This window comes from Xenopus laevis, chromosome 5L (genome assembly GCF_017654675.1).
Source record: "Xenopus laevis strain J_2021 chromosome 5L, Xenopus_laevis_v10.1, whole genome shotgun sequence".
Classification (NCBI taxonomy): Eukaryota; Metazoa; Chordata; class Amphibia; order Anura; family Pipidae; genus Xenopus; species Xenopus laevis.
The window spans coordinates 134,389,099-134,451,301 of NC_054379.1; the positions used below are offsets into that span (position 1 = coordinate 134,389,099).

The window sequence follows — 62,203 nt, forward strand, 5'->3', positions numbered from 1 at the left end:
TCAAATCCTTCAAGAGTGTTAAAAGATGTGAGGTATCCCTGATGTGGGACTTCATTGCCTGGACAGAAGGCTGTAAAAATTGATCTAGATACTTAGCCACTGGTTGAAAAAGGGAGTCTATAGCAGAAATAATAGGCCGCCCCGGGGGTTCAGTCATAGATTTGTGAATCTTTGGTAAAGTATATATAAAAGGGATCTTGGTCTGTCACCAGAAATCTGTGCATACTGTCATTTATCCATCCTTGTGTATAATAAATAATATTATTTTATAAACCTAACCAATATGGGATCACACACGTTGTATTCACAATCACCAATGATAACACAGAGGTGTGATGACGTCATCACTTGAATGTTGGCGCCATTTTTAGCTTTTAAATATGTGTGTAAAGTGTGCAGTTTTCACCTCCTGAAGACGGCTTAAGTTTGGAGCCGAAACGTCGATAAATAAAATAAGTTTTTGATTTTTACACTTTATGCAAGACCTGGTTGTGCGGTTTGTTTGCTACTTTTATATATAAGTGATGAAGGATCCGCACTCTCAAAGTATAACAACTTTTATTTTATCGCATTACAATCCGACGTTTCGGTCCCTCCTGGGGACCTTTCTCAAGGATATTGTGCACAAACAGTGTAATCAATTAAATACCCTCCCCCTCCAGTGAATTTGGCGCCCTCATGACGTCATTAGTCCATATATAGTCTTGTGAATAAACATTTTCTTCTCTTTGTTGAAAAACCTGTGTGTCCTCCTTTTCTTTCACCACTAGGTGTCAGCGTTGTGCTTACAAGTGTCCATATAACCATACCTCCTACTACTTCTTAGGAAGGAAACATTGTTGCAAGGTGTGAGGTGTAACAAAAGAAGCAAAAAAATATATATATATATACAAAAAAGAACATATTACTCACAGGGCTGAGACATTTTCACACCTTATTTTGGCACATTCCTGTATGGTTTAAGAGACACAATTAGTATCAACATCATAATCAGTTTAGTTTCAAGTCAAAAAACAATTCAGTTGTAACTGCCCATTTAGGCCCTTAGGGACAACACAATCAAGTTCATAGATCCAAAATGCCTCTCGTTTTAACAGCATTTTATCTATATCTCCACCTCTTGGGGGTTTCTTTATGTGATCTATTGGCATGCATTTGAACGCAGATGGATCGTGTCGTGCTTCACGCCAGTGTTTCGCTACTGGTTGTTGTGCGATGTCTTGTTTTTTTGGATCAATTTTCCTATCAGGATCTAGTGCTGCCCTAATGCTGGCTCTGTGCATATTTATTCTTTCTTTTAATTGTCTAACAGTTTTGCCGCAATATATAAGGCCTCAAGGGCATTTGATAATATACACCACTGCTGTCGATGTGCATGTCAATCTGTGTTTTATCTCATATTTTTTACCCGTTCTTGGGTGTCGAAACTTCTTCCCCAAAATTAGTGTATTGCATATGATGCAACCTGTACATTTATGTACTCCTGGTTATGCTGTTAGGAAATGTGGCACTTGTGGCTTAGTGTACTTGTCTACTGGGTCCGATGGACTTAGGTGTTCTTTGAGGTTTGTACTTCTTGAGTAACTGAATCTCGGTTTTCTGGGGACTTTATTGCTTAATGCTTCATCAGTGGCCACTATTTCCCAATGATTTGAAACAATATCCTTGATGGCTCTACTGTGTGGGTTGTACTTGCTCACATAGTAAACATCTTTTTGACTAACGTGTTGGGATTGGTGTTCTTTGCCTTGTAGTAACTGCTCACGTCTCATGGCCATCACCACATCCCTAGTATCCTTAATCAATGGTTTAGGATAGCCCCTTTCCAAAAATTTGGCACACATTCTGTCTAAGTCTTTTTCTTTCTGTTCCGGATCGCTATCTATCCGGACCACTCTTATCATTTGTGACCTGGGGAGAGAGTTTAGGAGATGTTTGGGGTGGTGACTTTTGTAATGTAGTAGGGTGTTCCTGTCTGTAGCTTTAGTAAAGATCCGCGTCTGTAGGCTACCATTCTGTTTGTACAGTTCAACATCCAAAAAGCTTAATTGTTGGGAGTTGTAGTTCAACGTTAGTCTAATGGGTGTATTCAAATCGTTGAGGCTATCTACATACATTTTTAGCTCAACTGTTGTTCCTGTCCAAATAAAGAACAGGTCATCTATGAAACGCCTGTAAAAGCTACCATATTGCTTGAAGGACTTGTGCCCATAAATATGTTCATTTTCAAAATCACACATAAAAGCATTAGCATATACAGGCGCTTCTTTCGAACCCATAGCTGTCCCAGTCCTTTGGATGTAGTATTTGGTCTCAAACTTAAAGTAATTCTTCTGTAACACAAAATCCAATAACTGTAAAACATATTCCACTGGTGGCCCATTGTATGCAGGGTTATGTAAAATTAGTTAACGTACTGCTTCTATACCCATAGTGTGTGGAATACATGTATATAAGCTTTGTACATCCATTGTAACCAATATTGCCTCATCAATACACATATCAATGCTCCTTATGACACTTAAAAAGTCAGTCGTATCTTTTAAATAGCTGCTGGTTGAGGTGATGCATGGTTGGAGCAATATATCCAAATATTGTGCAATTTTTTCATTGAGAGACCCGGTGGAGGAGATAATCGGTCTCCCTGGTGGACTTTCGCAATTTTTATGTATTTTTGGTAGAGTGTATATAACTGGAACAGTGGGGTTTTCCGGTATCAAATAATTCCCCATTTCTTTTGTGATCCAACCCTGTGTTATTCCTATTTGTATTAGGGCCTTAAGTTCCCCTTTAAACTTTTCAGTAGGGTCAAATGTAAGCATGCCATAATTTTTAACCTCAGACAATTGGGAAATTATTTCCTCCCTTTAGTAGCTATAAGCTAGGATGACCAGTGCTCCACCCTTATCTGCATTCTTAATGATGATATAATACACAAAAGCCATGAATATCCTGTAAATTATATCCTTATAAACGGTGAGTAGTGATGTCATCAGTTATAAATGGTGAGTTCTGATGTAATTTCTGTCACATGACTCACTAAAATTTGTGTATTATAATAAATAAAGTACCCCCAGTTGTAAAATATGAGGATATTAGAAGTTACCTCGGAGTTCCATGACCTTCGGCCTCGTGTTTTTATATGGTCATGAAACTCCTCGGTAACTAATAATATCCTTATATTTTACAAGAGGGGGTACTTTATTCACTATATCATTATTACTTTTAAGGGACTTAATGGCTTCCTTTGCCGCCGGGGATAAATTACCCCTCCATTTACGCGTATTGTGGACTTCTGGCAACATGTTATTATTCAACAGTCTGTGGAAAATCTTTATCGCAGAATTATTGCTGGGGGGATCATAAGTACTTTTGGGCTTAAATGTCCGCTCATGGGGGTCAGAGTGTATGCCAATTGTTTCCAATCCCTGTTCCACCTGTGTATTGTCCAATGCACCCTCACCATTACTGAATCTTTCTAATAGTCTTAGTTGGCGAGTAAATTTGTAATTATCTATAACACGTTCAAAAGGGTGACTACTCACCGATGGTAAAAAGCTCAGGTCCTTCCGCAGCACGGCCATTTCAGAGGCAGTGGGTTGATATGAGGAGAGGTTGAAAATCAGGTCCTCTTGCTGGCTTGCCTCCCCTGTCTTTGCGGTCGAGTGCGTGCCTGCGTGTCTCCTACCACCCCTGCGGGTGGCTTTCCACGGTCTTTGGTGGCGCCTGCCTGTCCTAAAAAAGGAGCTGCAGCTGATGAAGCTGTGTCACAATCCTCCGGATTCATGCGTGCGCTGGTGTTCTCGGCGTTCCCTGCAGTGTAGCTCTCACGGTCGCTGTCGGATCCGCCGCTGCTGGTGTAGTATTCCACAGTTCTCTGCGGCCGCCGAACTCCTCCCCTTTTCTTAAAGGGACCGGCTCCCGATATCCAGCGATATACCCGTGCTTCCTTGTAATCTTGGTTGACACGTAAGCGCTTGGAGTTCTTGAAGGCTAATATCTCTGATCTGTGCCTGGTTATCTGCTCCTGCAGCCGATTCAGCCAATCTGCCTCCTTATCTGCAATGATTGTCGGATTATGCACAGATTCGAATGCTTCAAGCTCACTCTTCACAAGCTTCAATTCTTTGCCAACTTCTTCTATTACAAGTAGGATGAGGTCCAGTGAGCACCGATCTAGGATTTGGCACCAGCGCTTGCAGAATGCCGGGTTTGTCCTGCCAATGGTTGGTACGTTATTGATTCTGAATCCCTTTGGTATTTTCTGCTCTCGGTAGTAATCTGACAGTGATACACCATGCAGGTGAAGTTCTGTTTCTTTCTTTTTCAACCGCAGCAGTTCATGATATGCCTCCCTGGCCTTTAATTCACCAAAGGTATCAGATAGTGTCTCTTTGAAGAGTATTTCTTCTACCTCATTCGGTGTGAAGTTCTCTCTTCTGTTAGCATATGCGGAGACTTGATCGTCATTTTCCATATCCACATAAAGCAGGTTAGAGTAAATCTTGTCGAGGTTTTCTTGATGCTGGAGTGCGTGGCACTAATACATAAATATGTAATAATTTCCTGGAGTGCCTGCACCTCTGACAGTAGTTGATTGGAGGTGCTTGATCAATATTTGTGATATAAGTGATGAAGGATCCACACTCTCATTTTCAAAGTATAACAACTTTTATTTTATCGCATTACAATCCGACGTTTCGGTCCCTCCTGGGGACCTTTCTCAAGGATATTGTGCACAAACAGTGTAATCAATTAAATACCCTCCCCCTCCAGTGAATTTGGCGCCCTCATGACGTCATTAGTCCATATATAGTCTTGTGAATAAACATTTTCTTCTCTTTGTTGAAAAACCTGTGTGTCCTCCTTTTCTTTCACCACTAGGTGTCAGCGTTGTGCTTACAAGTGTCCATATAACCATACCTCCTACTACTTCTTAGGAAGGAAACATTGTTGCAAGGTGTGAGGTGTAACAAAAGAAGCAAAAAAATATATATATATACAAAAAAGAACGGGCCAATCCTTGACTCGCCTACACCAACCCCCATTCTCGCTGAGACATCGCCACAGCACTGAACACGAAATCTCCAACAACGCTGCAGAACTGGATGTGATGGCACAGACTACAAAACTACTAAACAGAGCTGGAACATGTTCTGGGAGCTTGTATTCTTTTTGGCGTGCTTTGTGACGGGTGCCCCTGGTGGTGTGGTAGAATAAGAACGGAACAGACATTCTTAGCATTATTTGACAGGATTGCAGTCAGGTCACAGGTCGTTACTGACAGATCTCGGTCTACCAGGAACATGGTGGGGGAAGGCCAGGCCCAGACAGACAATCTGTAGATTCAGGGAAATGCAAGAGGGCTGCTGTAAGATGCCACAAATGTACTACAGTATTTCTTGTCCTTGTCTTGTCTTTTAATTTCTGTCCTAACTTCTTATCTCCTATTCATTACCTATTTTTTGCCTGCTCAAACCATTTACCTGCCATTGTGCTTTACGTACTCTCATTTGTTATTTGCTGTGCTCTCCTACACTCACCTTTATGCTTCCCCCATCTATGATCTCCACCATGCAGCCTGCTCCTTCATTTAGTTCAGCTCTGTGAAATGTAGATTTCCCCATGCCAGCACATCTAACCAGTGATTACATCTACCTCAACCACTATGCCAAATTAAACGTATTTTTGATGGCATGAATGAGCAACAGGTTGATTGGATACAGCAGACAATCAACTTTGAACATCCAGTAGAATGACAAATAATCTTAAAACTCACTCACGGTGGCAAACGTGCATTTAGTTAAGCACATATCACAAGGCACTTACTATCACCAGTTAGGAGTGCAGACTAAGGTAGATTCCTCTCACAGTCAATTCATTTCCTTTCAGTGCTGAACCTCCACCCAAGCTCTTCCCCAAAATTTTGCAGTAACCAATCGAATACATGCCAATGGCAGCTTATTGTAAGTGGGTGTTCCTTTTGGTCCTTTGGCCCAGCCGAATCGAATCCAATCCTAATTTGCATATGCAAATTAGGGGTGGGAAGGGGAAACCATTTTTTACTTCCTTGTTTTCTGACAAAAAGTCATGCGCTTCCCCCCACCCCCAATTTGCATATGCAAATTAGGATTGGATTCGATTCGGCTGGGCAGAAGGATTCGGCCAAATCCGAATCCTGCTGAAATAGACCGAATCCTGGATTTAGTGCATCCCTAGTTGAAATTGGCCAAACTGCCTGACCAAATCTGGGCTGTTATGTTCAGCTTTAGAGACACTTTGGCTTACCACTAATAAATATGCAGACCAAGTTGGTCATGTACCATGTGTCATGGACCATGTAGACAGCAGGCCTAAATACAAGAATATGCATTGCTTGAATGTTCCACCTGCCTAGTTACATTGCAGGACATTCTTTCATGCAGTGCATCATATTTTGTATCAGCCAAATTAATTTAGGGATGTTCAGAAGAAGGCAAAAATGAACTGTAGTTTTTACCCAGAGCTATGCAAAATGTGCAAAGAAACAACACACAGTGGACCTGCACTTCACAGACCTCTTGGATTTGTTAAAAAATTGACAAAGCTTTATTTCACATTAAGACACCTAATACATTTTGTGTGTAACCACACATAATCATAGGCCTCTGATTACGTGTCATGCCTATGATTATGTGTGGTAAAACACAAAATGCATAAGGCATCTAAGGGGGTTATTTATCAAAGGTCTAGTTTGTGAGGTTTGTATGTTTTTTTCTACCTCAAATAAACTCACAGCTTGAATGTTTGCATATTTATGATAAAACCCAAATGTAAAAAAACTCAATTGAATGCAATCTAATTATTGAGTTATAGGCTAAAAAACCTTGAATATCTCGAATTTATTGAGTTTTCAAGTGCAAACCGACATGAAAATCAAATGGTTAAGGGAACATCTGATATTGACTTCTATATGACCTCGACAGGTTTTAGCTGTATTAGAGTGTTTTCGGATTCAGGCTTTAGCAACTTTGGGGCATAATAAATCTCGAAAAATTCCAAAAAAATAATTTTAGCCGAAAAAATTCAAGTTTTTAGAGAACTATGCTTGAAAAACCTTATTTTTTTTGGGAAAACACAACTCAGCCTTTAATAAATAACCCCCCTAAATGTGAAATAAAGCTTTGCTGAGTTTTTACTGCTTTCAAGAGGTCTGTGAAGTGTGCGTCCAAAATGTCTTGTTTTAGTGGACTCTCTCCCCCTGCTATGGATTTGGGGTGCAGCATCTGGACCACTATTGGAGCAGTGAGTGACCTGAATTTAAAGCTACAATGTCTATTAGCCTCATGCATTCAACTTAGTTGGATTTTGATTTCACAACCACAGGAAGTACAGTATGTGTGCTCATACCAACACAGAGAAAATATGCTCATTCGTAGGATGATAGTGTTACAGCCCACGGAGTGGCCGTGGCAACAGTGATTCTGTATTATTGGAGACACAGAGCCAATATTACTGGTGTGCTGTTTATTCTCAACTGACAAAACAGCAGCTCTCTGTGTCTAAACTCCCTCACAGTGTGGGCTTATGGGTAATTCCTATTGGTGGGAGTGTGAATATATAAATCAGCTATAAAACTAGGCTAGGCTCATGCACACAGATATATTCATATAAATGTGACCTCATATTTACTGGGGTTACACATACCAACGCAGAGAAAATATGCTCATTTGTAGGATGATAGCAGATGTGGCTATAACAGCTATTTAAAAGCACTAATTGAATCTATGTATCAGAATATTGAAGCTGCTCTGAGTAGAGCCAAATGAAATTACCCTCCCCCTACTCTGTTGCTAAGAAGGGTTCCAGAAACAATATGCTGGACTTGGTAGCTTACTCATTATGTTTATCTTGAAGGCTCCACCATTAGAGATTGATAGGTGGCGTCTTCACAATCCTGGTCCCCATGGTTACAGCTGCTCTCCTAAGGATCTGGACTCCGTTGCTAGGCCTGAGAGCATGTTCACTTTCGTGCTGAGAGAATATTGTGAGAGGTATTTCAGTCATGATGAGCTTTTGAGAATGCAGGAATAGAGAAAACTTGGACAGTGCCATGTTAACCATTTAAAGAACAAAATAAAGTGAAAATAATACTAAAAATGAGACCCTCATGAGGGTGGCAGGAGGGAGGGGAGAGCGACGGAGGGGTGGGTGACAGAGAGAAGGAAGAGGAGTAAGACTGAGGAGTGCGAACACAGACTAGGGGTAGGTAAAAGACAATTTTAGAGGTAGCTGCCCGGTGCCCCCCTATCATCGCCCTAGGCAGCTGTCTCTTATGCCTACCCCTAGTTCCAGCCCTGACGGTATATTATATTTAAGTACCTAGAAAACTCTTTAATTTTTGTGGCATTACTGGACCTTTAACAACAAAGCAAAACACTTGAATCCTACACTTTATCCTACATTCTAGACTAATCCATGCCCACCCAAACCAGATAATGCCCCCTAAAAGGTCCCTGGGCCCTTATACCAGTGCTGAGTTGCACAGCTGGGTTGGTGTCAATGTAGCGTAATTGTGGGTATATTTATTATATTTTTTTATCTTTTATATATCTTCAACATTACACCTGCATTCTAAACAAAAGTCATGAACTAGTAGAGCATACAATCTGATTTTTCCTGTTCAAATTCTTTTTATTGGGTTTAAACTAAATAAGCTGATTGGCAGAATATTTATTACAATTTCCATAGAATTAAACATGGAACAAACAAGCAACCTATTTCTTTAAATCAATTTCTCTATCTCTCTACTCGACATTCTAATAAAGAGAATAAATAACACAGGCAAATGACCACAATCTGATTTTTCTATCACAGTGTTAGAACCTTACCTTGGGTCAAATTCATCAGGGAAAACTTGTACTAATATGAATACTGTCATCATTATTATGATTTCAAGACTCTAATTTTATTTATTTGGCTGACAAAATATTTTGTCCATTTTAAGCAATTTAGCAGGCAGCTGCATGGAGATGGGCTTGGCTCTTACGTAGCATTTCCTGCAGACTCTCCAGCGACACTGAGAATTCTTTCACCTCTCATAACTGATTAAAAACAACAGGCATCTGAATAATGGCTAATGCTTTTTGCAGGATCGTTATTGAGTGATTTTTTTTCTTTGTTTAGTGCATTTAACTCTTTTATAGCCAAGGATTTTTTTTCAGAATCCTATAAAAAAATGTATAATTTTTTAGAAATTGCCAGGGATCAAAGTGGAGTTTATGTAGAGGCTTGATAGATAGATAGCAAGCTAAATAGATGATAGATCGAACTATCGTGAAAATGAAACTTTAAAATAAGCTTCCTCATACTGAAATATGAAACTTTCTTAATACAATAAATTAAAAATTCAGTACCATTTCTGAACTAATCAAGTTTATATTCAGTATCCCTTCCTCAGCATCTTTTTAGAGCCAATATATCTTATAGGGGGGCTTCCTTTCCTATCAGATGAATTAAAGCTCACTCAAATAACTGATTCCAGTACAAACTAAATCTAACAAAATAACTGTCTTTTGCACAAATCCTGTATGTAGAGAGACATGATTTCTGGTGATTTTAATACATCTTCTAGCAGTAGGAGACCCCTTAGATATATTGGATCTAACTGTCATTGAATATATGACACACAAATCCTGATTATTTTAGAAATGGTTCAGAATTTTTAATTGATTATATTTAGAAAACTTCTTATTTCAGTATGCTGAAGCTTATATAGAATTTTTATTTTCGCGACAGTTCCCCTTTAACATTGCATTGCTTTCTTGCAATGTGCAATTGGTAAAGTAATTTCTTTAATTACGCTACTGATCATATTACCTAAAAATATTGGGATTACTTTGTTGTTATCAAACATTTATTTTCAAGTGTAATTATATATAAATTTAGGTTTTTACCACAAGCATTTTTCTGAAGACGTGGCCTCCTAGGTGCCCCCTTCCAATTAACCTTAAACCAACCTTGGGACACTGTAATGCAAACTTAAATCATGAATGGCTAAAGTAATGAATCCCGCAGATATAGAGAACACTGATAACCATACAAATACTGCTCCGAGCTTTAGAGGTTTAACAGGACAGCTTTCATTAAAAGGCTTGTCTATTATCACATGTATGGGACCAGTTATCCAGAATGCTCAGGGCCTGGGTTTTTTGTAATTTGGATCTTCATACTTGGTCTACCAAAAAAATAATTTAAACATTAATTATCAAGGGTCGAATTTTGAAGTTAAAAATACTTCGAAATTCAACCATAAAATTAAAATACTTCGAATTAAAACTTTTTTTCATCGAATTTGGCTATTTTGCGGTCGAAGTAAAAAGAGACAGTACTTCGATTATCGAATGGTCGAATATTTGAACGATTTTTACTTCGAATCGAAGTAAATTCGAACTCATAGTATCCTATTCAATGATCGAAGTATCCAAAAAATTACTTCAAATTTGAATTTTTATACTTCGAAAATTCCCTCGAATTCACTTCAACCCTTGATAAATCTGCCCCCTAAATAAACTCAATAAGATTGTTTTGCCTCCAATAAGGATTTATGATATCTTAGTTGGGATCAAGTACAAGGTACTGTTTTATTACTACTACAGAGAAAACTATTTTAATTATTTGACTTGAAATGTAGTTTATGGGAGGTGGCTTTCTCGTAGGTCTGCATTTTATGGATAACAGGTTTCCATATAACAGATCCTATACTGTATATTATAATAAATTATATAACATTATTAATAATAACCAGTCAATAAAATATAACACTCTTCAGCAATTACTTTCACAGTGTCTGGCAGCTTATGATATCTCACTAGATCCCAACATTTTCCTGTATGTGATATTTGGGAAATGGCAGTATGTAAATGTTACTAGAAATACCATGAGATATGTAATGGCCTGACTTCTACACTCCACTGTATGTATGCCTGATGAATAAGGCAGGATAATGGATTGGGTTGCAGGTAATTCTTTGGTTGACAGGTGCTTTTCAAAATGGATTGCCATTAGATGCATGATGTGAAAGCATAGTTTGCTCTAACTGGCTTCCGATGCAGAAACAATTTGGAATCTAGAGATTTTTTTTACACATCCTTGTCAATGTAAATTAAAAAGACCACACATACAGTAACATATCAAAATCTTAAAAAAAAGAAAGAAAGCATTCAGACTGGTATCGTAATGCAATGACATATAGGACTAGGAAAATCGGTGGCCTGGAGCTGATGTGCTTACAGTATTTTTGTAACGGTTGGCACCCTAAACCCAGAACTGATGCCAAGCACCCTGGTCTCGGCTCTTGCTTCTGCCTGTAGCAGCCGCCTTTGGCTTCGGGAGGAGCCTTCAGCTACTCAGATGTCGCCAGGTCTTAAAACAAGAGGTGCAAGATGAAGGGTTCTGGACAGACAAAGGGGCACAACTGTAAGCAAGAGTCTTTGGGCTGAAGGTCACAGTACAAAACGTTAGGCAGAATCATAGTCAGATCAGGCCAGGTCGAGGCAGGCAGAGAATAAATGCAAACCAGGAAGTAATTTAGAGGGTTAAGCAGAATCGGAGTTGGTAATCAGGCAGGGGTCAGGATACAGAGAGTAGTCGTCAAAAGCCAGGTAGGGGTCACAACAGGAATCAAACAGAATCAGGAACAGGATCAAACAGATAGCACAAGGCTCAAAAGCACCACAGAATAAACCTATCACGGGCAATGAGTGAAGGAATGGGAACCCTTTAAATATCCCTTTGAATTTCGTGCCATTCAGCACGCCCGCGTCAATATTAGCAACGAGACGCAGGCACACACGTCCTAAGTAGCCGCGATGGCGGCCGAAGTGGACCACCAGGGTGAGTAGTTTTTATCACATTTATAACTGATATCTCAGTTTGTAACTTTTCAGACTTTAAGGGGTGGTTCATGTTTAAGTTAACTTTTAGTGGGTAATAGAATGGGTAATTTTCAGATAACCTTTATTTTTTTATTTTTTAGAGTTTTTTTTAATTATTTGTTATTATCTTCTACTCTTTCCACCTTCCAAATGGGGGGTCGCTGATCCCATATAAAAACAAAGGCTACAAATGTATTATTATTGCTACTTTTTATTACCCATCATTTAATTCAGGCCCTCTCCTATTCATATTTCAGTCTCTTATTCAAATGAATGCATATTTTGCTAGGGTAATTTAGGCCCTAGCAACTAGACTTCTGAAATTGCAAACTGGAGAATTGCTGAATAAAAAGCTAAATAACTTAAAAACCACAAATACAGGTATGGGACCTGTTTGTCATTGCCTGAAGGCTCGGGTGAGATATACGGACCAAGGAAGAAGCAACAGACACCAAACACAGTTTGAGGTATCCGAGGGGTTAAGAAGAGGATTTGCATGGCAAAATAGGCGCACTGACATCACATATTGGCGCTGTGTGTTGACGCTGCATGTTTTGTCATGCGTCCCTCATGACGCTGTGCACGTTTTTACACCCATATGTCAAAACGTCACAATGTGATGCGCCCGATCTGGGTGCCGCCATCTTGCCTCTGGCACTGAAGAGGAAGGGATCGCCATCAGGCATTCCTTACAGTACCGCCTTCCCCATGGGGGGCCTCAGGACCACCAACATTAGGTTTGTAAGGAAATTGTTTGTGAAACTTCTGTAGGAGCAGTGGAGCATGGATATCAGAATGTTTAATCCATGAGCATTCCTCAATTACAGGAGCAGGAGAGAAAGTGGAATGTCCAGGCACTGCAGGTTTGATAAGGAACACATGAAATTGTCAGTGAAACCGGCAGAGGTCAGGATCAGTAATGAAAAGTAATTAGTAAATAGCGCACCCAGGGATACACAAGGTATAATCAGCAAGGGTCAGGAGTCTTTGGTGTCTATTTAAAGGGGTACTGGCGATGCTCATTTTGCCTTGAGCCCACCATGACGCCGCATATGTTCCCACATCAGTCTGCTGTTAGCAAGTTTAGCCACTCACAAGCATAATATAGCCACTCACAAGCATAATATACTTATACAAATGATGTGTTGATTTCACCATTCCTAATTCTACCCACCAGTGCTCTGATCTCTGGAGGCTGGTATATGAACAGTACCAAAATCTACCCCATATGATACCCTGTAATATCAATCAACAGAAAGTGACAGTTCAGAGATAGTAGAGCAAGCAGACAACAGATGGTTTAATAATTACATATAAAATGCAAAGAACGGATAACATGGCTGTCTAGACTAGCATAGATGCCTACTGCAGACAGCACTAGTCTAGTGTAATAGGGAAATCATACAGTGTATAATTTACATGGCATGGGCACCAAACTCATATTGAAGCTGCTAATAAATATATAAACTACTTTTCTCTTACTTTATTCTCTTTCTTACCCTTTCTTTGCCCCTTTCTACTCTTCCTTTCCCTTTTTTATTTTTTTCTTGCTTCTTATAGGCTATTCCTTATGTTTAAACAAATGGTTAGGGTTTTATATGCTTCAATATACTGTATGTAACTTGGAAGAAATGTGTACCGTTTCTACTTTTTTCTCCGTGTTTATCACTAATGGAATTAACATTATAAACCCTCAATAAAATTTTATTGAAGCAGAACAAAATGGAAAAGTTTATTACGATTATTATCACTTCATTCAGTTATTGATTTGCAAGCCCTGTCAAACAGTCAACCACCATTGGTCTTAAAGGGATTCTGTCATGATTTTTATGGTTTACTTTTTATTAGGGATGCACTAAATCCATTATTTTAATATTCGCCTGAATCCTGAATCCTCTGTGAAAGATTTGGCTGAATACTGAACCAAATCCAAACCTTAATTTGCATATTTAAATTAGGAAATTAGGGGGAAAGAGAGTAAAAAAAATGTTGCTTGCTTGTGTGATGAAAAGTCACAAATTTGTGGATTCAGTGCATTCCTAATTTTCATTTCTAAATTACTCTGTTTACATTGCAAATAATTCACTCTACCATTTAAAATGTTATTCTTGAACTTGGCTGTAATACTGGTATGGAGGCAGTCATCTTTTTTTCTTTTTTTTTTTATATTTGAAATTTTTATTGATTTTCATTGTAACAGAAAAAATGCAATAAAGTACAACATGTATTCAGCTGCAAGTTTGTCCGTGTCTAAATATGTTATATCATTCTTTACGGAGCATTCCCAGTATCCATTTCCATGACCTCTCGGGCTGTTCCATTTTAGTACTATTCATGCAGCTGGCTTGTAGATGGAGAAGAAGGGACAGTTATTAGTTAAAATTAAGGGGGGAGAAAAGAAAAGGGGGAGAAAAAGTTAGGAAAAGAGGCAGTTATTATAACTACAGTATATCTTTACCGGTTGACATCTTATCCATTGCTCAGATAGTTCCAGATTCAGGGGAGTTAGACTCAGATTGGATTTCCTCAAGGTATCGGGCCCACGTATGCCATTCCAGCTCCCCCTCATAGGTCTTGTCTAGAAGTATATTTCTGATAGATTCCATCGCTCGGATCCAGTTTACTTTGGTTATCAGTGATTGTTAACCAGGCAATTGTGGTCACTTCCAATTCGCTGCTAGAAGAGCTCTTGCTGCTGTCAGGATGTGTGTGGCTAATTTATGGGATAGTTTAGAATTAATGGTCTAAATTTTCATGCCCAAAACATATTGTGTGGGGAGTTGCCGGAATAGTGTTGTTTAGAATCTCGGAGAGCAGAGAGGCTACCTATCATCTTCCAGAATTCCTGGACCACTATGCATGTCCACCATGTGTGTAAAAAGGATCCCTGTTTATCACATCCTCTAAAATCGGTGGCGTGTTCTGGGTTGCCACTAAATTTACTTATGCTTGTTGGAGTGTAGTACCAGCGAAAGATGATTTTATATGCCCTTTCACTGGAGGTTGCACATATGGATGTTTTTTTGGCATTTTCCCATTTATATGACCATGTCTTATCTGAGATTGGGGGAGCTAAGTCTGTTTCCCATTTTGTCATGTAAGGTTGGTGTGTATCAGTGGTATCTGATGATATCTGGCAGTATTGATATCAGATGTGTCGGGTATGAGCGTTTAAAGCAGATTGTTTCAAAGTATGTCATAGATTGGGCATTCTGAGTTTTGATTTCGGTCTCTACATAGTGTCTAATTTGTAGATAACAGAAAAATTGCAAGTGGGCAATATTATGCTGCTCTTTAAGTTGTTGGAATGACAGAGTAATTTGATCTGGGCAGAAAGCTGCTATTGTAACCATGTTTGCGTCTATCCATGATTTAGAGTCTAAAGGGTGGCATCCTGGCAAGAAGGTCTTGTTGCAAAAGATAGTTCTATATCTAGTGTTACATGTGCTCAGTTTCATCTTAATGGCTATGGAGTCCCATAAATCCAGCGCTTGTTGCGATGAGGGTAAGAGGTCTTTGGAGGTGTCTCTGTGTGTTTTAGGAATCCAAAATAAATGCTAACTGCATGGGTGTTGAGAAGTGATTTTTCAATTATAAGTGACAAAGCTATTTTTCCAGGGAAGTTAATTGGTAGAGTTCTGAAGAGATATAGGGGTTGGGCAGTAGAGTCATCTTTACAGATGCTATTCTGCTGAACCAAGACAGGGAATAGGTATACCAGATAGATAGACCTTTTTTAAGTTTGTCTATTAGTGTAGGGTAGTTAGCTTTATATAAGGAATCGTAAGAAGGAGTGAGGTTAATTCCCAGGTATTCTAAATGATCACTTTCCCATTTATAGTTGAAATTGAGCTGAAGTAGTTTCATTTCTAACTTGGGAATTTTTAGAGGGAGAGCGTGTGTCTTCGTAGAATTGATTTTATACCCTGAAATCTGCTGGAAGTGCTCTAGAGTATGTAGTAAGTTAGGTAATGTAGTTTGGTAATGTAGATGTGAGTGTAAGGAGGATGTCATCAGGGAATACATTTGTTTTATGTTCCTCATTTCTTACTTGAAAGCCTCTGATGTCTGATGTTTTGGCTAATGGCATTGGCCAGGGGTTCTAGGGATAATGCAAAGATTAATGGTGACAGGGGGCATCCTTGTCATGTCCCTCCCTTTATTTCAATTGATTTAGATAATAGGCCCGTGCTAAGTACCCTTGCCGAGGGGTTGTCATAGAATTGCCTGAGTCCTGTGAGGTAAATTTGGGGTATATTCAGTTTTTCTATGACAGCGAACATATATCTCCAATCTACCCTGTTGAATGCTTTATGTGCATCTAGAGACAGAAGGAGAGAGGAGGTAGGAAGTTTATGTGCTATGCTTATCAGATCAATCATCGTGCGAATGCCATCTGCTGCCTGTCCTGTCCTGGTACAAATCCCACCTGGTCTCTGTAAACTATCTTGGGGGGTAGCGTAGCAAGTCTATTGGCCTGTATTTTTGCAAACAACTTGATATCAGTATTTATGAATGAAATCGTTCTGTTACTGTTGCAATTATGGGGGCCTTTTCCCGGTTTTAATATCATTATTATGGTTGCCGATTGCATATGATTTGTTAAGGGTGATCCATTTAGGAGCGATTGAAAAAGGTCTTTCAAGTGTGGGCCTAAGGTTTTAACAAATTGTTTGTAATATCTTGCTGTATAGCCGTCAGGGCCAGGGGCCTTATTTGGTTTGGAGAGTTTAATCACATTTTCTATTTCCTCCGATTCTATGTGCAGCTAACATGTCTTGGTCTTCTTTGGTAAGTTGAGGTGGGGTCCATGTTGACAATAAACTGGATTTTCTGGCTAAGTTAGCCTCTGGGGTTTTATCTGCTGAGTACAATTCTGTGTAAAAATTGCTAAACATGTTGAGAATTTGTTCTGTGTCTCTCGTCACATTCCCTGTATGAGTCCTAATAGCATGGATTGTTTGCGACGTGTACCAAGATCTCATTTTGCATGCTCACATTGTATGGGGCTTGTTTGCATACTCGTATTATTGGTATTTCTCTGAAAGCGATTGTATTAGTTGAGTTCCAAGATTTTGTATTTCTCTGCATTTTTTTCGGGGTTGGGAGTTTTTATGTGCTGTGGCCACGTCATGAAGTTTTTGTGATAACTGTTTAATCTTCTCCTCTTTTATTCTTTTAATTCGGGAAGCGTGTTTAATTAAGATCCCTCTAATTACGGCTTTATGAGCGTCCCATCTGATAGCCAGGGAGGTATCTGCCGGAATGTTGTTTTGGAAGTATTCGTTGATTGTATTTTTTATCTCCATACAGATATCCCTGTCTAGCAGTAGGGAATCATTCAGTCTCCAGTTACCTCCCCCTCTGACCTTGTCCTTGTCCCATCTGTTAAAGAGCGTTTCCACTATGCCATGATCTGACCAGGTGATGTTATGGATTTTAGCAGAGTGGATATATTGTAATAATGTAGTGAGTATGTGGCATGAACGGAGGAGTAATATGTATAATCTCTGTCTATTGGGTGTTTCTCTCTCCATACATCTACCAATGCCTTCTCCTTCAGGTGATTGACTAGGTGCTTTGTGTCTCTGTCGTCCGTGCTAGTTGTCCGTATGTCTAAAATGTCCCGTGATCTATCCAAATTGTTATTTATGGTCGTGTTAAAATCTCCCCCCACAATGACTCTGCCCTCTGATTTCTGAGAGTTTGTTAAAAAAGTTTCTAAAATATGTTTTGTTTTGAGGTATTGGGGGCTTATGCTGAAGCAAGCGTAGTCAGCTGGTTCTGAAGGTGTCCCGTTAAGGCCACCCCTTTTGTTTTTGTGGGTTAGTTTGACAGATAAACCTGGGGGTAGTATTTTGACAAGTATTTGGGTGATGAAGTTTTCCTGAAATGTGTCTCCTGCAGCAGCAAGACGTCCAGCTTTAATTTGAAATAGTCAGAGAAGGCCATAGTGTGTTTTTGGGGCACATTAAGGTCGTTAACATTGTGCGAGCCTACCTTTAGATCAAATGAGCGGGGGTCTGGGGGCACCCGCGGGTCCATACTGGAAGGTCTTTGAGGGAATCAGATGTCACCGTGATGATAGGCTAATGATAAAGAGAAATAAAAATGTAAGAGTAGAATGATCTGTAAAAAGTGTAAGAGCGGGAGAAAAGGGGAAAGTAAAAGAAGGGAACACAAAATAATAACTAATATTACTGAAAATAAAACAATTGTAAATAAAAATGTTATTCTCACCGAGTGAGAGACTATATTCTTAGTCAATAAGGTTGCCAGAGGGGGGGAGCAGCAATGTTGCTTCCCGCTAGGATAACCTCTAAGTGGGGGGGTCACGGAATGGAGGTCAGAAAGATAGCATGTCTGTATTGCCCGCCCTGAGTTTTCTATGTAAATACCCATATGTGGGGAGTGGAGTATTGAGTATCCTGAGAGTCTAATTGGGTGAGTTGACCCTTGCTAACTGAGAAACTAAGTAACAAGAATTTTAACTTTGACACATATTATCACATAAGTGGATTGATATGATCTATTAACTATAAGCTACTACAGTATTAATATATTAGCAACTTGTTCAGAAAATATGTCTTGAGAGAGGTTCCTCAAGGATTAGTATTGCTCAGCCGTAAACTGAAGCTGATTAAATTCCGTCGTCAACAGTTGCTAAGTTTTGGATCGTGAGGGATCTTTCTGATATAATTTCTAGTTTGAGTTGGCTCTTTAGTCCTGCTCAATCTGTTCTTGAGGCTCCGGATCAGGTGAGGCAGGTGGAGGATCCCTCAGATAAGAAAGTGCGTCTTCTACGTCGTTAGGGTGTCTGATTGTGTATGTCAGACTGTTGTACTGGTATGTACATTTTTAAGGGGGGAGGCAGTCATCTTAGTACATTGTTGTACATTGATTCTGAGATTTGCAAAGGAGCCAGCACTTTAGGATGGAACTGCTTTGAGACAGCTATGGTTTCTCCCCTTCCCATTGTATATTACCATGACCCACCTATCCCCACCTAGTGTTAGACATAAGAAAAGCACATAAGCAGGAAAAAGCAGGGTAACAGGTAACAAAAAGCAAGATAACAGATAAAACACCATTGTATTGGTCAGGGCTCATCTGTTATGTGCTCTGTGACCTGTGCCTTTTCTCCTTTTCTTCCAGTTCGAATGGCTGCCCCCATGGCTACACAGTAGCTTGTTTATATAAACTATAGAAGTCTTTCTGATGCAAGCACACAGTTTTTACCAGTGCATGCTAACAGTATATTATATGTTATTTGGTTGTAACTGCTCCTTTAAGAGATTCCTAAGAAAATTAGTTATTTGTTTTGTTTTCAGCCAACTGCGTGTAGAACAAAAGAATGTGAACAGAAGAAATGTGATTGTTTGCCATGGGTTATTGTCAGTGCCAGCTTGCCCAGTTAATAAAGCTCATCCATTGGTACATCTTCCAAGGCTTTAAGGTCTCTTAAGCTGGCCATAGATGTAAAGATCCGATCGTTCAAAACCGACCTGCCACTAACAATTTAGATCAAATAAAGTAGTAAAAGAACAGATCAGCCGATGTTCTGCCCCTACAGCAATCGTACGAAAGTTATGTCCGACAAAGCTGGTGACAGTCTCCCACTGAAAATCGTACGATCGGCAATACATGCAGAGATATCGGCAGCCGACAGAAATCTTTTAACCGGTCTGATTGACCAAACGACCAATCTCCGTGGTACGAAAAATGTCGGGACTCTCCACACACGGCCTGAAAATCGGATCTTTGCGTATATGGCCAGCTCAACTCTAGACTGTCTTCATTATTCATTCTTCCACCAGAGTGTTTATATAATACTCTGGAGGGACTCAATTTGTCCTGCCTGACAGATGGGGCTGACCTGACATATAACATACTGGATAAACATCACTAGCCTGTTATCTTTCTCTTGAGGGAATCACACATATCTTCTAAGAATATGCTATCAGTCATGATGTCTTCTTTTACTATATATAAGAATTCACCCTGGTAGTCGTCAATGCACGTTCTGAAGGGATAGCCTGCTTGTGGCATGGATGACGTCATCGTATTTTGGGATGAAATTTAAATATTTATAGGCGCAGGCACCAATTGTATTTTGCCCAATGTAAAGGTCTATTCTTAGTTCCTGGGTGCCTGCCCAGAACTCTGTCCCTGGTCCTCCCAGAGGAAGTTGTATAGAGCGAGAACAGAGGGCCTAGAACAGAGCCTTGAGGACAGAGAGAGGGAACGTAGTAGAAGTAGAGTTAGAGAAGGCAACTTTAAAGGAACGGTCAGACAAATAAGATGTAAACCATGAAAGAGCAGTGTCACGAATGCCAGCTGAGTATAGAATGTCTAGGAGAAGAGTATGGTCAACAGTGTCAAAGGCTGCAGAGAGATCTAGAAGGATTAGTATGGAATAGTGACCTTTAGACTTTGCCAGTAGAAGATCATTGGTTACTTTGGTGAGTGCAGTTTCAGTTGAGTGTGTTGGGCAGAAGTCAGATTCACAAAATAAAGTTTTCCAAGGAACGATCCAGACTGCAGGATTAACTGCTCAATTAGGTGTTTATTGTTCAACACAACATGTTTCGAGTCTCCAAGGACTCTTTGTCAAGTGTATACAATGGATGTGAAACAACGTATAATATAGTGTTTAACAGGAAATGACATCAAAGCATTTAGCCCAACCTCCAAGTGGCAATCAAGTGAAGAGAAACAATGTCTCAAGGTAAAGATAAACTTCAGTTTGTAACATCGTGTTCAAATAACATTAAATAAAATAAAGTAAAGTTCTTTTTCCAAAGGCTGAGGGCTTTTTTTGTTTCTCATTCAATTTTTATTCGTAGAAAACCTTCAACTGTCACCAAATGTGCTGTAAAGAGAGTTAAATATTAATACAAAAAAAGGGAGGATTAAAAAGCTTAGACCAATGGGCAAAAACTTGTTAGCACTGCCAACTACGGCCTACTAGCCCAATCTGTCTCGAATATAGCAGCAATTGACTCAGAGTCCTCTCGGACTTAAACAAATTCTACATGATAAGTAACTTAATTACTGTACGTTACCATAACTGGATTCTGAAACATTCTGAATGTGTGGCTAAGGGGTCAATATCTGGAAGAGAGGAGGCATAAAAATAGTGTTAGCATCGTTTCACAAGAAGCTTTTTACACTCCAAGATTCATTTAACCCTTTAGGGTTCACAGTGTTAAGCTTTCTAATCCAGTACATCTCTCTTTGAGATAATCGCAATTTTAGATCCCCACCTCTTGGGGGGTTATGTACGACCTCCAAAATTAGCCATTTTAGTTGGTTTACGTTATGACTCATAGCCGAGAAATGTCTAGCAACAGCTGTATCGGAATAAGTATCCTTTTTAAAATTCCTAATATAGCCTCGATGCTCTTTGATGCGTGATTTGACTTGTCTCACTGTCTGGCCCACGTATGCCATCCCACATGGGCATTTGAGCATGTAGACCACGTTACAGGTGTCGCAGGTAGCATAATGTTTTAGGCGTATGGGGGTCCCATCACATGGATGATTGATCGTGTCCCCTTTAATAATGGATGTACAACATATGCAATTTAAGCATGCAAACGTACCCTTCTTTGGTTTTCCAATAAACCTTTGCGTACGTGGACCCGAGGGGTTAACCTCTGATGGACATAAAATGTCCCTTAGGTTACATCCTCTTTTATAACTGAAAATATTTATAGGCGCAGGCACCAATTGTATTTTGCCCAATGTAAAGGTCTATTCTTAGTTCCTGGGTGCCTGCCCAGAACTCTGTCCCTGGTCCTCCCAGAGGAAGTTGTATAGAGCGAGAACAGAGGGCCTAGAACAGAGCCTTGAGGACAGAGAGAGGGAACGTAGTAGAAGTAGAGTTAGAGAAGGCAACTTTAAAGGAACGGTCAGACAAATAAGATGTAAACCATGAAAGAGCAGTGTCACGAATGCCAGCTGAGTATAGAATGTCTAGGAGAAGAGTATGGTCAACAGTGTCAAAGGCTGCAGAGAGATCTAGAAGGATTAGTATGGAATAGTGACCTTTAGACTTTGCCAGTAGAAGATCATTGGTTACTTTGGTGAGTGCAGTTTCAGTTGAGTGTGTTGGGCGGAAGTCAGATTGCAGGGGGTCGAGAAGGGAGTTGTGAGTGAGATGCTGGTTGAGGCTGGGATCAAGGAAAGTTTTTTTATTTTTTTTCATTTAAAATAATAGTTTTCCTTATATATTTAGCTTTTTTCATTTCAGATCAATTGTGTCAATACAGGTTATTGGCTGGGGTTGGGTCTTAATGGCCGAGAGTATAGAGGAAATGTTTTGTCTCTCAGTACAGGGGTTAAGTTACATGCAGCACTCGATGACCTGTATAGGGGAAAAGCTGTCTCTGTCGGTACAGGGGTTAAGTGACTCTCCTCCCTCTCCATCACTTATCTTCCCTTGTGCTGCAGTGCATGAGTCAGACATTAGTCATAGTGTTGTTGTAGCTCTTCTTGTGTAGGACTGGACTTTAATGTGAGACAGCTGACGCAGGCTGCTTGCAGTTCATATATATTAATAAGAGAGATATAAATGCATAATACTTTAGAGTCTCAAGAAGTTCTTCACATGACCAGTTAACTCCTTTAACTGGGGATGCTTAGAAAAAAAACCCAGTACAGCAATGCTGATTAGAAAGGATCCTCTCACCTTCTGTTTTTTAAAGAGCTTCCCTGGTTATGTAGTCAGCTTAACCTTATCTGCAGTGGCGTAACTAGATGTTACTGGGCCCCACAGCAAATTAATTTTAGGGCCCCTAACATATCCAGAAGTTGTCCTGTTTTACCAATATATGTTGAAGTTTCTCATTAATTAGGCATCATGCAGTCCCTATACCTCATGCCCCCCTGCAGCCACAAGGTCTGCTTCCCCCTGCTTAGCTGTAGTATAAAATTATATAACCTGCCTAAGATAGAACTAGGGTTACCAGTTTATGTTAAAAGTTAATGGCCTGTAAATGTTTGCATTGAATCCAGGATTTGGTTCGGAATTCGACCAGAATTCTACCTTTTTCAGAACAATTTAGATTCCAAATACCTGGCCTGAATCCAAGTGCTCAGGAGTGTAACTACAGAGGAAGCAGACCCTGCTCCTAGGTGGGCCTAGGAGGTATAGGGGGCCCCATGAGGCCATAATTAATTAGTAATTTTAATATATATTGGAAAAACAAAACAACTTGTGGATATTTTGGGGGCCCTAAAACAATTTTTGCTGTTGGGCCCAGTAACATCTAGTTAGCCAATGCAAGTGCCTAGCCAAACTGAATCCGAATTCTAAAAATCATGTGTTAATTATATATTTATACATAGTTATCATATCCTCTCTTAAGCACCTCTTATCCAGCGTGAACAACCCAAATTTGGCCAGTCTTTCCTCATAGCTAAGATATTCCATATCATTTACCAGCTTAGTTGCCCTTCTCTGGACCCTCTCTAAAACAATAATGTCCTGTTTGAGTGATGGAGACCAAAAGTGTACGGCATATTCTAGATGGGCCTTACCAGTGCTCTATACAGTGGAAGAATGACCCCCTCCTCCCGTGACTCTATACCCCTTTTAATACATGACATTGCTTGCTACAGCCAAGGTCTAAGGTCCTTTTCCATTATGGATTTGTCTAGTACAGTCCCATTAAGGGTATAAGTGGCTTGGATATTCCAAGATGATGGCTGTGAAAAGGTCCGCACAGTTAAAAATGTCACTCCAGGTTGCAGTAGGAGTAGTTCATATGGGTAAAGAAAATCTTCATACATCCTTCTTTGCTTTTTTGTCCTATGCCAGTGACAAAAAATTGTCATCCTATAACAGTGGTTCCCAAAATGTGTGGTGGTGGTGGGGGGGTTAGGAGCTCAGCCTGTGGGTAAGTTAGTGTAAGAATTTGGGATAATTCCTATTTGTTTTTCTAGATACACCTGAAAGCCCTGCTTGATGTGCCACAGAATGTCAAATGTCTTTTAAGCTTTATTAAAATGGAATTCATTTACAACATATGAATATGAAAGCTATTCTCCTGAAATATAATCCTTAACATTATATATTTCCACGGTTAAAATATAATTTTTCCTACTCTATTACAAGTATAAGATGTACCTTTCCTTTCTGAGCAGAATGAGACCAACTTTGCCCCTGGAGGGAGGGAAGTAATGGTAGGCTATATGTGTGTAAAATGATTTCATCTTGTTATTTTTTATGTTCGGTAAGCATTTCTGTGCGGTGCTCTGATCTTAACCTCTATTTAAATTAGCGTGAATGAATTAACCCTCTCAGCATAATGTGATGTGCTGCCATTCTGCTGTTTGTGATCTTGCCCAGACAAAACCATTACTAACACGCTTGGCCTCAAACAATGTTTACTAGTCCTTACCAGAGGCTGTGACCAGAGACTCGGCTTTCAAAGGGGGTCCTGGCCAAAGGTTGGAAAGTCAAGTGGGACTTGAACTGAAAAGGTTTGACAACCACTGCTCTAGGGAAATTTTTACATATGTATGTAAAGTACCTCTCCCACACAGTCAGAACATAAACAAAAGTGTAACAGCAGGGGCTTTGGACTACTATTCTTATGAAGTCATGAATATGACATAATCTGGCTGCTTATAATAAACTATTTTAGTGTCTTAGGTAATGACCCCACCAAAGCAGATTCTCCTATACCGTGAGGCAAGACTACCGAAGGGGTTAATAGAAGTAGAGTGGAACCCCAACCTATGGAAGAAATATGTGTTCACGTGGGACTGGCCATACATGTGTATGTGTATGACCAGATTGCAGCAGACTGATAGAGGATTGAGACCCCCTTTTTCTATCTTGGTTGGGTAATGCAAACCTAACATAATGAGGATCATTAGACTTTTTGTATAAGAGGATCAGCAATTCATAATTTATGCTTTTGAGGAATAAAACTTCTGGAAGTGCCTGTTGTCTTGCAAAGGTTTTTATTCCAGCCAATTAGATGGTTCAGGCAATTTAATACTTGTGCAGAATAACCTGTGACAAAATGTTTATTAACCAAACAATTATAGAATTCAGCTCTAGGTGCCTTTCCAAAGGTTTAAAAATTAGCTTATTAGCTTATTAGCTTATTTTTACTCCTGAAGAATAGCCACCAGTTCAAATTTGATCAGATTTATTCACCCTATCCTTACTGTCAGGAGAATCACAAGATTGACGGCTAAGAATCTTTACACCTACAGGGGTCAACATTTTACCCATGATAATGACCCAAAATGATCATCTATCAGAATGTTGGTGTTAGTGCTACAGCACTGTGACCAATGCTTACTCAAATGACCACACTCCTCAAATATACAGAATGCTTTATTTTTCTTTTTGTTTTGTTTTTTTGTACAGTACCACACAATACATAACAAACAGTAACAAAATAGCTTCTATGAGTAAAAAAAATGCCAGTGAGTGGAATCCGTGAAACCTGTCAGGCAGTGGCAGTAGGAAATGTGTAGTCTATAGAATACAGAGTTTCGTCATATCCCAAACACTTTATTAAGCACGTTAATTAGAATGTGACATCAGGCAAGGCCAGCAGTATGGTAATTACATAACAACCCCAGACAGAAAATATGCATTTGTTAAAGAAAGGACAGCATAGAGGGGCAAGAGGAAATCATCTACAGAAAACCTGGTACTGGTTACAACTCAAGATTTACTTTCTAGTATATTGCAACTGATAATTACTGTTTAACTATGTAATATTAAATATTACATCATATGAGTACATATACCTACTGCAATCTGCAAGGGTTTTAACTTAACTGCAGGCCAATAGGACCAATGCAGGCTGATTGCAAGAACAGACAGGTACAATAACGTAAGGCTTGTCATATGGACCCCACCAAGGTACCTACCCCTCCTTACTTAAATAAGAATTAACAAATTAGCTGTTTTCTCACTTTATGTCACAGGTCCCTATCAACAAGGCATTCTCTGATAAAACTTTAAATGAGTCCTATGATGGTTCTGTAGTATTTTAATCAATGCACTAACAATTGCTAACTTTATCAAGAAATTTCATAAGACATTTTCGTATTGTGTAAGTGATTTTTATATTTAATTACATTAAATGTGCTATTATGGCAATGAAATATTTGCTTCTCTTTAAAGAGCAATCCCTTTGTGAGATATCGTACTAATGAGATATACCATGTGAGAAGATCTGCTCATAGAAATTAATCTGGTTCTAAGGGTCAGAGTCAATTTGAGAAGAAAAAATGTTCTCCTAATTCATTCCTGATTTCCCATATACTTTCATGGAGTTTAGATGTAATAAAGCATGATATAAGTTTTACTCTTTTGAAAATTGAATCTAAAGAGGGCCCAGTGATTTTATTGTTTTGATATGCACAGAACATAAAATTCTTCTATAGCAGCTGTTTTCCTTACATGTATGGCAGCTAGCTACAAAGCAGGTGTTGTACTCACATTTTGCCAAGCATTGCTTTTCAGGTTCAGTTAACGTAAATGATTTAGAAGAGAAAACGTAACACTAGAAACGCTGAATATGAGCACAGTCAATGCTTAGCAAAAATAAATATAAAACAAAAGTAAGGCTACTCCAGATATCCCTTTTATATAAAGAAGAAGCATAGATATCAACATGCCCGTACCAATGCAATGAGCAGGACACACAGCAAGGCCTAGAATAAGCACACTGTCATGCCTGCATTGTCTAGCAAAGTCTAATGTAGAGCCCAGCAATATAATATTTTTTCATAAGAACAATACAGATATATTCCCTATTGACCAATCATTGCATTCCAATATAAATTATACAGTTGTCGTCCAGTAAGTGGCAGCTTCTCAGATCATGACCTCATGCTAAACAAACTACAAGAGACTGGAAAACAAAAGCATGTTCTGTAAATTTTAGTCTCAGACACTCAAGCAAATTTCTTCCCATTCTGAAACAGACCTTCCCTCCCAACCTCAGGGAATTTCTACAAATGATACAGGCAGCGTTTAATGGATAAATCAATATTACTATGGAAACGGACACAAACCAATAAAATAAAATCATTTCTTTAAACATTGAGAGACCATCCTCAGCAGTGGAAAAGGGACCTCTCCTCTACCCACCTGAGGAAAAGAAATCAAAAGGGAAATAAATAGAACTAAAGAAGGTTGGATGTCACAAACACATTACATATTTTCCAATGATCTCTTAACGCTTTGATCTCTAACTTTGTCTGTTTTCTCTTGGTTTAAGTACTCTAACACCTTCATGAGCATGTCCTCGTCTGCATACAGTTTGGCCTGGGTGTCATCACCTTCCCTGGGCATACTAAATCTTCTGTTACCTTTGGTCAGAGTCTCATAATCCTGAAATCCTCTTGTGTTCAAATAACCCCTCAAAGCCTTTTCATACTGCTTTTCAAGTTCCTGGATGTCACCTGGTTGATATACGACTCCTACTTTTCTATTCTGATTGTTATTTAACAGCTCTGGGTATTTGGCTAACATCTTAACAACATACTCTGCCAAATCATCTTCTTTCTCTGATCTTGGATCATATTCCATTTGCCTCTTTTCAAAATCATTTAACCAAGCAGGTCTGTGCCCCTTAGATTTACTGTGGATGGAATATGGTCTTTGTAAGCCATTGTTTTGGTTAAACTGGTTCAGAAAGGCAGGTTTCTGATTCAACAGCTTATCTGCCCCCATGAGGTTCATCATATCCTCCACAGTAAAGTCTTCAGGGGCATTAGATAACAGAGCACCAGGTTTCTTCATGAATCCTTGTCTGTTTTTATAGACATCAACATTTTCTGTTGTTTCAGAAACCTCATTGAGATCTGCAGGTACTTCAACATCTTTATCAGGCTCCAGTCTTCCTGCATTTTTCTTTCCATCTTCATCTTGCAGCATGTCAATAAGATCTTCAGGAGGTATTTGCAAGTTTCTGGATATATCTATCAACTGATATATTGATTCAGGGTCCAGGTCTTTGCCTCTATATTTGGGTGAACGTTTTTCTGTATTCACTTTCCCCTTTTCCATTCTGTTAATCCACAGTTTAAGGTAATAACCCATCAGGTTTGATATGTTCCCGGAATCTTGTTCTTTGTCATTTTTGTCAGTGTCTTCATCTTGTATTCCAAGTAGCCCTGACCTCTTAATTTCATCTTCCATATCATCTGTCTTCTCTACCTCTTCTTTACTCTCTTTTATTTCCTCTTGAGTTTGACTTTCAACCTTCTCTTCTATAGGGCTCCAGTCTTCTCCTCCAGCAACATCTTCATATGCAATATTGTTGGCTTTATACATGTCATCCTCATCATCTTTGTACAGCTTCTGATCATCTTCTAATCTTTCTCTTTTATGATTTCCCTGGCCTTTTAATTTCCCTAGTTCCTGGAAGACCGATTGTAGTGTAGCTAGGTTTTGAGGGGTGTATTGACCTTCCACAATTTCGCTGGTGCGTTTGAAAGGGCTGTCCCTAGTGTAATCATCATAGTACCTAGGTGGAATGTTGCTAATTTTTGGTCTTTTCTCAGGCCACTTATTTGACTCATAATCTTCAATCAGATCAGCGGGGATGTTCTTTTCCACATTTCCACTAAGTAGTTTATTTTTTTCTTTGGCTGAAAATGTTGCCTCTTTTTCTGCCTGCATCAACGCTTCCAACATGACCCTCATCCATTCTGATTCATCATCTGTAGCTGGACTTTTTGCATTCTCTGGTGAGATGCCTGGTGTACTGATATCTTTTTGCTCTGAAAGAAATGGTGCCCCTTGATAGGATGCATAGTCGGATAGACTCTCTGGTCTGTTTGCTTGCTTCCTAAGGTTTTCAATATACTCCAAGGCCTTCAGCATATCTGAGCTGGGAAGGCGCTGGATACTTTTCATTCTGTATTGTTGGTCTTGTGGCACTTGGTAATATTGAAAGGGTGCAGCATCAGCAAAGGATGTGAAAAGCAGTAAAAATGATAAGGACAGGCATTTCTCAATGTAGCAACAACTTGAAGACGCCATTTTTAATTTTCCTACAAAGAAAACATATTTATGTAAATTGAGAGCAATGGGTTCAAAGATTTGACAGTTTCCTGTTCTGTCTGTATAATCTTATTCCTTTAAAATAATTCCAAGACTAAAGTCAGAAGACATAAACATGCAATAAAATATACAATGGCTCGTTAACACATATATTTTCAATACAGTATTTATTCCTTTCTCAAACTACCTTACATGCTGTAACAACTCTTTTCTCACAGGCAGACATAACTACTTATTGTAACACTGTTAACATATTTATAGAATTCAGGATGCTCTAAATAACTTTTTTAGATTGTGCTTTTAAGATTAAGTGGAAAGGGCTCTGTCAAAGGAGACTAGAATAACAAATGCATTACCTATAAATACAGAACTGGCTCTTTCCCAGCACAGCTCTTAAATCTTCCTTAATCCCTTTGCTCTTGCCAGAGCCACCTACTGGGTTAAAGATCATTTATTCATGAAAAGACAATGATATAGTAAAAGCTTTAGAAATATTCTATATAAGGGCCTGTAGATTTATTTTTATTATTATGCTATGGCATCTTGTTATCCCATAACTGAAACCTGGGTTATATAACCAGGAAAATACATATATGTCCTAAAGAATTGACCTTACTATCATTTGATTTTCTCAAAAATTAGGACCACTCCATAATATTTCCCTAAGGGGTGACAGAAGATCTGTATTTAGTTAAACTGGTTCCTTTCATTTTAATGTTTGAGCCTCAAGCAACACATAGCCAATGTTAACAACTTACAGATTTGATAATAAAATTTTAAGTGACTTTTCTTGGCGATTAAAAGTCATTTATGCCAGTGGGGGGCACAATTTCAATGGGTAAATATCTCAATTTACCATGTTAGAGCACAAAATATGGCTGACCCCTTGCATATAGATAAATATGAATGCACAAATAAATCAGAATTGCTTTGAATATACACAGGCCCATAGGATACACAGGACACCAATAGAAATACAAATACACTGCCAACTCAGGATTGCCAGAATCGGCAGACAATATCAACCTGTCTATGGCCAGCTTTATTTAATAAAAAATAAGGAGCTTATTCTTGGTGCTTCAGTCCAAACTACTCTAGCTACATATTACTGTCAAATTACTGTGAATATGCCTTGCATGGCAAGCAGACAGCAAGCAAATGTTTTCATAGATGTAACAAATTCTGGTACTTGAAATAATGATGGAAGATGAACACTGTTATGTTCATTAGTATATTGAATGCTATTTTTCTTCAAACAAAGGAAAAAAATAAATCAGGGATAATGAAACTGGAAGGTGGATGGTCCATTGTATCCTCAACTAATTGTATTAAATCATCAATCAAGGATGGTGGCACTATGGTAATATGTCATTTAGATATTGATCCTCAAAGTTGTATTCTTTTAACAAGCCCATGCACAGGCACATCCTAGTGTTGTATGCATTTATAATCTACAGTCTGGTCATTTCCCTATGGGACCAGACTGTAAATTATATCCTTATAAACGGCGCGTTCTGACGCCAGAACGCGCCGTTTATAACTTAACGTGTCACCAGTAGTCAATGACGCATTCGCCCTACAGTATTTCCTCCTGCCTGTGTGCCTCACTTCCCCACTTCCGCCTTCACCCTGCGAGTCTGTGAGATATCTTGCGCCTCCTATTAAGGTCTTGCTGCCTTTCCTTACCTCTAGCTTCTCCTTTTGTCTCCCACCCTCTGCTGCTTGCTCCCTCAGTGTTCCCCCTCCATGTCTACTCTCGCTGCGTCTGTTTCTCTGTTCCGCTCCCCCTTCTCTTTCCGTCAGCCACTCTGCCCCTCCCACACCCTGTCACTCTTGCTCCTGATCCTTCTGCGCTCCGTCTGCCTGTCACTCGCTGTTCCACTCACCGCTCCTTCTGCAACCACGCTATCATGCCGTAGAAGCACACAAATTATGAGCTAATCTGCATTTGTGTCAGATCCCTGTGTCGTTAGATGAAGGATTCTGTTCCAATTACACCTTGGTTTGGTATTATCACCAAAAAACAGATGCGTGTTGGCCGTTTGTATTAGTTTGTTGTAGAGGAAATAATGGATTTAAAACAAAATGCAGATGTTGGCAAAGGTGTAAAACGAAACCAGGTTAGAAATGTTTTCTTTTCCATCAGAAGTAAACCAAGAAGAGTCATGGAAACTGCAGTATTTAACTGTTAACTAGTCATCATAATAGACGTAGTTAATTTACTGTCAAAATAAACATGCCATTGGTGAGCACATCTCATGTTTTTCCCTATGCCCCTCCCCCCACACCCTGTCACTCTTACTTCTTGTTCTGCTGCTGCTCCGAACCTTCCAGGTATCAAACTTCAGTTTTCCCTCCCCCAGGTTCCTCTCCAGTCTTGTGTGTCATCAATCTCCTCTCTCTCCCTCTCCCACTCTCTGTTCATCTCTGCTGTTGGCCTCCCCCCTGCATCTTTGACCATTCATGCATTTACCCTTCTGTCACTTACTAAAGGGGTGGTTCACCTTAAAATTAACTTTTAGTATTTTATAGAATTACTAATTCTAAGCACGTTTTCAATTGATCTTCATTATTTATTCTTTAAAGTTTTTATATTATTTTCCTTTTTCCTCTGACTCCTTCCAGCTTTTAAATGGGGGGGTCACTGACCCCATCTAAAAAACAAATTCTCTATTAAGCTATAGATTTATTGTTATTGTTACTTAAGTTACTACTCATCTTTGTATTCAGGCCTCTCCTATTCATATTTCTGTCTCTCATTCAAATCAGTGCCTGGTTGCTAGGGGAATTTGGACCCTAGCAACCAGATTGCTAAAACTGCGCACTAACGAGTTGCTGAATAAAAAGCTAAATAACAAAAACCACAAATAATGAAAAATTAAAACCAATTGCAAATTGTCTCAAAATATCACTCTCTACATCATACTAATTTAAAGGTGAACAACCCCTTTAACCTACAGCAATAAGAGTGCGACATGGCATGGTCAGAAACTTAGATCACAGGAGAAGAATCACGCAAAAATACCTCAGCGGTTACAAATGGGCTACAGGGAGACACAATATTAAAATGAAAAACCACAAGGGAAACAAAGTGTGGCATTGGGTAGACCAATATAGAGCAGAGGCAGAGAACTCCTTGAAACGCTGCACATAGAAACACTGTAGATTATAATGAATAATGCACCCCCTACCGAAAGTTATAAAGATATTGGAAGTCACCTCGGAGTTACGTGACCTGAATAAAAGCACTCGGCCTGCGGCCTCGTGCTTTTATATGGTCACGTAACTCCTCGGTGACTTCTAATATCTTTATAAATTACAGTAGGGGGTGCATTATCCACTATATATATGTGCATTTAGCATATGAGATTGTTTAAGACCTAGCCTGGCAAAGTTAAAAAAAAAAGAAAATACAATGTATAATTTACATACATACTGTACCACTGAAACTGACACTAAGAAATCTATGTACTTCAGATTTATTCTGTTCCTTCAGAATAAGAGGCTATAAGACTCCAAGCAAAGCTGTAGATATTGGTCTTAGGTATCAGAACGCCTGTTGCTTTGACAGACATCTAAATATAAACAGATCTGTACTCATTTATAAGATGGCTGCGGAGACAAACAGACAAACAGACAGATAAGATAGATAGATAGATAGATAGATAGATAGATAAAATATAGATATTGTGCAACCTTCAGCCTCCAGCTCTTCCTGAACAGCAACTGCCAGAAGAACAGCTGAAGGCAGGACATTCAAGCACTAACAACATGTTGACAATTTTAAGGCATGACTGAGCAATCTGGTCATGCGGAAATCTGTACCTTCCCATGTTAACAGCAATTTATCAGAGCCTAATCCAGTATCCCGACTGCTTTTAGGGCATAGCAACAGGCAAGTAATGGAAACCATGCACATCTTACTAGTAGAGGAAGGACTACAAAGCAACGCCATGCTATTTATCAGCTATCATGACTGATTTAGGCAGAATTTGATATATGTTTTGGCATTCTTGTAACAATTCTGAGTGTCCCAATGCCAGGAGAGCACACATTGCTTTTGGGGGGTTATAGGGCATCACAGTACCCCCTGGCAATTCTACTGATAGATTCGCTTTATCTATTGCCTAGACTGGGATGTAAGTATATCACAGACATGTCATTGTATGTAGCACAGTAACATCACACAGTATCAGCCGAAGTTATGGGAATCCCATGCATGCTGGGGTCTTTACATGGTATTGTGTGAGATCATATGACATTTTAAACTAAACAGAGGGTGTGTTTGTTAAAGTATAATCTCCCCCTGCCTTATGCCCCCATCCCCCATGTTCCTACCAACAACCCAAGCGACCCACCATACCTGTGTTCTTCACGCTCAGCATTGCTCCCACTCACAATGGAGTGATCGTTTCAGCACCAGAACAGCTCCCAAGGCTTAATAGGGCTCATCACATGACATGCGTGACGTCACCCACCACTGAGCTAAGAAAGGGAGAAAAGGAGAGAGAAAAACACAGGGGTGTGAGCTTGAGCTGTCAGCATGCTTAACCGGCTGTGTCCTGGCTGCCTGTGTCATGAAAAGGCACAGATCTCAGCAGGACTCATGCGAGAGGCAGGAGTATTGCAGGAGGGTTAATGTTACTGATCTCAGCAGGACTGGTGTGAGGGGCAGGGGTATTGCAGGAGGGTTAATGGTACTGATCTCAGTGGGGCTGATGCGAGGGGCAGGGGTATTGCAGAAGGGTTAATGCTACTGATTTCAGTGGGAGACTGGTGCAAGGGGGCAGGGGTTTTACAGAAGGGTTAACACTACTGATCTCAGCAGGGCTGGGGCAAGGGGCAGGGGTATTGCAGAAGGGTTAATGGTACTGATCTCAGTGGGGCTGGTGTGAGGGGCAGGGGTATTGCAGGAGGGTTAATGCTACTGATCTCAGAGGGGCTGGTGCGAGGGGCAGGGGTATTGCAGGAGGGTTAATGCTACGGATCTCAGCGAAGCTGGTGCAAGGGGCAGGGGTATTGCAGGAGGGTTAATGCTACTGATCTCAGAGGGGTTGGTGCGAGGGGCAGGTGTTTTACAGGAGGGTTAATGCTACAGACCTCAGTGGGGCTGGTGCGAGGGGCAGGGGTATTGCAGGAGGGTTAATGCTACTGCTTCAGGAATGTTCAGCCTGCAGCCAGTGGTGGAGTAATGGGATGTGGGACTCCTAGGCTGCATCCACAGGCCCCCTTGTAAGCAACTGCTGGGTCTGGAGGTGTGCAGATCTAGAAACAGGTGCACCTGAGCTCTCTTAGCTGGTTTGGGTTCGGCCAAACACCAGTGGCATCACTGGATCTGCACGCATCCAGGCACGCACATGCCTTGTCTGCCTTTTTCTCCCAGCAGGTGTGCCCAAATATTAAAAGAAAGGTAAATAGAAATAATTATTGAAAAAAAACTAAATGGGCCCCTATGCTGTAGCCAGGGGTGATCTTAAAGCAGCACCCCTATGCCGCATTCCCTCTCTGTGCTTAAAAGGGGTTGCACAACTTAATTTCCATTTTTTTAAAAAATGTCTCTTAAAGTTACCAGAGTAAGCTTTTTGCCTACCCTGGTAACTGGCCGCTCACTATCACCTTGCTTCATGGCAGGAGCAGCACTGACTATACCCTAGGGGAGCCTGTGCATTGATCCACCCCTGCCTGCTTCTTTCCAGCAGACAGATGGTCAATGTTTTAGATGTATGTGCCCCAAGAACAAATATCATATTTGTGGCCCAGACCCCAAAAACGCCTTGGCTATGCGTATGATAAAGGACCTAAGTGCTAGCTGTTTACTGGTAAATAAACAGAGAAGCACTTACAGGGAGCATACTGTAGTTTCTTCTTTCATGTCCATGTTGAGGTTCAGAAATGTCATATATGCATTCTTGCTTCGGCCAATGATATTACCCAGTGGTAAGAAAATATACTGGTAGGTTGAGGGCTCTAGTTGAAGAATTGATGGTTGAACATCATTCCTTTTATTAGCATTGTCTGGAATTTTAAGTATAATACAGAGCACGTTAAAAGCAGGTTATAGGTAATGGTCCTATAGTTGACGACATAGCTCAAGGGTTTACAATTAAGTCTATGACTGACCTAAAGGAGCATAACGTAAAGTGGACTTTTGGCGTCTTTGTTTAATAATGCAATCAGTAACATCTTGCTACTTTGATTATATTCCCATTACTTTATCCACAACTACTTTGACATCCATTTGATTCTAATGGAAACTTTTTAAGCTTTAAAAAAGAGACATTTCCATTATCATAGGGTTGGCATATTGAGATGAAGTAGTGTGCATTACTACTTTACCATTTTATGTATAGGTCCTTGTCACGGCCGGCACCCAATACCAGAACAGGTGCCAAGTACCCTGGTCTCGGCTCGGCTTCACCAGTAGTGTGACCACCGTTGGGCTTCGGGAGGAGCCCTCAGCTTACTTGGGTGCCACCTGGACTTAACGAGGGGTACAAGGCAAGATGTTCTGGCTAGCAGAGGGGCACGGCAGGTAGCAGAGTCTTTTGGTCCGAAGATCACGGTACAAATGGAACAGGCAACAGAATCGTCAGACAGGCTGGGTCGAGGCAGGCAGATAACAAGAATCGGCAAACAGGCAAAAGGGTCAAAACTGGGTGATCAATCGAAGGGTTAAACATTAGAGTAGTCGAAAGCAGGCAAGGTCAGGATCCAGAATTCAGAATAGTCAAAATAGCCAGGCAGGGGTCAAAACAGGAATCAAACAGATTCAGAATACAGCAAAAGCTCAGAAAGCACCAGGAACGAAATCCTATCACGGGCAAAGTCCCACAGCCTAAATGGGCTTTAAATAGTGTTTGAATTGCGCGCCCTCGAACGCCGGCGCCTGTGGCCTACAGAGCCGCTCGTCAAGGCGGGCGTCCCCGCCGAGGGGGCGACAGGCGTCCCTGTCGTCCCCCCCCCTAGACCACCAGGTATGTTCGTTACATTACCCCCCCCCTCTAGGGGGGGCCACTGGACCCCCAGGCTTACCGGGAAACCTAGCATGGTATTGTCTCCTGAGGCGATCAGCCTTGATGTTATCAACTGAGACCCAAGAGTTCTCCTCAGGACCGAAGCCCTTCCACCTGGTAAGATATTGTAACTTACCCCTCACGAGGCGGGAGTCTAGGAACTCCTGGATCTCATACTCAGGCTGACCTTCAACCAGCACTGGGGGAGGAACAGACAGATGACGAGAATTATTAGCAGGCTTCAAAAGAGAGACATGGAAGGAATTAGAAATTCTGAAATTAGGAGGTAACTGAAGACGGACAGAGGATGGATTAATTACTGCAATGATGGGGTATGGACCAATGAATCTAGGACCCAGTTTAGGAGAGGGAACCTTCAACTTGATATTCTTTGTCGACAACCATACTAAATCTCCCACCTTGTACTGGGGTGCTTCCCTACGGGATTTGTCAGCAGCCCTTTTCTGAGTTAGGGAAGCTGCGGATAAAGAATTATGAACTTGAGACCAAATTTCGGAAAATTTCAGGACAGAAGAATTGGCAGAGGGTACAGGGGAATTAGAGTCAGAAAAAGAAAACGCTTTGGGGTGCAAACCATAGACAACAAAGAAAGGGGACTCTCCAGAGGAAGAATGGGTAGCATTATTGTATGCAAATTCCTCCCAGGGTAGCAGTTCGGACCATGTGGACTGGTTATCGGACACATAGCATCTGAGATACTGCTCAAGGGACTGGTTCACCCTTTCGGTTTGACCGTTAGTTTGAGGGTGATAGGCAGAGGAAAAAGACAATTCAGTACCCACCAAGGAACAGAAAGCACACCAAAATCTGGAAACAAACTGAACCCCCCTGTCAGAAACAATAAATATGAGTAATGAATAAGTCAGCCAGGGTTTTAGCAGAAGGGAGATGTGGAAGAGAAATAAAATGAGCCATTTTACTGAACCTATCGACCACCACCCAAATCACTGTCTTACCCTGAGAAGGAGGCAACTCCACAATAAAATCCATGGAAATGTGAGACCATGGTTTCTCTGGAACGGGTAAGGGGTTTAATAGACCCTGGGACAGATGATGAGATGACTTAGACCTCTGGCAGACTGGACAGGAAATGACAAATGTTTTAGTATCCTGTTTGAAGGAAGACCACCAGACATGACAGGATAAAAGAGAAATGGTTTTAGTAATACCTGGATGACCTGCCACTTTAGAATCATGAACCTCTCTTTAAAACTTGTTCCCTAAGCTCCTCAGGAACGAACCATCTACCAGATGGGGTTTCAGCAGGAGCAGATGACTGTAAAGGGGACAACAAGGAAGAGAGGTCAGACTCCAAGGTTGCAACAAGTATTTCCCTGGGAATGATGGGAGTACACTCACTAGAGTCAGGAGAAATTGCTTCAAAACTCCTAGAGAGTGCATCCGCCTTAGTATTTTTAGTCCCAGGTCTGAAAGTCAAAGAAAAATTAAACCTTGTGAAAAATAGAGCCCACCTAGCCTGCCTTGGATTAAGGCGTTTAGCAGACTCTATATACAACAGATTTTTGTGGTCAGTATAGACCGTCACCAGATGTTTTGCACCCTCCAGGAAATGCCGCCATTCCTCAAAGGCCCATTTGACTGCCAGCAACTCCCTGTTACCTATATCATAATTCACCTCTGCAGGTGAAAACTTCCTGGAGAAGAAAGCACAGGGATGTAACTTGTTGGTAGTCGGGTGCCTTTGAGAAAGGACTGCCCCAGCACCCACCTCAGAGGCGTCAACCTCCACAATAAAAGGAAGCGCAGTGTCGAGTTGACGAAGGATTGGGGCAGAGCTGAACTCCTTTTTGAGGAATTCAAAAGCTTGAACGGCCTCAGGAGGCCACATACTGGGGTCAGCGCCCTTTTTAGTTAGATTAGTGATGGGGGCCACAATGAGGGAAAAATTTTGATAAATTGACGGTAATAATTAGCAAAACCAAGAAATCTTTGGGTTGCACGTAACGAAAGGGGTTGGGTCCAATCCAGGACTGCTCTCACCTTGCCTGGATCCATTTCTAGACCCTTGCTGGAAATGTTAAACCCCAAAAACTGAACAGAAGAAACCCCAAAAGTACATTTCTCTAGTTTCGCATAAAGATTATTTCCCCTTAGCCTCCGTAAGACTTCACGAACATGATTTTGATGTTCTTTCAGGTTAGAGGAAAAAATCAGAATATCGTCTAGGTAGACCACTACGAAGATCCCCAGCAGGTCCCGGAAGATGTCATTAACAAACTCCTGAAACACTGCGGGGGCGTTACAGAGGCCGAAAGGCATAACGAGATACTCGTAGTGGCCATCCCTGGTGTTAAATGCAGTCTTCCACTCATCACCCTCCCTAATACGGATCAGATTATAAGCCCCCCTAAGATCAAGCTTGGAAAAGATTTTAGCATCTTTGACCTGATCAAAGAGTTCAGAAATTAAAGGGAGAGGGTAGCGGTTTTTTATGGTGATCCTATTGAGCCCCCTATAATCAATACAGAGGCGAAGACCACCATCTTTTTTCCCAACAAAAAAGAAGCCCGCCCCCGCAGGGGAACTAGAAGGTCTGAAGAAACCCCTTTCTAGATTTTCCTTTATATACTCTTTCATTGCCTGGGCTTCGGGCAATGAAAGAGGGTAGGTTCTACCACGAGGAGGAGTAGATCCAGGAACCAGATCAATTGGGCAGTCATACTGCCGGTGTGGGGGTAAGGTTTCTGCTGCCTTTTTAGAGAAGACATCAGCGAATTCTGCATATGCAGCAGGTAACCCTTCAAGCGAGGTTGCTACTACAGAGGGAACACATACTCCATTACACATAGTACCCCACTGAACCACCTCCCTGGAGACCCAGTCAATCAGAGGGTTATGCCTCTGGAGCCACGGTAACCCCAAAATAAGAGGAGAGGAAGCACCCTCTATGAGGTAAAAAGCTATCTCCTCACAATGCAAATTATTAACACACAAGGAAAGAGTTACCGTCTCTTTAGAGATTACACCTGACCCTAAGGGTCTTCTGTCCACAGCCATTATTCTCATGGGGGCACTTAGAGGAACTACAGGGATACAGAATTTAGCTGCAAAAGCAGTATCCAGAAAATTACCCTCCGCCCCTGAGTCCACAAATGCGGACAGTTTAACAGAGCCCGTAGGCCAACTTAGTTTAACTGGTAACAAAACCTTAGAGGCAGATTGGGGAGAGGAAACTCCTGCACCCAAATGGAGCTCCCCTTCTCCATTTAGGTTTCGGAGTTTCCCGGCCTGTTAGAACATTGGTTCAGAAAATGTCCCTTCTCTCCACAGTACATACAGAGACCCATGGAACGCCTGCGTGCCTTTTCCTCAGGAGTTAGGTGGGCTATGCCTAATTGCATAGGCTCCTCCTGAGGCAGAGGCACAAAGAGGTTAGGAGATTTTACATTGGTCACCACATTGGATCTTAAATTAGTAACCCCAGAGAAGTTTGTACTCCTTTCACCCCTTCTTTCCCTTTGTCTTCTATCTACCTGGATGGCGAAGGACATGAGGTCATCCAGATTAGAAGGTAGGGGAAAATTAACCAGACTATCCTTTACAGAATCGGATAACCCCAAACGGAATTGACTCCTAAGAGCCAAATCATTCCACCCAGTTTCCACTGCCCACCGGCGGAATTCGGTGCAATACACCTCCGCATCCCTTTTCCCTTGGCGCAACTTACGAATCGCGGTATCGGCAGACGATGCACGATCCGGGTCATCATAGAGAATGGCCATGCTGTTAAAGAAAGTGTCTAGGGAATAACGAGCAGGGTTTGAGGAAGGCAGCCTGAGAGCCCAAATTTGGGGGTCACCCAAAAGCAGGGTCATTATGAACCTTACTTTCTCCTCGTCAGATGGGAAAGAATGAGGAAAGAAACTAAGGTACAGCTTACATGCCTCTTTGAAAACAAAAAATTTAGTGCGATCCCCACTGAACCTTTCGGGGAACACAATTTTTGGTTCATGGGGTTTTGATGAGTTACCCCAATTGGCAGAGGAACTCACAGAAGGTGTTGGAACCGGAACAGACTGCTGCTGCGAAGCTTGCGTACCCTCCAGCTGTCGGGTTAGATTGTGAAAACCCTGTAGGAGGTAATTTTGCTTCTGTTCATGATCCTCCAAGCGCTGTAACAGTGTAGTAAGAAGCACTTCGGTGGTAGTTGGAGGAGCAGCAGCGGCAGCAGCTTCGTCGTGACTTTCGTCCTCCATGGCCCGTGATAATGTCACGGCCGGCACCCAATACCAGAACAGGTGCCAAGTACCCTGGTCTCGGCTCGGCTTCACCAGTAGTGTGACCACCGTTGGGCTTCGGGAGGAGCCCTCAGCTTACTTGGGTGCCACCTGGACTTAACGAGGGGTACAAGGCAAGATGTTCTGGCTAGCAGAGGGGCACGGCAGGTAGCAGAGTCTTTTGGGCCGAAGGTCACGGTACAAATGGAACAGGCAACAGAATCGTCAGACAGGCTGGGTCAAGGCAGGCAGATAACAAGAATCGTCAGGCAAAAGGGTCAAAACCGGGTGATCAATCGAAGGGTTAAACAGTAGAGTAGTCGAAAGCAGGCAAGGTCAGGATCCAGAATTCAGAATAGTCAAAATAGCCAGGCAGGGGTCAAAACAGGAATCAAACAGATTCAGAATACAGCAAAAGCTCAGAAAGCACCAGGAACGAAATCCTATCACGGGCAAAGTCCCACAGCCCAAATGGGCTTTAAATAGTGTTTGAATTGCGCGCTGACGTCACTATGTCAGCGTGCCTGCGCCTTTAAGAAAATCCAGAGCGCGCCGCGCGCGCCCTAGAACGCCGGCGCCTGCGGCCTACAGAACCGCTCGTCGAGGCGGGCGTCCCCGCCGAGGGGGCGACAGGCGTCCCTGTCGCCCCCCCCCTAGACCACCAGGTATGTTCGTTACAGTCCTTTGTGTCTCTGAAACAGATACACCTTTTTTATTTCAGTAAAAGCTGCCACATTGCTTTCCTTTACTGATGAATAATAATTTCCTTTTACAGCTTCAACAGATTAATATTATTATCATTAATACGTGATGTAAAAGATATACAAATTAAGTCAGGGCAAGCATTATGCAGATACATATAAACAATGTAGACAGAGGACTCACAGGAATTAATGTTTATTGGATCAAAAAGCTAATGTTTTTGGCCAGCACTCTTAGCCTTTATCATTGTACCGTACCGTAAGTGGTGATGGGTCGAATTTATTTGCCAGGCGCGAATTCACGGTGAGTTTCCGCATTTCCCCACCGCTGAATAAATTTGAGAAACTGCAGTGAAAATTTAATGATGCCCATTGACTTTAATGCAATTGCACAAAATAGGCGTGTCAAAATATCGCCAGGCGTGGGAATGGTCGCGTTTCGCGGACAAATGCTCAGACCAATTAACTATATATAAGCAATGCAGAAGAAAAGCACTCACAGATAGAATCAGTCATACACATGAACACACATCTAGGGGCAAATTTACCTAGGGTCGAATATCGAGGGTTAATTAACCCTCGATATTCGACTGCCGAATGTAAATCCTTCGAATATCGAAGTTGAAGGATTTAGCGCAATTCATTAGATCGAACGATCGGAGGAATAATCGTTCGACCGAACGATGACATCCTTCCAATTGAATGATTCGAAGGATTTTAATCCATTGATCGAAGGATCATCCTTCGATCAGAAAAACCTTGGAAAGCCTATGCGGACCTTCCCCATAGGCTAACATTGGCCTCAGTAGGTTTTAGGTGGCGAACTAGGGGGTCAATGTTTTTTTTAAAGAGACAGTACTTCGACTATCAAATGGTCGAATAGTCAAACGATTTTTAGGTTGAATCGTTCGATTCGAAGTCGAAGGTCGTAGTCGAAGGTCGAAGTAGCCCATACGATGGTTGAAGTAGACAAAATAAACAGAAATTCAAAGTTTTTTTCCTCTATTTTCCTCTATTCCTTCACTCGAGCTAAGTGAATGGGCCGCCTAAAGATCAGTTAGTCACGAGCCAGATAACTTGCCATCATTGGGATGTGCAGGACAAAAGTGGAGCACCTACAGAAGAACCCTTAAAAGAACAAGGATATCTGCTCCTTAAAATTGCATTTTATACTCTAATTTGGATATAATAAATACACAATAGACACCTGTTCTAAGTACAAAATTATTCCCTTTAAAACTTTAAGGTGCAATTATTTCAACAATTGTTTCCCTGTTACACAAGAAACAATAAAATGTTTACAAGACGAGTAACAGAGTTTTTTATATGCTTCAGTGGGGTAAACAATAGGGTACAGAATAATGATTATACAATGTATATTTATTGGGATATGAGGAATTGAAAGAAGTTTAGACTATATTTTTGCATGGGGGTATTTTGTGTGACTGTTGCTAGAAAGAGGAAGAAATGGCTGTGATTTGTAATCAGAATGAGTTGAAAGGTCTCAGAAGAGCCATATGAAGATAAATGATCCTGCATGTGAATAGTTAGGATAACCTATTGGTCATACTGGGAGCAATAAAGAGTGTGAGAGATAAGATGGCCTTGTTGTGGCTGAGGGCTAGCAAGCAGAACTCTGTACAGTTAAATTATATGATTGAAAAGCAAATAAGCATTTTACTCATGTGTAAAAAATTGATATGGGATTATAACAAGGATAATTATATGCTGACAGTATCTCTTGAACTCAGTCCTCATCAAAAGCATTCATATCTGGGCTTCCTTAATAAAATGCCCTTAAGGGTCTGGCCACACAAGCAGATTTGTGGAGACAAATCTCCTCTTCTTTGGGGCGACAATCTCCCCGAAGTTTCTTTGTGAGGCAACTTCGGGCGACTTCGGAAAACAAAGTGCCGTGTGTGCCTTCCCCCAGGCGATTTTAATTTTAGCCGGCAGAGGGCAAGGGGAAGGCAGTTCGCAGTTCGGGGAGATTGTCACCCCGAAGAAGAGGAGATTTGTCGCTGGGGCAACTAATCTCCCCGAATCTGCTCGTGTGGCCAGACCCTAAAAGTCCTAGGGAATTGTTGAATAAACCAGAATGAAGAGAACAGGGCTGATACAAACAGTTAAAACCCAGAGGAGAGAAATGATAATACAAACTAGCATGTGTTCAGTTATGCTTTCTACACAGTCACCTTTCTTACACAAAGTCACTTTGCCCAAGGACATGGCCAGAAAAGGGGCCCTGTGCAAGTACTGCAACTAGTCCAACAGATCATACATTATCTTCTCTTTTAATGCATACTCATAGGCTGATATTAAATAATATACAGTCTATTCTAAGTAGTGCGTATAATGTAGAACATAATGATTGGAAACCTTTTCATTTGCCATCCTAGCACCAAGGTAAGGTTATCAACCCACATTGCACTAAGCCTGCTGCCTTCATCTGCATCTTGAAAAGCAGAGAGTATGTTAACTTCTGGTATGGGATCCGTTATCCGGAAACCCACTATGCAGAAAGCTCCGATTTATGTAAAAGCTCTCTCCCATAGACATTTTATCCAAAAAATCCAAATTTTTAAAAATGATTCCCTTTTTATTTGTAATAATAAAACAGTACCTTGTACTTGATCCAAACTACAATATAATGAATCCTTATTGGAAGCAAAACCAGCCTTTTGGGTTTATTTAATGTTTACACAGTTTTCTAGTAGACTTAAGGTATGAAGATCCAGATTACGGAAAGATCCATTATCCGTAAAACCCAGGTCCCCAGTATTCTGGATAACAGGTCCCATACTTGTATATAGTTCAGCAGAATCACAGGTATTCAATTTGGGGCCCGTGGATTGGAGATCCATAAACAGTTTACATTACCCCATCTGCAATGTTTTGGAGTTTATCCACTCCCTTATCAAGCATGGGATAAAATGATCTTACAAGCATTAATGAATTCACTTAAACATGTGTCAAACAGGAAATATATCCACACACAGGAACTGACATCACTGTCACTATGGCCCGGTTCCTTAGCAACCATCATTCTTTATAACGAATCCACTCCGATTCAGGGATTTTCTAAGAGACCAGTTCCTGTGTGTGTTTTTTTTAATTTTCTATTTATTATACCACTAGCAGCAGTGGTTGTATTTGACACTTGCACCGAAAAAAGGAAAAGGAGTGCTACTTCTCATCAGCCATTTTAGGAGGAAGAACTAAAGATACCCAGACTATAGACGAGGTTACCTCTTAACCTTGTGACCATTAAAACCGAAAAGCTTGTATTTTATTAATTATTTATTTTTAGTTTGTGATGTTGGCCATGAATTAAGCATGTAACCCCAAAACTGCATGTACTGTATTTACCCTTGTTACTGAGATAAGAAAATAAATTAACCAGTAACAAAGAACTTCGGTGCAGGACTTTCCTCACAATGACGTCTCCAAAAAGACAAGATATATGAGGAAAGCACTCATGCACAGCCCACTATGCTAGTCATACACACATTGGCCCCACTTAGCTGTATAGCAGGCACGGACTGGCAATCTGTGGGGTTGCTATAAGATCTCATAGAAAGTCAGTATTTAGTGGGCTGATTGGACCTCTGTGTACCTGAAATGCCACGGCCTATTTTAATTCTCAGTCCAGACCTGCTGTATAGGGCCCAAAGATTTTGGATAGCAGCCCTTCATATACAATTTATATATTATTCATATACTGTAGGCCAGGTACTGAAATGACCAAACGCAATCAGGCCTTGTATATGTCACGTTACTTATATTTAATTAAGGTGCCGATTCTATATCCAGTTGCTCCACAGTAAAGAGAGAAATGTCACATTTACATAGTGTTTATTATGCCTAATGGGGATCATATGGAAAGTATCAGGTCAATAAACCAATATTATAAATACATTAAAGTCTGTTGAAATGAGAACTGAAAACACTAAAAGCTATTTTTTAAAAAGTGCCGTTTTGAATTAAGAATTATTTTTTGAATTAGAATTATGAACATCCCCCTGTAACTAATACTGTGATCTAAACACCTGTAATTAGTTCAATCTACCACTGGTACAGAGTAATAGAGTAATTAATTACTGTAACCTGCTAAATATACCACCTTTACATAATAAAAGTGGATGGACTACTGTAAAGGTGTAAGTGACAATAACTTAGATTGGGATGGGGGTTTTCCAGCTCTTGCTGCATTGCATATCCTAGAAACTGGGTTATAACTTTAGCTGAACTACAACAATGGCCGGGCTCTGGGCTGGCTTATACTATTACTTAATTATATAACTGCACTTGTCTTTCATCCTGTGCTAAGGGAACAATATTGCATTCCAACAAGAGGTACTGACCTTAGATCTGTCCTGAGATATTCAGTCTGAAGTGGGGAGGGGAGGCAATGTCAGTCACTAATCCACCATGTGCTCATTAAGATACTAGTTAATTCAATACACCCATTCAATAGACAGATTTAAATCATGGAGGACACATACCAGACACAACAGAAGTACAGAGTACCCTAGGGTCTGTGCAATATTAATATGGTGATTAAAAGTCCACAAAAATGTGCAGTTTAGTGTCAGTGCACTTATATACCAAACAATAAATCTTTGTCTGTAAATGTGCCTGTATGGTCTCAATGCAGTTTTCCTGAAAAGATAAAAGGAGCCCAATTATGGTGCAGTACCCACAAGAGATCTATAAACTTCTGGCAAACTTCTGGCACACACAATTGCAATCCAGGCTGTTTTGCCTCCTCTGTCTCTTCCTGTTATTTCCTTCTGTACAGGTGTCTGGGTTTCAGGATAAACCCAGTTGCATCTAGTTCTATCACCAAACAGTCACGGTTGGGTTCCATTTTATTCCCCCCGTAGCACTTTTTGATGCTCCTTCTTTCCAGTGCAAGTGCAATGGGCCATGGTTCCAAACCCTGTTGGCTTATATAGAACAAACTGAAATAATGAACCAACCATCTCAGCACACTTTTCAGCCTCTAGTTATAACAATATAACCAATCATATCTGTATTCATTCTTTTAACAGTTGGGTGAGTCTGCCATTCTTTTTAAGGTCTGCCCTACTTGGATCCAGGCTAATGTGGCCCTTTCCTTAAATCTGGTATGGTTAAGACACTGACTGTCATAGACTCTTCCATATAAATGCAAATTTGTATAGGTGTGCCGGTTCCCCTTTAAGCCTGCTATAACCCATATATCTCTAAAGCTCCTCTGCAAGGGATGAGACAAGCACTTAATCACTAGCTGAATGCCAGCGACAGCCACACCATATTTACTGAGTTGCAAAGATCAGCGCCTCTCCAGAGACAGCCATTGCCTCAGACCTCTCATTTGTGCAGCTACCTGTTTTACGTCATCTGAATGAAGAAGAAGGTCTAAAGATATGCAGAGATTTGGAGAGAGAGCAAGAGCAAGGGCGTCTGACTCATCTCTCCTGAGAGTACAGACTCATTCGCAATGAATGAGAGAGGGGAGGGCAGCTCTGTAGTCACACTTCTTCCTGACTCAAAATAGTTTGACGGAGAGGATATTTCTGGATCTTGCCAATTATTATCCATTTCTGATAGGGTGATAAATGGGATCCAGTACATGAGAATAAAAACCATAAAGTTGGAACAACATTATACATTTAAGTCAACTTTCCCAACTATTATGCCTCCCCCTCCCGACGTCAAAGAGGGAACAAAAACATGGTGACATTGAGAGACAGATAGCAACAAGATCCATCAAAAACCTACGCTAGACACCATGTGTCCTTCTGGATTCTGAGTGCCAGTGACACAACTATAAAAATCTGTTGTGCTTGCTCATTAATATGAGAATAAACTCGTAATTGCCACTCTTCTGTAAATTTGGGGTGTTATAAATAAATAAAAGGGAGGTTGTTGTCAGATGAAAAGCATAACATTAGACTGGAAATAATGAGCAGTATATGATGTGACTAAATACAGAGTTGGATGGAAAAACTATTGATTTTACTTCTGAAAAAATATGCAAAGGCGTATTAATAAAAGAGGTAAGAGATAAAAGTCTTTGTGCCCAACACTAACTAACCCACTAATTCCAGATGTGCGAAGATTTGCACCCGACAGAATATTGTGCTCATGCAGTGTTTGGGAAACCCTTAGTTCTGTAACCTTTAGGGTATGGTGCTACAGTTCAGTATAGCGTTGTGTTTGTTCAGGGGGCATTAGTACAGTATATATAACCTGCACAACAAGCCATTTACCACTGAGGGGAACAGCCCTTGTTTTTATTTCATCAAACACTTTGTTTTGGGGGTGTGCACATGGCAAAGGGGACTCTGAAATGTTGTGTTTGATATAAAAAATGTAGGGAAAGCTCCCCGAACTGCAATGCCTCCATTATATGTCCAAATACATGCCACATAGAAGCAACTCTTTCTTGCTTTATGGCAGGAGTTCTGTAGATAGAACCAATGCTCCTAACAGAATGCAAATCTTCAACAGGTGGGCTGGGGTTATTTATACCACAGTTATTGGAGGGTAAATAAAAATGCAGTTCCACAATCATTAAACCCACAAGCCATATTCAATCCTCAGCTTAAAGGTGGCCATAGACCCAAAGATCCGCTCGTTTGGCGACATCGCCAAATGAGCGTATCTTTCCCCGATATGCCACTAAACTGCATGGCTATATCGGGGGTAATTCGAGCGTTCGGCCGTATGGCCGAACGATCGAATTACGATACGCCAAGCGGCTCCGACGGGTCGGTCGGGTAAAAATCCAACCTTCCCGATCGATATCGTGGCCAGATATCGATCGGGAAGACCCGTCGGAAGCCCCCATACACGGGCAGATAAGCTGTCAAATCAGTCCAAACGACCGATATCGGCAGCTTTATCTGCCCGTGTATGGCCACCTTTAGTGCTATGTATGTATATCGCCAGAATTTATGAATTTCCTTCAGTGTCGGACTGGGATTCCAGAGGCCCACCAGAGACCTTAGGCTGAGAACCCACTGTCCAAACTATTATACCTTCTCTCCTCACTCAATCTGTTTATTCTCATACTCTCTACATAATATACTCTATTCTTCCATTATTAAGCTTTTTTTTCTCATAAATAAATAGGGAATGACCATGAAATAGGCTTAATGGTCAGAAGCAAGAGGCCCACATACACCTGGGCCCCCGGGAGTTTTCCTGGTATCCCGGTGGACCAGTCCGACACTGATTTCCTCTGTAAGTACATTGGTATTTAAGTCACAACAAAGCTCCTTAATGCAATAGATTCAACATACATTTTACTGCCTTTGGTGTATCATCATCATCATCATTTATTTATATAGCGCTGTCAAGATACGCAGTGCTTAATATAGTTGCATAGTGTTCAGTTATGTGCCAGCAATTAGCTTTACAGTATATTTCAAATTAGAATTTATCAGGTATTGATTGACTAATGTTAATTGTAGTTTTACTCATTTAAGGAATCCACAAACAAACATATATGGTACTGGGTGAACATATATTCAATAATGCTTTCTATTAGAGCTTCTAGTCCCCAGTTCTCAGTGGTTCTTAGGACTTCATGTCGATCCTGATTTTTGGAGACATGGCATGGAGTTGCACACCCTGTAAGCAGTACCTTGAAAACGTAGCTGAAACACATTTACTGCTGCAATGTGCAGCCTCCATATCTCTAAAAATCAAAAGAGGGAATCGAGCACCATCTCCAGCATGGAACATTTGCTAATTGGCGCAGAGACATTAGAACTGTGAAACAAGATCAGATGCAAGTAACTGCCTGGCTACATTTGGTTTATATTTTCAGGAAGATTTTCTGATGTGGGAGATTTTATACATGGCACTTTATTATAGTACACAAGGCAAGTTATGTATACGGGTCATCTTCATAGGTGCTAAAGATGGAATGTATGGCCATTGGTGAGCAGAGATGTTGTTAAATTACAATCTTGAATTCGAATTCTGGGACTGTGAAATATTAAAATTGTAAATGTTATATAAGCTTCAGCATACTGAAATAAGGAACTTTCTAAATTTAGTTAATTAAATATTCTGCATTGTTTCTGAAATAATCAAGTTTATCTTCACTATTCCTCTCTCAGCATCTGTTTCTCTTCATTCTGTCTTCATGCAGCAGTTGGGTGTCAGATATTAATTGACAATTAGATCCGATATATATTATAGGGGGCTTCCTTTCTTAGCAGATGTATTAGAGCTCATTCAAATAACTGATTCCAGTACAAACAAAATCTAACAAAATAACAGTCTTTTGCACAAATCCTGCATGTAGAGAGACATGATGTCTGGTAATTTTAATAGAGTGAGCTCTAATACATCTTCTAGGCAAAAGGAGCCCCATATAAGATATATTGGATCTAACTGTCAATCAATATCTGACACCCAACTGCTGCATGAAGAGAGAGAATGCAGAGATGAGAGAGGAATAGTGAACATAAAAGTGATTATTTAAAAAACTGTACCTTATTTTTAATTGATTATATTTAGAAAACTTCATATTTCAGTATGCCGAAGATTATATTAAATTTTCATTTTCACAATAGTTCCCCTTTAAGAGATACCTTTATAAATATATCTCTGCAGGGTTTCCCTAGCTGTTATAAGGACCTGAGCAGTTTTTTGCCTCCCATGTGACTAGCATGTAACTAGGATCTGGTGTTTCTGACAGTGCTATTATTCAATCGTATGCATATTTCAACTCCATCTAAAATTGGATTCAGTCTGTCATGTTTAAGATATTTGAATGCCAGCACTGTTTAGGGTTGTAAAATAGAGGGCAACTTCCATGGATTTATGTGAGCATTATTTGTAGATAGGAAGAATGTGTGGAGTTACAGGTAGATCTTGAGCTTCTTATAAGTTGATCACAGTAGCAGACCATTGCTCTCAGAGAACCCCATGAAATCATCCACTTATTTGCTGTCCATTGTGCAGAATTTTTATAAATTGACAGAGGGGTGTATATTCATCCTTACTTCATTTTTCATGGTGTGATGAGATACCTCTACCTGAGTCAGTTATAGTCATATCTTAAAATCTTTATATTGAACATAACAAGTTGTGAAGACAGTGGTCTTGGTTTCATAAACCTCCTACTTGATTAGGATACTGTCCCTGTTTTGTCAACCCAGTTAACTTTGCAGTCTGAGCTATGGCGTCGGCCAGACTGCCCTGCATTTAGCTGTCTATACACAAGCCCAGACATGAATCTCTAAAACAGTGATAATACTGAGCATTGTTATTGGGATCTGCTGCTCTTGTGGGCACATTGTGTACTTGGAATATATAAAGCTAATTGACAAAGTAAGGTATAGTACCTCTTTATAATACAATTACGTTAATTAAAAAATGTATTGTGTATTTTACAGCCAAGAGGTTTTTATTTGCATCTTCAAGATGTTATTAATAAAGCTCATAAAAGGGATGTAGGGCACTGAGAACATGTTCTTGGCTTGTCTTCATAAATGACAGATGGTTTAGGTGGCAATTTATTTTTCTCTTTCTTTTCTTGAGACGAAACTGGTTTTGAATAGAAACAGATCATTGCAACAGGACCCTATAACTTGAAACATTGAGTCATTTATTTTCTATTAATAGGCTGGCACCTTAGTCAGAAGGACTGTTGGCTAAACACTGTCTCCCTTGTCATGTGTTCTCACTTTTAATACAAACTAAATGAATGAGACTGTAGAAAGCCTGGAGCTACATACAAGTGACAATGCTTTATCAAAGGAAAAATCATGCTGTTTATTAATTGTCCCCAATCTCCTTGCTTTGCGATTCAGGGACCCCAATAACTGATGGGTTTTACAGAAACTTAACCGATTATTTGGATGAGGATGCCCCCCCCCATGCCAGATCCACATTAAGACACATTAGTACAAATACTGTTTCTATGCACCACAAATTTGTATGCCCATGACATTCCTGCTGCCAGACTTTACTGTATGATGTTGCCAAGCACCTCAGCTACTGGTACAAGTATTTAATAAGAACATTAAGGGAGTGTGGATCTAACTCTTATACTCACCAGGCTGTTGATCTGAGCAGGAACACAAGCTGAAAAGCATGTTCTTGTGCTCAGTTTCCTATTAAGTATTGAAAAAATGTGACAGCTTCTAATAATCACAAACCATAGGCAACAGGTTCTGAGGAAATGGGTCTTTGCACACAGCAGTTGGACAATTTAACAGACACATATCAAATCTATTCATTGCACGGCTATCTATTATTTACTGCAAGTTTGCATGGAAATATGTGTAGTCTGAAACATGGCTCTAAATGAATTATGAATTGATAATGAGCCATTCAACATGTTTACTTCATATGGGTCATATGAGGATAGAGGTGGCATGTCTAATCAGACACATGGTCATTCCATGTGAGTTGGTTGTAGTTCAACAATATTTATATAAGTACTCATCCCAAACTGCCATACCATAGGTCAGACCAGGCAGGAAAGGTTCTCGATTGAGGTTAAGGCTGAGTAGCAAAATCCAAGCACAGGTAAAAGTCAAACAAAACCAAAGAAACACTCAAGAGCCGTGCTTGTGGCAGGAATTGTCAGGAAGTCTGGGTACGGCATGAAGAGATTGGCACAGCTAGCGTGGCATTAAAAATCTGCAACAATATTATGACAAAACTTTACCTTACATATGAGGACCATCAAAATCCCTTGATATGCTGCCTACAGCCATGGGCCACCTGCTAGACAGCCTTAACTTAATCACGATATTCAAATGACAATTCCTGGAGAAATATGTCATGGCTTTCTCCCTTTACTTAAGATGAAGTCAACTCCTTATTAATGTTACTTGTGCTCCCTTGTCAGGCCATAGGTACTCATCCTTATAAGAATCCTGCTCACGAATGGGCCCTTTTGAGTCACCAGACCATGGTGGTGGCTGATCTAACATATGGAACATTAATTATACAGTGGGCTCATGTATTTGCTGCAACATATGACATTCAACTTTAAATTTCCCGCCGTATGCAAATTAACCTGAGCATTAGACCTTTATTGAATTTGCGCTAGGCAGAAATGAACGCTACTGCATCTTTGCATTGACTTGCTAGCATTGCCGAAGTAACGACAGAGAAAAGTCACCAGCGCCAATGACGAAACTCAGCATTATATTGAATTAGCATTGCCTGAACTAATTTTCACCTGGAACTAATTTTCACCTGGCGAAGTGTGGCGATGGGTGTGAAGCGGTCACTGGCGACCTTTAGCCGGTTAATGAATCTGCCCCCTAGCGTTTTAAAGCAAATGCAGTTGCCGTTGAAAGCAGTATTTTCTCTGCAAAAATTAGCTCACGGGTCGTCTTTTACATTGTTATTGTACTAAAAAAAATAGGTGTATAATAGGGGTCATTAATGATTACCCGGCTTTATGTGCAGGGACACTAATGGGTGTCAGGGGCCTGAAAAAAATCCAGGGGGGGTACAGAGCACAGAATCAGCTACTGCAGGGCAGCCCTGTCCTTGCCATTTAGTAGGTCAGGTTGTAAGTACAGGGCCTTTTTATGGCCTGCGTCCATTGATGCTCCTTTACTTTATTGTCTTGCAAGTAGAAGTAGGTGTTCCTATGTGCCTTACCCATGCTGTATTAATCAGAGAAATACAAGTATCTGTGCTCCATTTTGTAACACAGAAATCTGTAGTAATTTAATAGTGCAAAGTGCAAAACATGTTAGAGTGCATCCAATTGTAAAATGATCTTTATAATCAATTAAAAAATCAATGCATATTACAGTTATTATTGAAATCCAGACCAAGCTTCACATTATAGCTTCGGGGGCTTTAATCTACCCATTGACTGTCATGCACCAATAAATCTGCAGATAAGCAGAATGCACCAAAATGTATTTACCCTCACACATAAGCAAACTTATTCACATATTAATAGAACATCCCAGTCCAGCGCATTCTGCGCCTTAGACATAAATGCTCATTTTAGCATACGGACCCAAATAACAGGGCCTGCTCTTGCAAACGTGCCTGTGTTGCGGTTGGTTCATCCTATGACATATCAAACATGCAGTTGGTTTGGAATGATATAAATCATTTTATTAAGCTAGTGAGAAAGACAGTAGAAAGATGAACTGACATGCTTGAATTCAATAGATGATTTAAATGGCTGACCAAAATCATCTTGTGTTTTTGCATCACAATGAGCTGGCTGTGTGTATGTGTGCCCATCTTGTTTGCCTCAGCGTCAGGCATCTGTAGACCAATGCTGTGTCCACACCAGGCTGTTTGCATATGTATCAGCAGCCACTAGAAGTCTGTCTTATCTGGTTGCCATGCCTACCAAATCCAAGGGACACGTAGGGTCTTGGTGTAGCCAGCTCTCAATTTAAAAAAAAGTCTGAAAAAAAGGCAAAGCGTAAATGGCTACTATGAACGGCGTTTTGGCGCATGTGCAGTAGGATAATTTCGCCGGTACGGATCTACCACGCATGCGCCAAAAGTCACGCGCATGCGCAGTAGATCGTACCGGCGAAATGATCCTACTGCACATGCGCCGTTCAAAGCAGGAAGAAGATCGCGTGGAAGAAGATGTCGTCTGTGAACTCCCTGGACTGGACCTGCGCAGAAGGGTAAGTAACAAGTTAGGGGCATTTGCCCAGCGGGACGGGTAGGCCAGGGGGGAGGAGGGAGGGTGGGCAACAAACGGGAGGGGGGGTGGGGTTTGCGCCGACTAGGTTTCCTTCCCCTTTAAGAGCTGAATTGTCAGATATGCAGGTAGAAACAAAAGAATTTTTATTTAGCATTCATGTTTTTATGTTCAGATGCCTTCAAAGGTGCCTGATAAAAATTACACATTCTACACGATCGACAAGACAACCGTTATCCATGGATTTTGCTGATATCAGTCACCCTGTCTCCCACTATAAATGCACCAAATATTAGTATACAGGCCTGGATTTGTGGGAAGGCCACCTAAGCCCGGGCCTAGGGCGGCAGGATTTTAGGGGGCGGCATGCTGTCCAACCACATCCACATTGGTTCAAAAACACTGGGAAGGCACAGGAGATACAATAGTTTTTTAAATTTCCTGTACACCAATCCCCATTGCTCTGGTCCCGATGATGAAAATTTGATTGAATTAAAGGTTGGGGATGGGGCGACGAATGACAGCGGGCCTAGGGGCGCCTGCTATGTAAATCCGGCCCTGTTAGTATATTCATGGCCACATTTCAAATCACCATATCTTGTAACATGTTTGCAGTAAGCTACAATAGTGCATATCAGTGGCAAAACCTCAATGACAGCTTCATGTTTGTGTTGTTTACATTGCCCTCCAGTGTTTGGGAACCCTGACACTTTTGATCTGTTTGCCTTTGAATGATGGAGATAATGAATGTTTCTCTCCAAGGGAGCTGCCACTGACAAGAAATAATCTACTCATAGAGGAGGAGAGAATGTGTCACCATCACCCAGTGCAGTGCTGTCCAAGTTATGTGGTATCGAGGGCCAGAATTTTACTGGCCTATGTGGAGGAGGGCCGATAATGGAAGTCAGTGTTGGCCACTCCCCCTTTTAAACCACACCCACTGTAAACCACACCCACATTACCACAAGAACTTTTAAGATCATATCCACATTAACTGTGGTAGCACACCAAAAAAACCAAATGGTTGGTGCTCACTGCAGGGAAATTCCTCATCACTCATATGTGAAAAATTTAAATCATGTTAAAAACATACCCTTAAAACAATATATCTCCCTCTATGAAAATCCTGTGCTTTTTTGTTCTTACACCCACTTGCCACATGCCACCCTGGCTTTCACAAGCTGTATCCATTTGAATTCGAACTTTGCTACATTTATATTTGAACATCTGTGAAATATCCAGTATAACACTGGCCATATTTAAAATACTGTTTTAAAGCCTTTTCATGAAAAATATATACATATCTAATAGTATGTGTCATTGGATAATCCCATATTGAAACACTGCCATTTTAATAACTAAAGTCTGTTGTTCTTCCTTATGAGGTTATGTGCTTTCAGATAAACGAAGAGCATTAATACTAGTGATGTGCAGGCCGGCCCATTACCCGAGGGACTCGTAGGTTTACCCCATGAGGTTTGCCCTGAGAGCTGAAATATACAGGTCTAAGGTGATGCTGATTAAAGAGGCAATATACACTTATACACACTTTTGCTCAAAAAAATGAAAAGAATATACCAAAAACTGTATATTCTTCTAATTAGGTCCGGATTTGTTGCAAAGACACAAAGGCCCGGGCGGCAAAATATGAGGGTGGCATGCTGCAGAGCTGCTTTCTGAGGAGCACTGGGGATGCACAGCTCCAATGCTATAGCTTCAGTAAGAAGCTATAGAAGAAGTTGACCCCATGGTCCAGGCCCCCTTTTTCCCTGGGCATAGGGTCTGCTTCTTCTATAGTTACACCACTGCAACCAAGACTTACAATGTCTCCATTCCTTTCCCCCTGCCCCTCCCTCCACTCCACCTTTTTCACTCTTTTCCCCAATAACAAGATATGGACCACAACAATAATTGGTATTCATTTTTAGTTTATGGATACCACTTTGTACAACAGTTTGTGAAATAATACCTTTGCTTTGTAAATATATATGTTTCCAATAAAAGTTATTTTAAAAATCAGTGTTTCCGACTTTCCTAATCTCCCCCAGTAACATGATAAGAAAATGAGCTCTGTATAAACAAACTCCTCCTTTCCCCAAATTGAAGCCTTTGTTATAAAGATAGATAATGCGGAGCAGCTCATTATACAGAGGGTTAATCTGAGGGCTGGTTATTTGTTTGTTTAGCTTCTTTTTTCTGCTCAGAAGAAGAGAGTTAGAAAGTGAAACTGGTTTTCATTTTCCTGTTTAGTGAAATAAATAAAACTCATATTTATCAATTTAAAAAAATAGATAAACGGCATTTTTAGTAGGTTTTGTACATTTATCTCCTGCCCTTTACGCCTTCTGCTGAAGGAGAGACAGGAGTTATTTTTCTGTTATTGTCATGCTGCCACAAGATGCTTAAGTAATACAGGAATTTATGTTCTCTGTACTGTCAAAGAAACATTTGGTACAGAATTTAGTTTGCTGTCATAAGAGTTCTTCATATTGTCTGTGTTTTGTTTTGTTTTTCAGTCAGGGCTGGAGGTTTTGTGTGTGGCAGCCATTTTGTGTGGATGTGCTTACCATATTGTTTGCTAATATACATTCAGTACGTTACTATAGCAACATGAGGTCATGTTATTCTCAAACCAAAGTGAAAAAGCTATACCATGGCAACACAAGCCTGCATTAAATGCCTCTTGTCTGGATTCCAAGGCCATGTTTTGTGCAAAATCTTTGTTAGCGCTAAAAAGAATAACACATATGAACATAGTAAACTTAACTTGGGCCCAGTGGACTCATTGACATTCCGCTAATTACATTTATTATTATCAAGGGATTGTAAACCCAAAAATTTAATTTTGCCTAATTATAATTTTTATGGTTTGCCCAGCTCAGCCCTGTCCTGATATTGGTGGGGTGGGCCCATAAGAGGGCCCTTATAATTGGGCAGATAAATTTGCCAGTGTATGGCCACCTTTAGCCCTATGAACATTGCTGTCTATGCTTGTCCCACGGACCAAGACCTGGGGGTCTGGTTTGGGAAAGGTGAAATTAAAGAATCCAGCAGCGCAATTCTGGCCCAAACCTTTCACTTAGGTAAAACCTGAAACTGGAACTTTACCATCCACTAGTGTAAAAGCTGCAGAAATTTCCTCTTAATATATCATAAAAATTGTATACAACTGTAACCATGAAGGATCATTACAAAATAGTCTTGAAGGAACAGGAATATTTGGGAGACTTTATTTCACTGTGGCTTTCTATGGATTATGATTGAGAGTGGGATCCAAGCTAGAATCAAGTTGGGTCCCAGCAGTGATTTTTAGCAACATTTGCAATAAATAATATAATTTTTTTAGATTGGGGGGGTATGCACTTGAACCCCTCTGTGCTTCTGTCCTTGTAAATGACCCCTCCTAACTTATCGATGGCCAATAGTGACAGACGTGAGAAAAACCTCAAATCAAAAGATGGAAAAAGCAAATATCAAAAACAGGAGGAAGAAGTGCGGCTATAGATAAATAGAGAGTCTAGGGCATTTCTGAAAACAGGGAAAGGTGCAAAGTTTAAAAAATGGAGAGTTGAGTCAAGTCATAATCAAGTGGTATTTTATTTACCCACATACTGACTGGAGCAAATATGCTAAACAAAGTAAACCCAAAGAGAAAATTATCAAAAGATTGTGGCCGATACTCTTTAATGATAAAACCTTGGGAAAAACATGCTCACAGCCACCGTTGTTTAGCTATAAAAGAGGATCTACACTAAAGGATATTCTTTGCCCCACAGAACCTAAGGAAGTAAAAAGAATGGATAGAATTTTCAAGAGTAACCCAAACATAGGAACATTTCCATGCCTGAACTGTGTGCTGTCATTCCATCATTAAAGTGGGAGTTGTACAACACCAAACTAAAGGTTACAACATTAATTTAAAACTATGCCACGTGTAACACAGAAGGGGTGGTTTATATGCTAAAATACCCTTGTGGGAAAGTTTATGGGGCAAATTCACTAAGATTCGTAGTTGCGCCAGGCGTAACTTTGCCGCACTTCACCAGGCATAGTTTTACCAGCGCTCCGCAAATTCACTAAAATCTGAAGTTGCGCTCAGGGGTAGCGTAAGGTTGTGAAGTTGCACTAGCGTTGATTTGCTAAGCGAAGCGAAGTTACGCTAGCGATGGTTAATTTGCATACGGTGCCAAATTCAAATTTCAATGGAGGAATATGTAGCAGCACTACAAATGCCTGGGAAACCTTCAAAACATCAAATAATTTTTTTATTTTGCCCTACACATGTGCCCACTGTATAGTTAAGTTACCATGAGTTAGGAAATGTAGGAGGGGAGGAGTGGAGCCCTAAAAAAAATTTGGATCTTTTTCAGGCTATCACTCATAATATAAAAAAAACGCCAGCGTTTTTTGGGACTTAGAAAAAATTTAGAATTTGCGTAGTTACGTCCGTTGCGCAAATTCGCCAGGCGTAAGGGTGCGAAGTAACACTAGCGAAGTTACGCCAGCGTTCGTTAGTGAATTTTTGAAGTAACGAAAATGCCCAACACTAGCGAATTGACGCTAGCGTTAGGCGCTTCGGCGCTTAGTGAATTTGCCCCTTAGTCTGGCAAACATATAGACAAATAAAAGCTAGAATAAAAGAACACAAAGGAAACATCAAGAATTTCAAAGCTAATTCATTTACTGACATCCCAGTATCACGCCACTTTAATCAGAATAGACTGTGAATAATGTGTCACAATTGAAATGGCTAGTACTAGAAGTGGTCCAGAGACCGCAGAGAGGGGGAGATGTTAAGAAAATACTTCTGCAAAAGGAAGCTCTGTGGATAAGGAGACTATGGGGCACATTTACTATAGGTCGAATATCGAGGGTTAATTAACCCTCGATATTCGACCAGGAACTAAAATCGTTCGACTTCGAATATCGAAGTCGAACGATTTAGTGCTAATACTTCGATCGAACGATGGTAGGATTATTAGTTCGATCGAACGATTAAATCCTTCGAATCGAACGATTCGAAGGATTTTAATCGTTCGATCGAACGAATATCCTTCGATCAAAAAGATATAGGCAAGCCTATGGGGACCTTCCCCATAGGCTAAAATTGAGTTCGGTAGCTTTTAGCTGCCGAACTAGGGGGTCGAAGTTTTTCTTAAAGAGACAGTACTTCGATTATCGAACGATCGAATAGTTGAACGATTTTTAGTTCGAATCGTTCGATTCGTAGTCGAAGTCGTAGTCGAAGGTCGAACTAGCCCATTCGATGGTCAAAGTAGCCAAAAAAACACTTCGAAATTCGAAGTTTTTTTTATTCGAATCCTTCACTCGAGCTTTGTAAATGTGCCCCTAAGTGTGTTGGACCCACTAGGTCTAAATGACCAGTGAAGCGTCGCCTGCTTCCTGTAGATTTGATTACTTAAACCTGTTCTTTCTTTAACAAATAGTGCTGCCTTGAATATGAACTTGAATTGAAACCTACTGTATGGTAAGATATTTTGTATAATACAAAATTTTACTAATCAGTAAGGCAGCGATAATATTACTTTGAAGCAAGTTTTAGCAATTGCATCTCTTTGAGGAAATTTATTAGTAATTCTGTTTCGACTAACAATCTCTCTAGCAGACCTATTTGGGGTAGTGCTGAGGTTCAAGTGTTTATTGTTGTTTTTATTAAATTTTAATAGCCTTTAAGGTTTGGAACACTTGGCCCACAAGGAAATGGATGGAAATCACTACTAAACAATGGAGTTTATATGCTGGATTTGGATGCATGGCTGGATTGACTTTTACAAGTTGTGGTTAACTTGGACTTGAACATTTTTGGATCAGCTAAGATGGTAAATCCTCCCAGCAGTTGCTTGTTAACCAATGAATTTGGAGGGGGTGGTCTTTTCTTGTATTTATATTTTGTACCACGGTGGATATGTTCACACTTCATAAAGAGCTGTTAAGCTCGAAACATGTTGTGTTGTTAATAAAAGCACCTTGCAGCAGAATCCCTACGCTTATTGGTGTCATTTCCCACCTATTGGATTCATGTTTTTCCAGAACTGTGCTGGCTTTTTTTTTTTTTTTTTTTTTTTTAGCAAAGTCCAATCTAGCCTTTCTATTCTTGATGCTTATGAGTGGCTTGCACCTTGCAGTGCACCCTGTGTATTTACTTTCATGCAGTCTTCTCTTTATGGTAAACTTGGATATTTATACGCCTACCTCCTGGAAAATGGTGTTCACTTGATTGGCTGTTGTGAAGCGGTTTCTCTTTACCATGGAAATGATGGACATCCACCACTGATGTCTTCCGTGGACGTTTAGGTCTTTTTGCGTTGCTGAGTTCACCAGTGCTTTCTTTCTTTCTCCAGATGTAACAAACTGTAGATTTTGCCACTCCTAATATTGTAGCAATTTCTCTGATGGGTTTTTTATGTTTTTGCAGCTTTAAGGAATTGTTCAGTGTAAAAATAAAAACTGGGTAAATAGATAGGCTGTGCAAAATAGAAAATGTTTCTGATATAGTTAATTAGGCAAAGGTGTAATGTATAAAGGATGGAGTGACTGGATGTCTAACATAATAGCCAGCACACTACTTCCTGCTTTTCAGCTCTCTTGGTTTACACTGACTGGTTACCCTGGTTTACCAGGCAGTAACCAATCAGATACTTTAGGGGGGAGGCACATGGTTCATATCTGTTGCTTTTGAATCTGAGCTGAATGTTAAGGATCAATTACAAACTCAATGAACAGATATGTCCCATGTGGCCCCTCCTTAAAGTCGATGACTAACTCAGAGTTAGAGAGCTGAAAAGCAGGAAGTAGTGTTCTGGCTATTATGTTAGACATCCAGTCACTCCAGTCTTTATACATTACATTTTTGGTTAACTAACTATATTAGAAACAGGTTTTATTTTGCACATCCTATCCATTTACAGTTTTTATTTTTGCACTGAACTGTTCCTTTAGGATGGCTTGTTTCACCTGCAGTTTAGCCCTCTGTTTTGTGCCAGAAAAGATTACATACATTTATAGAACAATGAAGTCTCTATATGTGTATTGATCTCCTGTCCGTTTGTTGCAATCCTTTCACTATGTGGTAAAGAGCCAAAGCGTTGTAGTTAGTCAACTGTGAAATAATCCACATTTTAATATTGCATAAATTATTTCTCATTGTATTCCAGATCACCCATATGTCTAACAGATAGTTTGACAAACCAAAAAATACAGTTTACAAACCTGAATTTCTGTTTTTTAACACAACGCAGTAATGCTCAATGCGTTACTGTGTTGAAAAATTAAAATGGTAGGAGCGGCCCTGACTGTCAGCAAGTTGCAAATGTAGAAAAGGAGGGCGGGAGCTCAGGTGCCTGCATTTCTTTTCCCCTCACAGCTTTCTGCACTCTCATTTGTCAAGTTTAAAGGGGTGGTTCACATTCACTTTTAGTATGTTATAGAATGGCTAATTCTAAGCAACTTTTCAAATGGTCTTCGTTATTTTTTTTATAGTTTTTGAATTATTTGCCTTTTTCTTCAAACTATTTCCAGCTTTCAGATGGGGGTCACTGACCCCATCTAAAAACAAGTGTTCTGTAAAGCTACATATTTGTTGTTGCTTTATTTATTGCTACTTATTATTCATTTTTCTATTCAGGCCCTCTCCTGTCCATATTCCTGTCTCTTATTTAAATTAGTGCATGGTTGCTAGGGTAATTTGGACCCTAACAACCAGATTGATGAAATTCGAGAGCTGCTGAATAAAAGGCTAAATAACTCCAAACCACAAATAACAAAAACTCAAATCCAATTGCAAATTGACTCAGAATATCACTTCTCTACATCATACTGCAAATTTAAATTAAAGGTGAACAACCCCTTTAGGCCCCGGTAAATCTCAAGCCCTAATGTATATATAGATATCTTTTAATTACTGATTGGGCATATAGTGAATACATTCTGAGCTGTATGTAGCTGGTTCAGGCAGGGCATTAAGTTATATTTGGTCCTGCATCTATTAGTGTTTCATCTGTCAGCACCCATCACCTTTTGGCTTTCTATATATGGGGCAGAATGATGTAGAAGCCGAGTGGTTATTTGTGAGGTGGGTCCCTGCTGCACGCTGATGAGTTAAGGCCTTGATAGCATTGCTAAGCAACAGGTTTCTAGGCACCAATTCTTCCTTCAGCATTTTTTAATGTCAGCATCTTTTCTCTGTGCAACACCATCTGTTTCCTATCATTAGTGCGGTGCACTCTCTTTTCTTTCATTCCTAACTGTATATTGTATAATTGGTGATCAGTTTGGGTGCAAGATCAAAGGGACACAAGTGAACTGTTTTAAGGGATGATCAGCATATACTACACACAGTCAAAAAGCAAATAAATGTGCCCGTCATATCAAGCATTGGCCTGCAGTACCTCATTCTATTATTCAAAGGGAATTGTCTGAATAATTACAGATCTGCTGTCCATAAATTTTGTTTTTTGCATATTTACAATCTTTAAAAACTGAGAAGCTCCAACCAGCATTTCATGGATCCCCCCTTTAGGGACCATACAAACGCCACACTAACTGAACACAGAACCCGACACTGGTTTTGTCTTCCTTAGATGGCAGGAGAAT

General features: G+C 40.4%; 1 protein-coding gene across 3 annotated transcripts; it reads right to left on the reverse strand.

The window, feature by feature from the left end:
• Positions 1-25,256: 25,256 nt before the first annotated feature.
• scg2.L (secretogranin II L homeolog) lies at positions 25,257-33,475 on the reverse strand. Of its 3 annotated transcripts, none has more exons than XM_018261709.2 (2): positions 33,329-33,475; positions 25,257-28,955 (listed from the first exon to the last, which is right to left on the reverse strand). In XM_018261709.2, exons 1-2 carry the CDS (start codon positions 33,348-33,350, stop codon positions 27,109-27,111), a joined length of 1,869 nt encoding a protein of 622 aa, XP_018117198.1. In that variant the 5' UTR covers positions 33,351-33,475; the 3' UTR covers positions 25,257-27,108.
• Positions 33,476-62,203: the final 28,728 nt, after the last annotated feature.

Bases quoted from the DNA above. Each gene is read 5' to 3' on its own strand.
- scg2.L (XM_018261709.2), bottom strand. From the start codon at position 33,350: ATGCTGAGCGTGAAGAACACAG. The intron at 28,956-33,328 runs GTATGGTGGGTC...TTTTCTTTGTAG, and splicing joins GCTGAGCGTGAAGAACACAG to GAAAATTAAAAATGGCGTCT.